This window comes from Phragmites australis, chromosome 2 (assembly GCF_958298935.1).
Source record: "Phragmites australis chromosome 2, lpPhrAust1.1, whole genome shotgun sequence".
Lineage (NCBI taxonomy): Eukaryota > Viridiplantae > Streptophyta > Magnoliopsida > Poales > Poaceae > Phragmites > Phragmites australis.
This window is the reverse complement of record NC_084922.1, coordinates 33,074,527-33,146,615: the sequence shown is the minus strand read 5'-3', so window position 1 is coordinate 33,146,615 and position 72,089 is coordinate 33,074,527. Positions and strand designations below refer to the sequence as shown.

The 72,089-nt window shown below is 44.4% G+C and overlaps 3 protein-coding genes and 2 pseudogenes across 6 annotated transcripts in view; 4 read left to right on the top strand and 1 right to left on the bottom strand.

Moving 5' to 3' along the window:
- The first annotated feature begins 524 nt into the window (after positions 1-524).
- LOC133908439 (probable E3 ubiquitin-protein ligase ZFP1) lies at positions 525-9,653 on the top strand. Of its 4 annotated transcripts, XM_062350465.1 has the most exons (8): positions 525-836; positions 5,906-6,003; positions 6,420-6,448; positions 6,577-7,445; positions 7,667-8,019; positions 8,243-8,341; positions 8,424-8,588; positions 9,216-9,653. In XM_062350465.1, the coding sequence occupies exons 4-8, from the start codon at positions 6,659-6,661 to the stop codon at positions 9,363-9,365; spliced, it is 1,554 nt and encodes a 517-aa protein (XP_062206449.1). In that variant the 5' UTR covers positions 525-836; positions 5,906-6,003; positions 6,420-6,448; positions 6,577-6,658; the 3' UTR covers positions 9,366-9,653. The 4 variants fall into 4 exon arrangements, with proteins under 4 accessions (XP_062206449.1, XP_062206452.1, XP_062206448.1 ...); XM_062350468.1 differs by lacking the exons at positions 5,906-6,003; positions 6,420-6,448 and having other exon boundaries at positions 7,670-8,019; XM_062350464.1 differs by lacking the exons at positions 5,906-6,003; positions 6,420-6,448.
- A 6,539-nt stretch (positions 9,654-16,192) lies between these two features.
- Positions 16,193-18,133, bottom strand: LOC133908438 (ras-related protein RABA1f-like). Its single transcript, XM_062350463.1, has 2 exons — positions 17,423-18,133; positions 16,193-16,871 (listed from the first exon to the last, which is right to left on the bottom strand). The coding sequence occupies exons 1-2, from the start codon at positions 17,644-17,646 to the stop codon at positions 16,436-16,438; spliced, it is 660 nt and encodes a 219-aa protein (XP_062206447.1). The 5' UTR covers positions 17,647-18,133; the 3' UTR covers positions 16,193-16,435.
- Positions 18,134-42,012: 23,879 nt separating this feature from the next.
- LOC133905691 (peroxisome biogenesis protein 7-like) lies at positions 42,013-42,880 on the top strand (annotated as a pseudogene).
- Positions 42,881-43,363: 483 nt separating this feature from the next.
- Positions 43,364-45,788, top strand: LOC133905681 (lipid phosphate phosphatase delta-like; annotated as a pseudogene).
- Positions 45,789-70,317: 24,529 nt separating this feature from the next.
- Positions 70,318-72,089, top strand: part of LOC133905672 (WUSCHEL-related homeobox 7-like) — a 3,111-nt gene continuing 1,339 nt past the window's right edge. Inside the window, exons 1-2 of the mRNA XM_062347440.1 lie at positions 70,318-70,477; positions 70,623-71,693. Of these exons, the coding sequence (XP_062203424.1) occupies positions 70,318-70,477; positions 70,623-71,693 (1,231 nt within the window). The remainder of the gene's footprint in view (positions 70,478-70,622; positions 71,694-72,089) is intronic.

Below are 72,089 nucleotides of genomic sequence, written 5' to 3'. Positions count from 1 at the left end.
TAAACAAGTAGACATATACATGAATACTATATAACAAATTGATCATTTGCTTGCTCTTATATTTTACAAGCAAGCGACACAAATGCAAGAGTCAGGAAACCACCTTGCCTAGCCCAATGCAAATTAATCAATTTTCAGATGTTCAAGGTAACCGCCCTCTCGCGTAAGTCACTTCTGTAACCTCATTGCTTCCAAAAATTGCGATGAAAGAAAAAACAACGCTAGCTGAAAACAAGCCATTACCATCGATCACACTTTACAACAAACTCAAATAAAGATTCGGAGCAGCGACAACAATAGCAAGCAAGAGCAATAAACTCTCTAAAATAACGGTGAGCAACAACGCATAGTCTGAAAATGAAGAGTTCGCAACACGGCACACACGAAGCTCACGGAGTTCCTTTCCACACAAGATCACACAAGAAACAAATAGTAAATCGGCGTCACACACACTCTCTCTCTCCTCCCTTTCTCTCTCACACACATAAAAAAAGGATTAAAAGAGAACCCGAAGGATAAAAAAGAGCCAGCAAATGATAGAAAGCAGAGCCTCTTGCTCCTCTCCTCTTCTCTCCCTTCTCTCTCTACCATTCTTCTCCTCCCTCTAAAAAAAGCTTGTCGAGCTTATAAATACGCTCCCCTCCCTCCCGGTGCCAGCTTCTCCCCCCGATCCCCTTCCCCCACCCGCCGATCGCCCTCCGCTCGCCCCACCGCGGTGGGCGATCGCTCCTCTCCCCACCCTCGCACGCGATTCCCGAGGCGAGACGCCCCCCACAGATTCCGCCGGCCGGCCGGCTCCCTCCCCGCTTCGCCGATCGGATCGCGTGCTGCCCGAGGTGACGATCTGCGAATTCCCCGCATTTTCTCCCGGTTTTTTTCCCTCGCGATTTGCTCGGGCTCGATTGCCTTGGGTGGGCGCGAAGGTATCTGTCTGGGAGGCGGCCATGCGCCCGTCGGCGAAGTGCGGGGAAGGAATTGGATTCGGGGGAGCGTGCGATTTGAGTGCTCCGTACGGTACTGCCTGCGAATATCGTCAGTAATTGGAACGGAGAGGTGCGACTGTGAGAGTATAACTGTGTAAGGATGCCAGTGTATGGGCATTCGGTTAGTTCAGCTCGGGATTGTGGGTGGTCTTTTCCGTCTCTGGTTTGTGGCTAAACTTTAGAAAGTGTTGTCTTCGCCTGTTATCTTCTGCTTTATGTGCATGTGCGTTTATTGGCGAGGAAAACTTTGCTTAGGCATTTTAGCATTATTGATGTTTTTGGTAGGCATTTGGGGGCTAAAGCGGCTGCATCCGTTACGTTTAGGTGCATGGTTAGTGCGTGGAATATGACCTTTTTATCTTGTATCTGCATGCTATTTTAAATGGAAGTGCATGTGATTAGTGCAGAGAAGTTTGCTGAGAAATGTGGACCTCTTATTAGTTCAGGTCAGGTATGCTGAGCTAATTGTGAGTTTGTTGGAGGTGAACTTTCTTTGGTGAAAAATACTAATGATAAACGGAATGGGAAAAACTTGCCAGCAAATTTTGGTGTGGTTGAGTCCTTGGTGGGGTTTGGGATGTTGCAGTTGTGAACTTTTCTTGTGTGGTGGGTAGCTGTTTGGTTGGTCGTTTGGAAATCTGATGCCTTTTGGCAAGTGAAGCTGAAGTTTGCACTTGTTGTTTCATGACTAAAAGTTACAACTAGTGGATTAGGGAAATGATTGACATACCTATAGGATTATATTGATATCCTGGAACTTTTAAATTTGTGTTTTTGCACTGATACCACTGTGAGAATATTTCATGTGGATGGAGTTTCTGGTTCGTTGCTGGTAATTGTGATTCCAATGACCATTTTTAATACAGTTTTTAGTTGACCATGGATATTTTCTTAACACAAATTGTTTTTTGATGCAAACGTTTACTTGGATGAACATTTGTTTTTGAGTTTCTTTGGTGGTGCTTTAGTTTGCATAATGTTTAAATAGGGATATGAGTAATTTTGGCTCTACTGTTAGATTATTGAGGGACATGGTCACTGATGTACAGATGTCTTTTTTTTTTGTGAAGTGAAATCATGATTAATTGGTCAATGAGCACAAAATGCTAAAAATTTTATTTGCAATAAATTACAGGCTCTCTTTTGGTTGTAGCTTCCTTTATCTTGATATATTTGGCATTGGATTAATAGTTGTAGCCACTCTTGTATAGGATGATCTGTATAACAATTAGATTCATTAATAGGACAGTACAACAACTATACTGTTCTCCATCCACCTGGGGTGACTGTGATTGCTGGTGTGCTTATTGTCTTCATCTACTTTCCAGGAGTATTAGCTTCCATGCATTTTGCTTATTGGTGTGATGCAATCAATTTTAAAAGAATAAATATTACGAAGCCGTTTTATTATTTTCCTAGTTTTAAATTCCCACCATGTTATGTGCATATGAAGTTTCCCAATTCCCAAGTGTCCCATTTTAAATCCGTAAGTCAAGAAAATTTGTTGATCTCATTCACTCTATTTTGCTGTCAACACTATATAAGTGTCTTGTTGCGATGTTTTCTTATGCGGAACCTATATTAATACTTAATGTGACTGAAACAATCACAACTCGTGTGGAATGGGTGGATGAATTTAACCGTACAACAAGCTGTTTGTTGAATTTTTTTGGTGAGACTGAAACAATCACAACTAATGTGGAATGGTCGAATGTGGCTTTAACCATGCAACAAGCTGTTTTTTTTTTTGGCATCATAAATTTTGCCAGTGGCTTGTGTATGTGCAAACATTTGCTGTTTGTCATGAAACATTCCTCTTTTTTGGGTCTGATATGTGCCAAGCGAGTTTTTACTTCTGTACAGGTGGCATATGATATTCTTTATTTACCCTGGATAACTTAATTTTATTTCTGCATATCCAAATAGGAAAATATTCAATTTATACTAACAGTTTTATGTCTATATATATATATATATATATATATATATATATATATATATATATATATTTATGTACCTTATATGTATGAAAAAAAAAGTATATATGATCTGATTGCATTCAGTTGACATTAATTGTAAGGCTCAAAACTGCTAAAACTTAAGGTATTTATGAGCAGTTAGCCTGGTATAGCTATATTTGTTCCAATTTCTAAATTTCTGGTGCATTCACTGTTTCTTTAGTTACCTTAGCCTTTTGTCTCAAAATGTAGGTCGCATTTTTTAAAAAAAAAATTCTGAAGATCTGTTTCAGTCAGAAGAAGTGGTTTCCTGCATCATTTCTTATTTTTCAATAATAGTTTGCAGTGTTTATCTAACTTGTATGAAGAAAAGGGTTTTATGTATAATGGATTTTTAGATAATATTTCTGCTGGCACTGGATTTATGTTTGGAATGGTCAATGCTACTCATTGTTGGTCTAGAATTTTAAGAAATACGTGGAAATCAATTAAAAGAACAATAGTTTGAGGAATTTGGTGTCTTACAAGAAAGACAGGTCACGGAGTTGACTGGAACATGTAGCAGTAATAAGACTATTAGAGGCTCTCGTGGAGTGGAAGTCTGGAGGATATAAATGAAGCATTCTTGTTGCTTTGGAGAAAGGAATCGAGACCATCTACATTATTGCTTAATGCCTTGGAAAGCAGAGATCTGAACTGGTGATTGTCTATTGAAAATTATGTTAACACTGCCACTGTTATCTGCACTCCATGCATTTAAAAAAATATCGACCCATGGCTGAGATCAAAATGCCTATATGGTTTGCATACTTTTCTCATGTTCTCGTTTAGATAAAGAGTTAATACTAGCTTGTGCTTGAGTTTACCAATGAAGTTGCAACTGACCAAAGGTTAATCGGTGAAAACTTCAACAGATACTAATTTGTGATGTATTTTGCCCCTGTAGTTGTATACTCAGCTCTACAAATGCCACCAGCAGTAATCATTTGATTGAGGCACTCGATGGAAAATGTGCCGTAGAGAAACCAAATTGACAGGCAATTGCAAAAAAAAAAAAAAGAGCTTGCTAAAATGACGTCCACTTTGGGCCAACATGGAATCACCAGGAACCGGTTTTACTGGATTTCTCCGACCTGGCCGGGGTTCAGTAAACCACCAAATTAAACATACCTCAAATGGAAGTTTGAATTTCGGGTTACATAAAGATGTTATGCACTGTTAGTGAACTTTAGGAAGTAATACTTTTTGCATGGCTGCATGCATATAGTGGTCTTGCTTGATTATGAGAATCGTGGAAGTTCTTGTGTTGTATGATGCATCCGTAGTTGCATGCATGATTGGTTGGGTTGCTATCAAGGGCAAGTAATTTTGGAATTTGGACATGGGAAGGAAAAGCATTATCTCTTCCAGATGAGCATCCCGCTTCATATAAAAAAATTCCAACCTTCTGTCCTACTCCACAGAAAAAGCACCAAATAATTACTTCCACTAGTTGTGATTTTAACTTGTAGACATAAACCAGCAGGTATAAAGCTGGTTCCTCTGGGAACCGGCCAGAAACAGCTACCGGCCATGGACCAAGATTTTCTATCAAATTTCCGAATCATAGTTACCCCATATGGTTTCAAGGTGTCTTTCTAAGCTTTATAGGATCTCGCCCAGTTTCACCTTTTCATAATGTCTTGCCTTCTCTGTTTAATACAGATAAGAGTAATCATTTATATCTATATGTATTATCTGTGCTGCTTATTACACTAGTAGCCTTGCCGCCACACAATATGTATGTTTATCTGTCTTCTTCCTCCAAATGTTCTGTTCATTCGCTCTATCTGGCACCTTTGATTTTAAAGCCAACCCTAGAGTGGTCCATAGTATGTGTGAAATGCATATTTCCCGTTGGTTGTTATCAGTGAACTGATTGGTGCTGGATTGAAGTCTTGGTGTTTCCATTTCAAAAAGGAAATGATTTTTGTTACAATCATCTATATGTATTATAGTTCCGGCTTCTTTCGCTTATTATGCAACTTGCGTAAACATGGCTTTGCCAGTCTCCCCCCTCCTCTCAGGAGCTCCATACCTTCACTTTACCTTGCATGCTCAGCACTTAGAAAACCAATACTAAGCGACCAGCAGTAGACAGTAGGTGGGAAGTGCTTATTCTGCTGTTCACAAGCATAAACCAGACTGGTGCTGGACTGCACACATTGTGGATGAGAGTTGGTTGCTTGGCTGGGAACTGGCTGAAAACCAGCGGGGTTTTGCCTAGTTTTCGTTGAAGCTAACTCTTTTGCATTCTACTGCCATCCAAAGAACCAAGGTTTCACAATGAGAAACAACTTGATCTCTTGTGACTACTGGCATTGCAAGCAGCTGGAAACATCACTGTTTGTGGACCCAATTGGACCCTCAAGAGGATTGGATCCATCCTGGAAATGGTGATAAGATATCACAGCCACATTGCCCGTGATTGAAGTTATCCATTCGGAAGTTATTTATTGGCATGGTAAAACCGAGCAGACGAGGTGTCCATCATCACATGCAGCACGATTCTATCAGTTATTAATATCCGTGCAGTGTGCAAAGCATTGATGGCTGAGATACCTTGGACGATTGTCGCCCATGGCACCATTGGATTTTTATTTTAGCGGAGTCAATCGCCCCCTTTTTAATCTAACTTGGTTAAGGCAGCCAAAAATCAAGCTGGTCAAATTATTAACTATTGGTTCTCACTAGGCTGATCACGTCAAAAATTGGCTGATAATACGAGGATTTTAGAACAGCTGTCCACCTTGTCGATTGCATTTACTTGCGTGCTTTTCGTTGCCTGTGCAGATGCTCCTCTCTACCAGTAGTCCTTGTTGGCCCTCACTAAAAAGCATTATTTTCTTGCCTTTAATGATACACCTCTCCTCACGGTTGTGCTTTACGATAGCAGTAATTATTGTTCCTTGTCATTGATGTCAGATCTTTCCTGCTCATTGTGATACATTACATGTGACTATTGCATCTTTGAATCACACGCTTGGGATGATCAATGAGAGTGACTGCTATACTATCTCTGAACTTTGACATCTCATGTCATTCTGGTTGATGTGTAAATAATGGGTCTGTCTTTTAGTAATGCTTTTTTTTTTGCCAAGAAATCATTTTGGTTCTCTTTTGGCTTTTACATTGACATAATATAATAATCATTACTCTTGGGTTCGAGACTTATTGGATACGTCATGCAATGCTAAACGAATGATGGATTGCTGCATTTATTGAAGTCCAGAGACAACCCTCAACTCTGACTGCATCTGTTGAATATTTATGCATATACACTATGTAGTGCTAGGTTACTTGAGTAAGATTTAATTAGCACCGTTCCTTGTGAATTAACTATAGCTGGTCGTCTTTACCTGTCTATGTTCTGTGCAACACCTTGTTTTTTTTATATATACGTATCAACTTTACTAGTTGCCTGCATCGATCCTCTTGAGCTTGTCCATAACATTACCTTTTTAGCATGTAAGTATTAGAATTTTCATGCCCTTTACCATGAAAATTTCTAAACTTCACACCTTTGTTACATTGCAAGTCACATTTTGAGCCTAATAACTTTATTTAACTTTGTCCCATTTTCAATGTGATATCAGGTAGAGGTGATGATAAAGCATAGTTGTTGACTTAGCTTGCCTTAGCTATTTCTTTAAGCTAAGGGAAATAATAATTGGTGTTATGGCATTTAGAAATATGGTATGCACTCCCCAAGTAATTGATCTCGCATCTGAGAGAGGGCAAGCTCGTGGAGGCAATGGTGACATATCCGATCAAGGTGCGCAACATGCTGTCAGAGTTGTAGGAAACACGACAAACATTGGTCTCTCTGATATGCGAAGTTACTATGATGTGAACATGAATCATCAGCATCAGCCTGTTCATAACTCACCCCTGAATTTAGGTGTTGATTCTGGTTTTGTCTTTGCATCAACTATGTACAATCCCTGCATGTCGTCAACATCTATGAACAGATATGCTTCTCATGGTCAGAGCTTTGGATCGGGGAATTTACCATTGCCTTTAAACCAAGTCCCAGGAAGTATGGATGAGAGTGGCAGAAATGACGATGTTAGTGAAAGTGCTAGAGGACATATTAAAAGGAAAAATGCTGCAGTTGCAGGAAGTTATCATTTTGTTAATGGATTTGCAAGCTCAAGCTCATCTTCTCATGCACCACAAAATCCTACACTTAGGCCTTGGGATCCTTATTTTGAATCAAATGTTTCACCTAACGTTGTACCGTTCAACCCATCAGAATATCACAGCCACAGCAGTTGGCCATCCTCGGAAGGATCTTCCATAACTGGAACTAATGGGTTCAGCTCAATGGCTGTGCACCGAGAATCAGCACAGCGTGGCAACTATACATTTCCAACAACTCACATTGGCCATGCATGGATGTTCCAGGCTGCAAATGGTATTGCTGATGGAGTTCCCTACGTCAGTGCAACTACTAATGTTCAAGGTAAGTAAGGGGTTCCTGGAACGAATTTCAGTTTGTGACTATGGGAACATCTTCAAAATATATATCTTTTCTACAATAATTATCAAGATTGATATATATATAGAATTGATGCCAAGTGTACCTCATTGCTGAATTAGTAGTGGATTAGTTTTTTTTTTTGTTAGAATTACAAAACCTAAGTAAGTTCACCAGTACAGTGATTTCAAACCTTTTGCTTTCAGCAGGCAGATTTGCCCATTCAGGAGCCACTGAAATGGTAAACGGAGGCTTTCATGAATATCAGAATGGCCCTTCAACTGTTTGTCAAGGACCTGTACCTTATTTTCATCAGCATGCGATGCATGGCATGCAAGCTCATAATCTCCTCGATCATACTCAAATGCAAGTCCCTTACCAACAATGCCACAATAACGGTGTCTTGCATGGTGGTGTTAATTATTCAGGGAACCGTCTCCACTTAGGTCCACAAATTCCAGTTCTCTTCACAAATTCTGAGCGTACTTTTGGGCCTCCACAGCATCCGGTCCTGGCAAATCCAGTTAACCACCGGAACATAAGGATTGTGCCACCTGAGGTAACTTTTCACTTCACTTTATTTTTGCAGTTAGCTTTCTGTCTATCCGCCTTTATTGCTAATATATGTTATATGTTTTCCATGTTACATAGTATTATGCATATAAGATGGCACACCCTTGCTGGTATACCAGCATGTAACTTGTTTCTGCTGTTAATACTATATAATACTATATAGTTAATTGCACATGTAGCTCATATGGTTACTTTGTTTGTCCTAGCAGCATTCCACAATAATGGATTTTTCGAGATTGTATGAGGTGTCAAATGTTGTAGATGAGCATAGAGATATGCGGCTAGACATAGACAGCATGTCGTATGAGGTATTGAATGCCAGCTCATTCAGTCCCTTCTGTAAATTACACATTAGCTCTTTTCTGACACGCTTCTTTTGTTTCTATACAGGAGCTTTTAGCATTAGAAGAGCGGATTGGGGATGTCAATACTGGTCTGACAAAAAATCACATTTTAAACAAATTAAGGACCAGCTTATATGTGCCAGGAACATCCAGCATGGCTGATCAGTCATCTAAATCTTCTCTGGAGAATGATGCTTGCATAATATGCCAGGTCCTTCTCTTTCACTATATTTAGTTACTTTGTTTTATTGACAACTAAATTTTCAGCTGTTCAAAACAATGAATCACCAAGCAGATATATGTCCCGTGTTTCACTCGAACATCACAGCTGTTGCACTTATATAAGCATGCTGATAACATCAACTTGCCTTCCACATGGTCTGAACATCACACTCATGTATCGAAGTTACAGTTGTAGCTTAAATAATGATTAGTTATGCATTTGTCGATGCTGCATCAAAATAGGTAATGCGATGTTGTAGGAGCACATAATAAAATCCAGACTCCCACGAGTCACTCAAATAATTTCATAACAGTAGTCCTTGATATAGTGTGAAATAAGCATTAACAACTGTGATGGAAAGATCTATGATAATCACCATCTGGGATGTAGTATCACAGAATAGTCTTTGTCGTGCTGGTACGTTTCACTTGTGCTTCTTTGCCAAGTGATGAAGGAATTCGAGATGTGTGAGAAGGAAATAGATGCTTAGTGCCATAAACATGGATTGAGTTTATAAAGGCGGAGATTCCATAGCTCATTTTATACACTTGTGTCAGTGTACTTCATATTCGCCAATCTATAGTTCTAAGAAAGTTTGCTCGATGCATCTCACAGGAGGAGTACCAGGTTAAAGATTGCATTGGAACCCTTGATTGTGGCCACAGGTACCATGCGGAGTGCGTAAAGCAGTGGCTGACAGTAAAGAACTTATGCCCCATCTGCAAGACAACAGCATTGTCTGCCGATAGAAGAAATGGACAATGAGCAGGAATAAGCTTGTTAGTTATTTGCTTCGATAAACATTCAGCTCAATTTTGTATATAAGAAGTGGTAGACAATGGTGCTACCTGTATTTGTTGTTCACTTTGTTGTGATCGGGAGTACTCAGCTTCCTGAAACTGTACAGCCATAACATTTTATCAGTTTCTTCAAATGTAGAATATTCTAAATTGCTCAGTTCGCCGCACATGTGTATGATAAGGCCAACCCCCCAAAATTCTTTCATAATGGCATTTCTAGGCAACCTTGTATCTATTGAGTTGGTTCGGGAAACATGTGTTCTTTGTACATTTTGTAAAACTTGAGGGAACCGAAAGGATTCCTATCAATTCCCAATAGTGGTTGTGGCTTTGACTGGGCAGGAGCTTCTTAGCGTTGAGGTCTCGTTTGGAAGGTAGGAATTTAACAAGTACTCTATTTTTTTTTTCGTGTTTGCATGTTCGCTATTCTCGTATTCTATGTATGATTGATGAGACTATGGCTCTCTGAGATATATACATGGTGAATTTATTCATTATTGTTTATATTTTTTTCGTAAATACTAGAACACTATTAAGTTTTTTACCTGTTTTATTGCTTAGGAACCTAAGAAGAGGCACCACAATCTCATTAGGATGACATCTTTCGAAGGATAAGTTTACTCGGACTTGAAGTTTAGCTCTGGTCGTGGTGGAAGTTGTGGTCGTGATCGAGTCTCAGGATAATATGTTAGTAAAACAAGTATAACTCTCATATGAAGTTTGTTTTAGGCAATCTTGTATATTCTGAAAAGCTTACGACGAGTCTTTTCCAATGGATATGAGCTTGACGAAATATTGCTTATAGTTTAGTTAGAGTAAAAAAAAAAAAGGTGTTGTGCCATCATTTTAGGTCTTGTTAGGTCTTATAATAGTATCGGGGTCGGAGTCCAAGTTGAGCACACCTCTTTCCACAGCTGCATAATCCTATGTCAATCTCTTTACGTCTCTCTTATATATACACAGAAGTTATTGTAGTTTAGGTTTGAATTTTGCTTAGATTATTCTGTTTTATACAGTTTCGCCGCTTGTTCGATTTATGAAACCCCAATTCGAGCACTTTTTTGGTAATTAGTAATATTCAGATTGCATCTACATGTTCTTCTTGTGTTCTCGATTCGCTTGCAGGAAGAAACATTATTGACGAGGTCAATCGTGTCTTGCCACAGTTGACAACTACGGAGTAGTGGTGTAGATGTTGCGAGGGTTCTCGATCTGTTCTGTTCGAAGTCTTTGGATCATCAATGTCGAAACTTCACCAATCGACTTATCATATTACATTTTGAAAGATCGGGCAAACGCGCATCAAGTGGTATCAGAGCCTCGGTTGCCCGTTAGGTAATCTCAGTTATCCCCCATTGTTTCGTCGTTTTCCATTACCTAGGGTCCAGAAAATTGCCCCACAAAAATATTTAGATCTTAGTTTTTTCTCTCTATCCAAACCACTTTGTGCCTTCGCAATTCCGTTTTCAGTATTTGCGTTGTTGAGTTTGAGTCCATCGTCAATGTTTTTGTTGTTGGTCGAGTCATCGTGATCTAGTTTCTAGTGTCGAGTCTTGCTGTTTAGTCGTCGTGTATCTTGATCTGGCCTTGTTTGCTATAGCCAAGATTGTGTATCTACTCGAGTTCAACTACTAGTCGAGTCGACCATCAAGTCGTGTTCGACCACTAGTCGCTTTAACCATCTACTCAAGTTCGACCACTGGTCGAGTCAATCATCAACTCGTGTTCGATCACTAGTTGAGTCGACCATCTACTCGAGTTCAACCATTAGTCGCTCCAACCACCCACTTGGGGTCCTGACCAGTCATTCCGACCACCCACTCGGGGTCCGACCAGGCACTCCGACCATCCACTCAGGGCCACTACCAGTCACTCTGACCACCTAGTCGAAATTGCCCACCTTCTCGAATCCGACCATCCTTTTGGGTTCGACCACCTTGTTGGATTCAACTATCCACTCGTTTTCGCCTCCACAACCTAGTCAGAGTATATCTGTTTCTGCCTACTCTCGGACATCCCCATACACCTTTCATATCGAGCATTGTCCAACAAAGTTCGAGAAGCAATTCATAGTGGAAACAGATGTAGCCAGAGTTCAGAGAGAGTATCTTTTATTACCTTTATACCCATGCTCTCTAGAAAAAAAATGATGACCCACGTAACTCACTGGTCTTAGAAAAGGTAATAGAAGAGTTTTTGTTACATTCGCAAAAAAAAGGGAAAATAAAAGAAAAAAAAATCAAGCAAGAAGAAAGAATACCAAAAAAGAAGAAGCAAAGAGTGCAAAGGGTCGACGCCCGCCTCCCCCCAAACTTGACTTGAAAGAAAGCAAAGAGTGAAAAAAAGAGAGAAAATTAAAAAAAAATCAGTTTGCATTGTGAATTTTGTTCCATTGTGCTTGTGTCTATTATAGTTTTTGGTTTACCTGAGCTAGTTCTATGAACATGTTCAGGCCAGCAACTGCGATGACTACTGTGGATTTTTATTCAGCTTTTCTAATCTGATTTTAATTATTGTCATTCCTTGCTACTAAATATTGCATGTCCAAGCTACACCTTCTCTTGATCAGAGTGGTTTCTCCCCTTACAACTACCTCACTCGCACCCAATAAGATATCACGAATCAGCCACCGGTTGTACCAACTACGGTGATTGGTAAGAACCCTTGCAAGAGTGTGGTAAGACGCTTGAGAGTGTGTGACTCCACCTCCACCACTAGTAGTCGATGGAGATAATTTATCTTTCGTTGTTTTCTATCTTCGACTAACTATGGCAGGAGAAGCATCGGATGCGAAAATATGTGTTTTGAGGGAAGAACTCACAATGTTGTTGGATGATCATCGACAAACTATTAATGACTACATTGACAAGAAGTTTACGGGAACCAATACCGCATTGCAACAACTCAATGAAAGCATTGCAATGTTCAATACATGCTTTGATCGATTGATTAATCTACCACCGAATAATGGTCGAGTGAATACTCATGGTACAGCCTATGGGCAAGAGGAGTTCATCGCGGATGATGAAATTTTGAGACAAGAACGTGATACCTTTGATGAACGACAAAGGAACCGATTGAAGTTCAATCGTCAAGGTATGAGTGGTAATAATTTTCAGCAATATAACCCACGTATTAATGACGATCCCTCTGCTAAGGTTAAGTTTACTATATCATCTTTTAAGGGTACTTATGATACTGAAAGGTATTAAGATTGGGAGATGATGGTAGAACAGAAGTTTAATGCTCATTTAGTTCCTAGAGTGCATAGAGTTAGGCAAGTCATTAGTGAATTTAAAATTTTTGCAAACATCTAGTGGAATAGGGTATGCATCGACGGATTAGCTCCTACTACTTGGAATACTTTAAAGGTTGCTATGAATAACAGATTTATTCCACCCTCTTTTAAACGTGATTTGCGTAAGAAATTACAGTACTTAAACCAAGATGATAGATCCATAGAAGAATATTATCAGGAGCTACAAATTAGTATGTTGCGTTGTGATATTATTGATGATGAAGAGGCTGCAATGGCACGCTTTTAAGGAGGTTTAAGGCGTGAAATTCAGGACATAATTGATTACAAAGAATACAATAGTATTTTTAGATTGTTCCAATTTGCGTGTTTGGCAGAAAAAGAATTACAGAGATGACAACAGAGGCCAATGAGCAATTTTGGAAGCACGACTAGTTCAAAATCAACACCGCAATAAGTCAAAATAGCCCCACGTTCAGCTATACGGTCTGCTGCCCTCTTCTCGGGTAGGGCGCGTTCAGTAGTACCTTCGACACCGTCGAACATGAGATGGATATCGACAATAAGGAAGAATTGAGTGCAGCTGCTACGAAGAATTGTAGGACACTCATTGTGCAGCGAGTGTTAAATACTCAAATAGAGTAGGCGGAACAGTTACAACGCCATAATTTATTTCAGATATTCCTCATAATCAAGAATTTCTGTGTTCGAGTCATTATTGATGGAGGAAGTTGCAACAATTTGGTAAATTCAGATTTGATCAAGAATTTTTCCTTGCCGACAAGAACACATCCATGCAAGCATGCTCTCTTTTGTTAGGACGATCATGAGAGTTTTATACTGATGCAACACATCATGGTAGAAGTAATAAGTACACTCTTATACATAAAAGAAAGAAAATAACTTTTGTACCTTTAACCCTTACTGAAATTGTGAAATGTAAACAAGAGATAGTTGAAAATAAGATAAAAGAGTTTGATAATGAATCTGAAAATCAGTAAGTCTATGTTATGTTTATCACTAAATCTGACCTTGCTGAAATTATTGATAATGAACTGTCATGCTATGCTTTGAGATGCGAAAAATTCTTAATTCCAATGGAGGATATTTCTAGTTCTTTGTATCCTGCTATCACCAATCTTTTACAGGATAGCAAAATCAACAAAGCAATGGATGAAGAGAAGAAGAAGTTGCTTGAGAGCTCCACCACCACTGCTGCATCTTCTTCCACAGGTCGTAATATCCTTTCCTCACCTCCTCTTATGATGGTTTTGGTGCCGAAGAGTACATTGATTGGGAAATAGCGATAGATAAAATGTTTGCCCAATACCGAATGTGTGAAAAGAGGAAGATTAGGAATGCTGCTTGTGTTTTAACTAGGTGCATCCATGTGGTGAAAGAATTTGTGTGCATCTAAAAAGGTTCCACAAACTTGAAAAGAGATGAAAATTCTTATGAGAGAAAGATTTATTACTCAATCGTATATATCTATTTATAAAGAAGAAGTGCATCTTTCAGAGGAGGAAGCCCTTTTTGCCCCTCCACCTATGACTAATATTTTGCAGAAAAAAAAACGAACAAATAAGAAAAACAAGGAGAATAAGGAGGCATCTGTCGCACCATGCATGTTACAACAAGGTACAAATACCAACACACCTATATCAGCTAAGAAAGAGAACACATGTAATAAAAAATGCGCTACACTCACACAAGGTGAGGATTATTTTGATGTGATAAAATTACCCGTCACTCATTCTATTATAGAGCAACCATTAGTGGTCCATATTGCTGATTTACATTTGTCATATGATGATTTGATTGTTGTTCCTTGTGATAAAGAAGAGTTATGTGGTAATGCTTCACTTATATTACAATCACAACTTGTGCATAAATATGTTAACTCTGTTTTACAAATGAATAGTTGTTCTGAGATTAAACATGTTCAATATATTACTAGTGAGAAAAAGAGCTGAAATTGTTATTTTTCCTAAATACTTTAGGTTATATTGAATTTGATGTCCTTTGTGATCTAAATAGTTTAGAAAAGAAATTATAACTTAATTCTGATTTACCATATTTATCACAGAATATCTTTTTTGTTATTGGCAGATACAATGATAAATTAGAATATATAGTGCATCGAGTTTATATTTGTTTAAATCTGAAATCTTCTGCTATTGTACTGAAAGTGAACATTTAGAGTATTGCAGTTGCAATATTAATGTCGTGTCAAGTTTTTCTAGTCCTCTTTGCAATTCACTGAGTAGTTCACAGGAATGGGAGTGTTGTTAGATGCTACCATGCACTACAATCATTGCTTCACCTTTCTTTGTACAGAATATACAAATTGATACTAAGTTGCCATGCAATGACACTTCTTTTAAAGAAGGAGAGCAAGAAACTATCACTTCTTTTAAAGGAGAGAAAGAAGAGATATATCCATACATTGTACCAATGATGTTTACTATGACTAATGATGATCAGGTACCATCGTTTCAAAGAGAATTACAATTGTTTGATAGAGAACTTATGATATTGCATAACGAGAGTTCTTTGCGCATTTTGCTTTGTGTAGAAGTTTATGGATAAGACAATATTGTACACAAACTGAGGATGGTTTGTTGTAAAGAAGGAGAGTATGATGAGCTCATAGCTCCCTCGGATACACATAAGGTGAATTCGTTCATCATTGTTCATATTTTATTCGTAAAGAATAGAATACTATTAAGTTTTTGTACTGTTTTGTTGCTTAGGAACATGGGAAAAGCACCACAACCTCATCTGGATGACATCTCCCGAGGGATAAGTCTACTCGGACTCGAAGTTAAGCTCTGGCCGTGGTCGAAGCCGTGGTCATGATCGTGGTCGAGTCCCAAGATAACACATCAGTAAAATGAGTATAACTCTCTCATACAAAGTTCATTTTAGACAATCTTAGACATTGTAGAAAGCTTACGACGAACCCTTTTCTAATGGATATGAGCTAGACCAAATATTCCTTATAGTTTAATCCGAGTTAAAGAAATAAGATATTGCACCACCGTTTTGAACCTTGTTAGGTCTTGTAATCATGTCGGGATCGGAGTCTAGGTTGTGCACGCCTCTTTCCACGGCTGCACAACCCTAGATTAATCTGCTCACATCCCTCCTATATATACACAGTAGCCATCGTAATTTAGGATTGAGTTTTGCTTAGATTATTCTGTTTTATACAGTTTCACCACTTGTTTGGTTTGTGAATCCCAACTCGAGCACTATATTGGTAATTAGCAATATTCAGATTGCATCTACCTGTTCTCGATTCTTTTGCAGAAAAAACCTTCTTGGCAAGATCAACCGTGTCTTGGCATGGTTGATAACCATGGAATAGTAGTATAGTGGTTGTGAGGATTCTCGATCTGTTCTGTTCAAAATCTTTGGATCGTCAACGTCAAAACTTCATCAATCAATTTATCATACGACCTTTCAAAAGGTTGGACAAATGTACATCAATATTAGAAGAAAGTACTAATTTCCATTTGTCAGTAGACACTATATGACAATTAAAAAATCGTAACCTGACACTTGCAGTTTTTAAATGTACATTCTGCCGAGCTGAAGTCCTCGACGAAATGATGTATCAAACAGGCGAGGACAGCGATTTCAAGTTTGCAAAAACATGGTGCCCTCTCCTAATACCAACTACCTCAACCGCTTGACCATGTCAAGAAAGATGTCATCACGACGGCAACACGTTGTCCTCATCGGCAAAGCTTCTGTTTGACCCGGGCAAAGAAAACCTAAGCCGAGCAGCACCCGCCAGCGTTCACGGGTGAGACCTCGTCCTTAGGGGCGCCGACGTCGATGGTCTTCCCCCTGGGCGGCGCGGCCGGGTCGTCGCCGATGTCCAGTGCGTTCCTGCTCACGACGTGGTAGATCTGGCGGAGCACCTCGGCGAAGGCGCGCTCCACATTGGTGGCGTCCAGCGCGGAGGTCTCCATGGAGAAGGTGCCGTGCTGCTCCGCGAACGCGCGGGCGTCCTCGGGCGGGACGGCGCGGAGGTGGCCCAGGTCGGCCTTGTTGCCCACCAGCATGACCACGATGTTGGCGTCCGTGTGGTCCCGCAGCTCACGCAGCCACCGCTCCGCGTTCTCGAACGTCACGCGCCGGGTCACGTCGTACACCACCAGCGCGCCCACCGCGCCACGGTAGTACGCGCTCGTGATGGCGCGGTACCTGAAGATGGAGGAAGGCAGGGCACGCAAAGAGAACGAGAGATGTTTAAGCTGCTATTGTTTGGTGCAAGAAAATTGAAGAACACGCCAGCGAAATGCACGCAAAGCTATCTGCCATGAAAATGTGAGAAGCAAGAAAAAGGCGTGCGCGCTTTGTGGCGCTAGTGAATCGTGATGTTCATGAACTGTGCGAATTCAATTTGACATGAATGCCTGGTCACTGTGGAAATTAGTCCTGTTTTCAGCTTACTAATCAACAAGTCCATTGGTTTTCATCCTTGAAATGTGAATCAGATACATGTTCATGCCGTTAGTTACCAATAAATTCCATATTAGTACCTATTATCAATCTATATATGTTAGTACTAGGCACTCCTGAAAATGATGCTAAAATCCTAGAGCTGCATGAGCATGTACTGCCAGCAGAGGATCATGGACGAAGCACAAAATAAGCAGGGACAGAGCAACACAAGCATGTACTGCCAGCTGACGATCATGGAACAGCTGAAATCTTCCAGGAAAGGATCGAGCACGAGAAGGGCGTAGGCGTACCTTTCTTGGCCGGCGGTGTCCCAAATCTGGGCCTTGACGAGCTTTTCGTCGACCTGGACGGTCTTTGTGGCGAACTCGACGCCGATGGTGGACCTGGTCTCGAGGCTGAACTCGTCCCTCGCGAACCGCGACAGCAGGTTCGACTTGCCCACGCCGCTGTCCCCGATCAGCACCACCTTGAACAGGTAGTCGTACTCCTCCTCCGCACGGTACCCCGCCGCCATCTCCCTCCCTCCCTCCCTCTCTCTTTCTTCAACGGAGACGTGCAAGGTGCACTGCTTGATCGGTAGCTCGATTGATCGATCGTTCCGCTTCCCGCGCGCCGGCGCGAGGTATCTAAATAGCGCGGCGCCTCCCTCAGCCTCCCTCAATTATAATCCACACTGACGACCGCGTCGCGGCGCGTTCCTTCTGCTTTTCGGTGGCGCGTTCTAATCTCCAACAAGGGAAGGAGCGGGGCAGGGAAGAAAGTGGGGAAGGGGTCGTCGCTGGCTGTTGCGTTGCTCGGCGCTGCTCCGTTGTATCTGGTGCTCGCGGCGCGAGGGGAGCGGGAGGTTGGAGATTGGGTTGGCACGCGTGTTGAGGTAGATAGCTAACCGGCGACGGGGTGTTGTCTCGGTCCTGGTTCCGTCTCGCTGACTGGGCATATGCGAACGCATGAGCCGTCTCGCTGACCGACCGTCTTCACGTTTCTCTCTCTTGTTTTTTCGAGAACATGATATCATTTTCGCTTTGGTCAATTTAGTTACAACGGTGTTTAGAAGTGTGTATCCTTTTAATAACGGTGCGCATCCCTCTAGAGGAGGTTATATGACGCCTCAAACTCATGGGATAGTGATCTCAAAAGAGGGGGGAAAACTCATGGGACACGTGCAAGCATCACTGTTGCTTAACCAGGCATAGATACATGAACACTTGTTTCTAGGCACCATCCCTGGCGGATCAAGAGCCATACAGTAGAGGCTCACCTTTTTCTTTCCTATCCTCCTTTTTCTTCTTCCTATTCTGTACCAAAAATTGAGCAGAGGGAGCCCACCTACCCCTGGATCCGCCGCTAGCCACCACCAACACATCACTTTATCCAATTTCCAACGTATGGCAAGAAAAACTATGCAGCTCTGTGCATATGTCACGTTGCCACTTTGAAGGCTTAGAGAAATTGGAGATGCTCTCATATTATACGTCTGCAACAATTACTAGCAACTAGCAAGAGGGACGAAAATGTCGTGCTTCCGCCTGCGATCGTGAGACGTGATTATAGGGAAGCATCGCGTGTGTCCCAAGGACGACGTGCTGCGCCTGGGAAATGGGCATGCAGGTATGTAACATCGTGTCTATCCCCAGGGCGAGATCGAGCATGCTGTGTAAATAGGCGCGGGCGCACGGCGGCCGACCGAGCTTGCGGGCGTCATCCTCGGCTGGCACTAGCAGCGTGTCCACCGTCGTGATCCTCAGCGCTGGTCAGACCGCTCACCTCCGGGTGCCCTCACGTAGGCGTGTTCGTGTATTGTCTGGGTTCCGATGCTGGGCTACGCACCGAGCTGGCGGCCCAACCTCCCCTTCCTTGTCTTGTGGTCTCCGGGCTAGCAGAAAGAGTTGTGATCTGTTGGGCTGATAGGCCATGGGCTGCTGCTGCCTTCACGCGCCCTGCAGGAAAAACAAACGGGCGAATTAAATATTTGTGCCTGTTTTGAAAAAATATAAATATAGACTCTTGTCACCCGTTGTAAAAGTGACATGTCACATGTCGCCCATTAAAAAGAAGAATCTATCGTTCTTTTATCTGTGACTGGTGTTGTCAGCACCTTCCAACGGGTGGTGGCTACGACGGAAGCTAGGAGATCAGACCGAGGCAAACGCATGGTAGCAAGGTGTTTGCACAGGGTACATCGCGGCTAGATTCATGATTGGACTGTTGAAGGGCCAATCTTCGCCGCCGCATACGCGAGTGGAAGCCAAGCACTACACAATGGAGTATAGGACAGGAAAAAAAAAAAGCAAACCCATTGGATTAGATATACGGAACCCAGGATTCAAATCCGAATTTTCTTTATAAGAAACTTTATCGAGTGAATTAGCAGTGGCCATTTAGAATGAACGACACATGTGTCCTTTTTTTTCCATGAAGGAGTCGAGCCTATCCCATCCGTTGGACACCTCACACCTATATCATCTTGGTCAGCTGGTACGCCTTGTTCCATCATTGGTCTCGCACGCACGCCTGTGAAGCAATGTAACACGCCTGTGAAGCAATGTAACACGCCTGTGAGCTCGTCCCGTAACGTTTAATACTACGAGACGAGGCATGACACCACTGCGTCGGCCACAACCCGTTCGCTGGGAATGAGTGCATAGGGAAGAAAAACACTTGAGTGGAATGTATTTAGTAAGAATAAACTCGTTTGATGAGTACCTGTCATGCAACCAGTGAAGGCTGGTCAGGAAAATCCCTTATGTTGTAAGAATCCTGGTTGCAAAATGCAAACTGGTTGCGTAGTGGGCCCTGGTCCAGGAAAGAATTATCTGGCAACTAGATATTGACTGGTGTGGGCCCTCAGAACAGGGGACCCCTATTCTCTACACCGACAGTAGCCCCTCAAGCTCCCTTGCGGATGTAGTGATCTGAGTGGTTTGCCACATGGTTGCGGATGGACGTGGTCATGCCACTTGGACCTTAGGTCAACACAAGTTCACCCTGAGAGTGACCATCAACGCAGTCCACTTTCACGAGCAGGCCCACAAAATCATATCCTGAGGGGATGTTGCAAACTTCCATAGAGAGAGAGAGAGACATCATGGGAGAGAGACATTGATTTCTATCGGACCTGAGGGAATTTTGGCCCCTAAAGCGTGGCCTTTCGAATTTCGAGATGGTTGAGCCCGCGTGGCGGTTGGGATATCGTGTTGGCCCTATAAATCGAAAAGCCGAAGCTTGCCCATGAATTCTTTCACCATCCCCCACAGCCTTCAAGCCCTTGCGCTCATAGCCCATTGTCTTCGTCCTCTCTCGTGTTTCCGTAGCCACCTCTACCGCTCCCAATGGCACCGCACACTGGAAAAGAGCCAGATTTTTCCAAGTGCACTGCGGTGAAGCTGAAGCAAATGTACGACAACCATCTGCTCCCTCGCTGCCTTTTTTCGGGGTACCGCTCAGGGGAGGACGTGCCCGCTCCCCGTAAGGGGAGATCATACTGTTTGCTTCTTTCTTTTTGTCTAGCCTTGTGCCATCCTTTTTCCGAATTCTTCACCATCATCATCTCCTTTTACAATATCTCCCACCTCCACATCAATTCTAATTCCATCATCATGTTGAGCGTCTTTGCTCACCTGTGCGAGAACTTCATTGGCGTCGAGCCATGCCTCGATCTCTTAAGGTACTTTTATACGACCAGGTTGCAGGTCGGGCCGGCCACTAGGAGCTGCGGATTCCACCTTTGTGATAGCATCGCAGGCTCCTACATTGAGATGGGTCTTAAGTCATCGTGGTTGGGCTGAAGGGAAGAATAGTTCTACCTCAAGACGGAGGATTTCTTGGATAACATCTACGTGCCGAACAGACCGGCACAAGTCTCCGAGAGCTAAGGGAACTCCCTCGCAACCACTCTGGAGCTGTTGAGCCTCGCAGCACAGGTCAAAAACCTTACGAACGCTGGGCTGACCGGATCAGAAGTTGTCCGTAACTTCATCAAGCGTTGGTTGTTCCCTTTGCGAAAAAGAGCACATCCGGCATACAAGTATACAAGGAGTGATGATATCACCGGGGAGAGCTCTTTAGGTAATGTCGCAACAGTTTCCATGGCACTCTTTGTTTATTCATGCAGTGTATTAGGTATCCCTCTTATGTAGATCTCTCTAACGAGACCATCGAGTCGCGGGTCAAATTCATCATGACAACAGCCCTGAGGAAGGATGGCCTGTCGTAAGAAGCTCCTTCATTGTGCGACCTCTCCCCATCGGAGAGGGTTCAGTTCAGATTGGTACGTTTGACCTTTTCTAAGAACTTCCATCTTTAAGACTTCTCCTGGGTTAGGTTTTCATGGTTTGTATCGTCGTAGGGTCTTCGCATGGTCGATGTATTGCGTCTGATAATCGACGAGATCACGGAGACTATGTAGGAAGCTTATCTTGCTACCAGCATGCCTTCTCCACCGCCCAGCGCCGCTCCGACTGGACACCTATCTGGTCGCAATGTTGGCCCAACTGGTCGAGGAGGCAACCAACCTGTAAGACCCACGTTGCCGGGATCTTCTGTGCCTCCTGTATCAGTCCCTGGATTACGTAGCTGATACGCACAGTACAACAGTTGTAGTATCACAGTTAAACTTCGTACAATACATTAACATACAGTGTACTTTAAGTTACAAACCATATTATCTTTTACAAACATGGCCTAGCGGCCTTCATGAAAAGCACAGCGGAAAAAGGACCCAAGCTACAAGCAGCGAGGGTGCGAACCCGACGCTTAGACTACTCTTCGTCTCCGGCTTCGCCCCCGGCAAAGTCGGTGTTATCTTCTTCATCTGAATGACAGCAAGAGTGAGTACAAAAGGTACTCAGCAAGCCCTATACTACTTTCAAGGGTTTCATAGATGCATAATGAAGTATTTCAAGGATAAGGCTTTACGGAATAGTTTTAGCGTAAAGCAATCTATGCAGGTATTCAGTTGTATCATCAATGATTATCTTTAAAACTGTTTTAATAGTTCAAAACCAGTAACAAGCTTTATTTGGGGGTTTTCGGTCCTGGGAGGGGCTATACCTCACTCCGCAGTCCCTTTTATCACAACTGGTGTACCTCTAGTACCACACAGCTTCTGACGGATCGAGCCAGGAACATTAACATACGGACATCTAGTCCACACACTCACTCATCAAGACACCCGCACCCTGAGTCTAGTTAACGCGATTGCTGCTTTCGCATGTCCATGACCGTGGACACGGCTATTCGAATAGTTTTACACTCTGCAGAGGTTGTACAACTTTACCCACGCGATATGCTCAGCCTCCCACTGTTGCATGCAGGGGAGCGAATCATAGCGAGACCCTCCATAACACCTTTCCTGCCAGGCTTTTCCACGAGACACGCCCAAGTACCAGAGCTGCATGCTTCCGAAGGCCAGCATCCCTTTTTAAGCCTTGGTCGGTACTAGAAACCTCCAAGCATGCGGGACAGGATAGTACTTGCCTGCTCGTTGCTCTCGGCCTCCTGGTATGATGTCCAACCCAGTCCAGTGAAAGGAAAGTCAAGTCCTGCCCATACAGGACGCATGGTTGTACGTAGTGGCTAGGCTAGACGGGCCGCAATGACTCGGTCCTTAAGTGGCCGGGGTGGGCATATCCCAGCACGAGTATTCCCACAATACCACATGCCCCCAAGAGCATCCCTTCCCACAGAGGACTACTCTACCTGCCCCCGCCAAAACAGTTTTCACTAATTTTTACACACCACCCACCATATCTCACACACCGACAAGGATCTCACATTCATCACGAAATTCATATCCATCAAGGATTCATGGTATATGACTTGTCATTGGATAATGATAATTTATCATCCCCGAGGAGATGCAGTTTTAAAAGCAATGCCTCTGAGGAGACGTATTCAATCCTAAGCATGCTATATATCAAGACGTCTTCCATCGTTAATATAGATAACAATAGGTAATCCTAGGGTGATATGTATTCTGGGTGAAGTTAGTTATGGCATGGCAAGTGTTGATAGGATTAACTACTACAAACAATTGCAAAAGCGTAATACATAGCACATGCAGTAGTATTCCCAGTTTTAGTTGAGCATGTAGATCACCGGAAAACATAGGTTCAATATGATCAAGGAAAATAGGACTTGCCTTCTCCGGAGTTCTCCTCTTGATTTTGGTCAAAGTCAGGATCCTCCTCAGCCCGAATAATCCAAGCACAGATCTCGCAAAACAAATGTCCTTGTTCCTGCTCTTGCTCCTCTGTAATTCACAACTACGATCAATACGGCTAAACTAAAGAAGAACCGATTAACACCAATTGAAAAGCCAAACAAACCCTAACAGACAACACAAGTTGGCCAATGAGTAGATCTTGATTTTTAAGGAATTTCGGCGAAAGAAACGCTGAAATCGAAGCCAGAACGGAGAAGTTACGGCTCCTGAAAGATTTAACTCAGGAAAATATGAAAAAGACACTATTCATAGGTGGGGCCCACATGAACAGTAGCAGGCCCACTTGGGCTTTAGGTGGGCCGGGTCCGGGCCTGAATGGGCCAGGCTGGGCTTGGGTCTACAGTAGTGGGCTACACAGTGCAGCCCACACAGTATTTGGGCTGGTTGCTGAATGGGCTACGGGAGCTGGGCCGGCCTGCTGAGGCCTGGCCCGCTGGCGGTTGGCTGCTTGGGCTGAGCTAGCGGTGCACGGGCCGAGACGGCCGTTGGGCCGAGCCGAGGCCGGTGTGGCCAAGCCAGGCCACGGCCCGTTGGTCGGTTTGGCGTGCGCGCGGGCGTGCGGGCACGCTTACGCGAGCGAATGGCGGAGAGGGAGAAATTCGGCCGACGGCGAGCAATCTTGCGGCGGTGCGCACCAGAGAGCTCACCGAAAAAGTGTTTCGGCCAAAGCTTCACGGCGACGAAGGCACGCCGGCCAACCTTGAGAACTGGCGGACTCGGCAGGGGGCACCTCGACGGCAGCCGGTGGCGGAAACGATGCCAGTTCGTCGCCGGAGGGGGAACGGGCGGCACCTCCCCTGTACGGGAAAGGGGCCAACCTGCAAGAAAAAGAGGCCTGGAGCCTCTTTAACACAAGGCACGATGGCCGACGATCACACTACTCACACGCACGCCGGCGTCAATGACTGCACGGCGGCGGAGACAAATGCACCATGGCGCGCGGCGGCAAGCAAAAAGAAGGACTCGGGGGCGTCTATACGCTATCTACGAGACGATAAGGGCGGGGCGAAGACGATAGACTCACCGGAGGGAAGAACGGCGGCGAGTATGGCCGGCGCTTGATCAAGGGGCGACGGTAATGGCTCGGCTCCAAGCACGAACGGCTCCCTTCTGTTCCCGGCGGTTGGGCGATAGTACGAAGACGAAGGCAAGCCTCTGGTCCTCCTCGGCGTTGCGTCGACGTCGAGTCATCGGTGGCGAGCGGTGGTGGGGCGAAAATGGAAGCGCGGCGGCGGCGAATTCATAGGAAGGGGGAGGAAGGAGAGGGAAGGGGGGTGTGGCGTGGGTGGATGGGCGACACGCGGCATCGGTGGACGGCCCGGAGCGAACGCGTGCGCGGGCGCGCCCGGCGCGCTGGCGTGCGGCCGAGTGGGCCGGGAAGGCGATGACGGCCCACGCGGGGAAGGAAGCGGCCGAACGGGCCGGCAGCTAGCCTGTGCTAAAAAGAAGAAGAAAGAAGACCAGTTGGGCCAGATAAAAAGAGAGGGGAAAAAGGAAACTGGCCCACTGAGAATTTGGAGGAGAAAAAGAAAGAGAGAAAAAGAGAAAGAGAATCAAACATATCTTTGGAATAATTCAAATTGGAAATTTGAATTTGGAAGTTGACTTTGGATTAAGATCAACTTCAATTATTTATTTGGAGTTGATTTAATCTGGATCTCTGACCTTGGAGATAATTTGATTTAAGCTGATCAGAGTCTAAGAGTAGGTTTGAATTGAGAGACATTCAATTCAAACCTCCACACAAAGAATCATAAAATCCAACAATGCATGACAGTCAACCTAATGCAGTGATCATGCTAGAAATTGCACTGGTAAACTTTGGAACAACTAGTCAACTCAATACCTCCAACACGTATGAAGGTGTATGTACTGGTATACATACACATCCCCGTACATGTACTTGCTTACTTAATTATCCTCAAAAAGTTTTAATTTGGAGCTAATTCTGTAATTATACAATATGCTAAACACAGGGTGTTACAGATCTACTCCACTTAAACGGAATCTCGACCCCGAGATTCAGAAAGTTCCTTAAAGAGATCCGAGAACTCCTTCTTTAGATCATCTTCATATGTGTCAACTTGCTTAGTATCCCATGTAGCCTCAGAATATTATCAATATACAAATGTGCCAACATGTCTCCACTATAGGTTGTCTTGACGGGTATAAAGTGGGCCACTTTAGTCAGACGATCCACAATAACCCATATAGAATCGTTACCCTTTTGAGTTCGGGGTAACCCAACAACAAAATCCATGCCGATTTCATCCCATTTCCAGGTCGGAACCTGTAGTGATTGTAGTAATCCTGCCGGCCTTTGGTGTTCTGCCTTGACCCTTTGACAGGTGTCACACCGAGCAACGAACCCTGCTATATCAAACTTCATCCCTGTCCACCAATACTTGACTCTCAAATCTGTGAACATCTTGGTGCATCCGAGATGAATGGAATAGGGAGAGTTGTGGGCTTCATCCATAATCAACTCCCTAAGATCATCTTTATCTGGCACACATATCCTATCTTTGTACCAAACAGTACCTTGTCGATCTATTCTGAAACCAGGTGCTTTATTCAACCCAAGATTCTTCTTGACCTTCAGAATTTCACTATCTCCTATTTGAGCTTCACGAATCTTTTCCTCTAATGTTGGACGCACCACTAGAGTGTGGGCTTGCCCTTGTACTATATGTAGATCCAAATGCTGAATTTCCGCAAAAAGCTCTGGCCTCATCTCCTGCATTTGTAGGCCATGACTATAGACTTTCCTACTCAAGGCGTCAGCCACAACATTAGCCTTGCCTGGATGATATTGGATACTTAGATCGTAATCCTTTATCAACTCCAACCACCTCCGTTGCCTCAGATTCAACTCTGACTGAGTGAAAATGTACTTCAGGCTTTTGTGATCTGTATAGATCTCGCACTTATTTCCGAGAAGGTAATGTCTCCATATCTTAAGTGCATGTACTACTGCTGCCAATTCCAAGTCATGAGTTGGGTAATTTTCTTCATGCGTCTTTAGCTGTCTAGAGGCATAAGCCACAACCTTGCCGTCTTGCATCAGCACACAACCCAAACCTTGGCGTGAGGCATCACAATAGACCACAAAATCCCTCTGGATATCCGGTAACTTCAATACTGGGGCTGTAGTCAGCCTCATCTTGAGCTCTTGGAAACTTTCTTCACGGGCTTCATCCCACTCAAATGTGGCGTCTTTCTGGAGAAGCTTCGTCATTGGTTTGGCTATCTTCGAGAATCCCTCAATGAACTTGCGGTAATAACCTGCCATTCCTAGAAAGCTTCTAATTTCCGAGACATTGATTGGTTTAATCCAGTCAACTACTGTCTCAACCTTGGAAGGATCCACTGAGACTCCTTGAGCCGTCAAAACATGTCCGAGAAATGCCACTCTTGAAGCCAGAACTTACATTTACTGAATTTGGCATAAAGCTGGTGTGCTCTTAGCCTTTCCATAACCACTCTCAGATGTTGTTTGTGTTCCTCTGCACTCCTTGAATAGACCAGAATATCATCAATGAATATTATTACGAAGTTATCCAATTCATCCATGAATACTTTATTCATCAGATTCATGAAATATGCCGGGGCATTGGTTAGTCCAAACGACATAACTGTAAACTCATATAATCCGTACCTCGTCACAAAGGCGGTTTTCTGGATATCACTTTTCCTGATCTTCATTTGATAGTACCCAGATCTCAAATCTATGTTCGAGAAATATATAGCTCCTCAGAGCTGATCAAATAGATCATCAATTCTTGGCAATGGATATTTATTCTTGATGGTTACTTCATTCAGGGAGCGATAATCCACACACATCCGTTGACTCCCATCCTTCTTTTCTACGAAAAGAACTGGCGAACCCCAAGGTGAAGAACTTGGTCTGATGAAGCCAATTGCTAGCAACTCTCTAATCTGTTCCTTCAGCAACTCCAGTTCATTAACTGGCATCCTATAAGGTCTCTTGGCAATTGGGGCTGTCCCTGGTAAGAGATCAATCACAAACTCCACCTCTCGATCCGGTGGCATACCAGATAATTCATCAGGAAACACATCTAGATACTCGCATATTACTGGCACATCTTCAATTAACTGCTCGGCCATACTGTATGCCATTGGGTCAGTCCGGGGATTCTTGGGCTCAAACTCTACTTTGACCCCTTTGTGATTGACCAGTGTAACCTTTCTACTTGCACAGGCTATGTTGCCCTGATGCTTGGTCGACCAATTCATTCCCATAATGACATCTATTTCATTTGAATCTAGAATTACCAGGTTTGGTAGAAACTCTACCCCACTTAAATGGAGTTTAACCCGGGGGCATCCTAAACGACACAGGATATTCCCCGTAGGGGATTGAACCATCTTAGGGTTCTTAAGAACCACAGTAGGCAACTTATGCAGTGTAGCAAACTTTGAAGCGACAAACGAATGCGAAGCCCCAGAATCAAACAAAACCGTTGCAAGGGTTGAGTTAATGGGAAACTCACCGAGTACAACTTCTGGTGCTTCCTGAGCTTCTTGAGCGTCAATATGATTGACGCGGCCTTGTCCAACATTCCTGGATTGACCCGCTGATCGATTTCCTCCTCGTCATGCTCCTGCTGCTGGGGCTGAACGGGCTGGTGCATTATTCGGGTTAGCCTGGGGGCAGTCCTTCATATAGTGCCCTGGCTGGTGGCAGATGAAACAAGTCCTCTGCGTAGCTGCTGGCGTCTGAGCACTGCTCTGTTGAGACCTTCCTATATTGGAGCTGCGAGAACCTGATGCTGCTGTACGGGATATGGATCCCGAAGCTGGATACTGCATGGTCAGCCGTTGTTGATACTGGACTCTCTGCCTCTGGCCAAATTTGGTTCCTTGGGACTTATTGCCCTGTTGTTTCTGGTCAGCAAACTTTCTCTTCTTTTCTGCCTCGAGAGGTGCGCAAGCCTCCTCTAATAGGAGAGCTTTGTTCATTAATGCATTAAAGTCAGTATAGAACACTGGCAAAAGCTGCACATACAGGCTGTGCCGCAACCCCTTTTTGAACCGATCTTGTTTCTTCTTATCAGTCGATATCTCCTCCGGCGCATATCGGGAAAGGCGGATGAACTTCCGAATATACTGATTGACAGTCATTGGCCCTTGTTTCAGCTCACGGAACTCGTCAGCCTTCATCTCCATAATCCCAATTGGCACATGATACCTCCTGAACTCCTCACAGAATTCCTCCCAGGTGATGGCCTCGGCATCTGCTGATGCCTCGCAGTAATTTTCCCACCATTCTGCTGCTGACCCAGTGAGTTGGTGAGCGGCAAGCTTCACTCTGTCCTGGCCTTCACAATTGATAACCTGCAGCTTCCTAGTGATTGCCCTGAGCCAATCATCAGCCTCAAGGGGATCATCAGTACTGTCGAAGCTTGGAGGTCTAACTCTCATGAATTCTCCTATCTTACTCTGAGGTTCATAACCTCTGTTATTGAATCCCGCTTGCGCGATTGCCTCCATCAGACGGGTCTGATTTGCCATTACTGCCACCAGATCATTCTCCGGTGGTGGGGGCAGCTGGGTCCTCTGACTGCTGTGGTGGCTCTGGAGAACTTCATGACTGGGCTGTGGACCAGCACTCCCATCTCTCCTTCTGTACTGTTCTCCTGAATTCCTTCCTCGGGATCCATCAGTACTACCCGAGCGAGATCCTCTCCTATGGACTTCACCAACAGGTACTATCTGGCGCTCCGCACGATGACGGGCAGATCCCTCAGACGAGTTCATCTGTTTTTGTGATAAGAGAGGGAGTAAAAGCTGAGATACAGCTATAAGGCAGGGGCAAGTAAGGTAGAAGCAAGGACATCCTTGCTAATCACACAATCAAAGATATAACAAGAAGCAACACCATATATCATATACAAGCAACATGTTCTAAACAAACCTAGGATTATCTCAACTAGGTCACTAGTACAAAAGCTCTCGATCTACAACGGCAAAAGCGTGCTTCGCAGAGCATCTGACTAGATGGTTATCTACAACAAAAGCTATATCAGGGCCTATTCCTACTGCTAGCTACACGTTATGCGATGTCCTCAAGTGTCGCTTGGGGACCTGTCAGCGGTACTGCCGACGGCTGACTCAGTAGGCGAGTAAGTCCTGGCTGGTGTCGAGGTGGTGGCGAGGCCGGTGCCCCCGTTTATGTCGAAGTCGTTGTCGTCGTCAACGAGCTCATGCTCGCTGGGGTCCTCCTCCTTGGAGCCGTCGGCTGGTAACTCTATGTCACCGTCCTGGATCGGCTCCGCAGGCGCTAAACCTCCAGTGGCTGCTGGGACTGGGAAGGGTCCGACCCGGCCATTTGCTATGGCCTCTGCTATGCGAGCTGGTAAGAGGGGAACACCTACGATGAAGACGTCCTGAGTCTGACTCACCGGTAGACGGTAGGTACTCTTCCTCGCGGTAGTCCTGGTCCGGGAGCCACTCATGGCGTGCCCTCTGTTGAGGTCCCGTGTGTGGGCCCTCATTGCTCTCTGCCAACCCTCGCGGTACCTCACTACGGTGTCCTCTACGGTGGCTGCCTGGACTCTGGCCTCGTCTAGCAAGATACGGAGAGCTCGCTCCCGTATCTCCGACTCCACTGCCCTCTGACGGGCACCCTCAAACAGCCGGTAGTAGTCGTCGTACAGGTGCTCCAGAGCGTGGACGTACTGGGCTGTAACTACTGCAGTGGTGTCGTCCTCAACGTCTCCATATCCGGAGTCCTCCATCGCTGACATACGCGCGCACCAGGCGGCGTACTGGCCAGCACTCGCTGGAAGGTGCCTCATAGGTCCGCGAGTCACCTCCCGCACGTGAATCCCACAAAGGTGCTGAAGGGCCTGACTGGCCGCCAACTGGTAGGTGTCAGTGAACCGGACGCCTCCGGTGTGGACGCGCCACGGCTGCAAACTGACGTCTCTCGAGCAGTCGAACACCTGTAGGTACACCTCACACATCTGGGAGCCACACTCCTCGTACTCGCGCCCAGTGTACTCGGGGCGTTTGGTGTACCCCAAGCACATGCAGGCTTCCCACAACATCTTGGGAAAGTACGGCACCCGCTCACAACGGACTGTCGTCCAGTCCTCGTCCTCCATCTGCCAGGAAAAAGGGCAGATCAGAACCAGAACCCCCATTCCCAAGTTTAAACAGGCAGCAAGTAACAAGTAAAATGTTTTAGCAACATAGTTTTTGACAAACATGCTGACATGGCAAGTCTATTCTAAGGTCACGTCCTACAGCCAAACGTGGCTCTGATACCACTCCTGTAAGACCCACGTTGCCGGGATCTCCTGTGCCTCCTGTATCAGTCCCTGGATTACATAGCTGATATGCACAGTACAACAGTTGTAGTATCATAGTCAAACTTTGTACAATACATTAACGTACAGTGTACTTTAAGTTACAAACCATATTATCTTTTACAAACATGGCCTAGCGGCCTTCATGAAAAGCACAACGGAAAAAGGACCCAAGCCACAAGCAGCGAGGGTGCGAACCCGACGCTTAGACTACTCTTCGTCTCCGGCTTCGCCCCCGGCAAAGTCGACGTTATCTTCTTCATCTGAATGACAGCAAGAGTGAGTACAAAAGGTACTCAGCAAGCCCTATACTACTTTCAAGGGTTTCATAGATGCATAATGAAGTATTTCAAGGATAAGGCTTTACGGAATAGTTTTAGCGTAAAGCAATCTATGCAGGTATTCAGTTGTATCATCAATGATTATCTTTAAAACTGTTTTAATAGTTCAAAACCAGTAACAAGCTTTATTTGGGGGTTTTCGGTCCTGGGAGGGGCTATACCTCACTCCGCAGTCCCTTTTATCACAACTGGTGTACCTCTAGTACCACACAGCTTCTGGCGGATCGAGCCAGGAACATTAACATACGGACATCTAGTCCACACACTCACTCATCAAGACACCCGCACCCTGAGTCTAGTCAACGCGATTGCTGCTTTCGCATGTCCATGACCGTGGACACGGCTATTCGAATAGTTTTACACTCTGCAGAGGTTGTACAACTTTACCCACGCAATATGCTCAGCCTCCCACTGTTGCATGCAGGGGAGCGAATCATAGCGAGACCCTCCATAACACCTTTCCTGCCAGGCTTTTCCACGAGACACGCCCAAGTACCAGAGCTGCATGCTTCCGAAGGCCAGCATCCCTTTTTAAGCCTTGGTCGGTACTAGAAACCTCCAAGCATGCGGGACAGGATAGTACTTGCCTGCTCGTTGCTCTCAGCCTCCTGGTATGATGTCCAACCCAGTCCAGTGAAAGGAAAGTCAAGTCCTGCCCATACAGGACGCATGGTTGTACGTAGTGGCTAGGCTAGACGGGCCGCAATGACTCGGTCCTTAAGCGGCCGGGGTGAGCATATCCCAGCACGAGTATTCCCACAATACCACATGCCCCCAAGAGCATCCCTTCCCACAGAGGACTACTCTACCTGCCCCCGCCAAAACAGTTTTCACTAATTTTTACACACCACCCACCATATCCCACACACCGACAAGGATCTCACATTCATCACGAAATTCATATCCATCAAGGATTCATGGTATATGACTTGTCATTGGATAATGATAATTTATCATCCCCGAGGAGATGCAGTTTTAAAAGCAATGCCTCTGAGGAGACGTATTCAATCCTAAGCATGCTAGATATCAAGACGTCTTCCATCGTTAATATAGATAACAATAGGTAATCCTAGGGTGATATGTATTCTGGGTGAAGTTAGTTATGGCATGGCAAGTGTTGATAGGATTAACTACTACAAACAATTGCAAAAGCGTAATACATAGCACATGCAGTAGTATTCCCAGTTTTAGTTGAGCATGTAAATTATCGGAAAACATAGGTTCAATATGATCAAGGAAAATAGGACTTGCCTTCTCCGGAGTTCTCCTCTTGATTTTGGTCAAAGTCAGGATCCTCCTCAGCCCGAATAATCGCAGCACAGATCTCGCAAAACAAATGTCCTTGTTCCTGCTCTTGCTCTTCTGTAATTCACAACTACGATCAATACGGTTAAACTAAAGAAGAACCGATTAACACCAATTGAAAAGCCAAACAAGCCCTAACAGACAACACAAGTTGGCCAATGAGTAGATCTTGATTTTTAAGGAATTTTGGCGAAAGAAACGCCGAAATCGGAGCGAGAACGGAGAAGTTACAGCTCCTGGAAGATTTAACTCAGGAAAATATGAAAAAGACACTATTCATAGGTGGGGCCCACATGAACAGTAGCAGGCCCACTTGGGCTTTAGGTGGGCCGGGTCCGGGCCTGAATGGGCCAGGCTGGGCTTGGGTCTACAGTAGTGAGCTACACAGTGCAGCCCACACAGTATTTGGGCTGGCTGCTGAATGGGCTACGGGAGCTGGGCCGGCCTACGCTATCTACGAGACGATAAGGGCGGGGCGAAGACGATAGACTCACCGGAGGGAAGAACGGCGGCGAGTATGGCCGGCGCTTGATCAAGGGGCGACGGTAATGGCTCGGCTCCAAGCACGAACGGCTCCCTTCTGTTCCCGCCGGTTGGGCGATAGCACGAAGACGACGGCAAGCCTCTGGTCCTCCTCGGCGTTACGTCGACGTCGAGTCGTCCGTGGCGAGCGGTGGTGGGGCGAAAATGGAAGCGCGGCGGCGGCGAATTTGGTGGAAGGGGGGCCATAGGGGTGTGGCCGGCTATTTATAGGGCGTGGCACCGGGGATAACGCAGCTCGACACGGGGAGGTACGGGACACGTGGCTATACGTGCCCCCGGCGAGCAGCGGTGGCGGCGTCCATCCATGTCCGGGCGATGCGTTGGCAGCGGCAGCCAGCTCTTCGCGTACGGCTGTCGCTGTGGCCGTGGCTCAGGCATGGGCGGAGAGAGAGAGCTGAGAGAGGGGGAAGAGAGAGAGAGAGACACGAGAGGGGATTTTTCCCCCACGGAGTGGGCGGCGGCCGGCGAGTTGTTGAGCCTCGCTGGCAGGGGAGAGGAAGGGGGAGGAAGGAGAGGGAAGGGGGGTGTGGCGCGGGTGGATGGGTGACACGCGGCATCGGTGGACGGCCCGAAGCGAACGCGTGCGCGGGAGCGCCCGGCGCGCTGGCGTGCGGTCGAGTGGGCCGGGAAGGCGACGACGGCCCACGCGGGGAAGGAAGCGGCCGAACGGGCCGGCAGCTAGCCTGTTCTAAAAAGAAGAAGAAAGAAGACCAGTTGGGCCGGATAAAAATAGAGGGGAAAAAGGAAACCGGCCCACTGAGAATTTGGAGGAGAAAAAGAAAGAGAGAAAAAGAGAAAGAGAATCAAACATATCTTTGGAATAATTCAAATTGGAAATTTGAATTTGGAACTTGACTTTGGATTAAGATCAACTTCAATTATTTATTTGGAGTTGATTTAATCTGGATCTCTGAGCTTGGAGATAATTTGATTTAAGCTGATCAGAGTCTAAGAGTAGGTTTGAATTGAGAGACATTCAATTCAAACCTCCACACAAAGAATCATAAAATCCAACAATGCATGACAGTCAACCTAATGCAGTGATCATGCTAGAAATTGCACTGGTAAACTTTGGAACAACTAGTCAACTCAATACCTCCAACACGTATGAAGGTGTATGTACTGGTATACATACACATCCCCGTACATGTACTTGCTTACTTAATTATCCTCAAAAAGTTTTAATTTGGAGCTAATTCTGTAATTATACAATATGCTAAACACAGGGTGTTACACAACCAGACTGCTTAGAGTCAGGTAGCGATTGCAGGTGGTGGTTCTGTGAGTGGCGCTGGTCTGCAGAGGGTCGACCAACATCATCTTGACCAGACTTGCTCCGACTAGGCATACCCCGATTAGGTGCGCCCTGACCAGTTCCTCAGCAACATGTTCTGACCCCCCAACTTGCAGTAGATATGACATCGGGAGCATCGATCGTGGCTCTCGCACCTGCTGAGCAAATAGTGGAGCCCATTTTGGCCCCTGACCTGCTCTCCATAGCAACCTGCTTCCCGGTCTCTATCCGCAAGTTGATTGACGATAAGAAAGCAGCTGCCAGCAGGTGTGCTGAACTAGAGAGGTAGTTAGACGAAGAAAAGGAGGAACGACTCGTGCTCCAGCAGAAACGTGGTGAATTTCAGCGAGAAAAAGCCACGCTTGCCTCCGAACACACCCGGCTCAGGGAGGACGAGAACATTACTCATAGCATTCTTCAAGATGCTTTTAAGGCGTTCAAGGAGCCCCTGAGAAGCTTCGAGCTAGAGATCATTGAGCCGAAGGACCCCTGCATAGTTCAGGTTTGGGCCTATGCCACCAAGGTTCTCTCGGAAAAGTTTTTTTGATCTCCCGGGTATTTTGGTGGCAAGGGGTGCCGAGGATGTGGTGCAGGTGGTGAGGGATGCGGTGGGTTACGTCCTCCGGTGCTACCACAATTGTGATCCTAACTTCAACCTCGACCTCATTCGGGAGGGGGTTGCAATAGCGGGGCTCATAGCCGAGGAGAAACTGCAGGAGGAGTATCAAGGGGCGGTGGACTATGTAGGATCCACCTTCTGGGTGGAGGTCATTGAGGAGTAAATATCAAATTGTAATTTAGGTTCTGTATAATATTGGATGAAACTTTTGGATTTCTTTGATGGGTTTTGTTGTTGCCATCCTGATCGTGAAAATCCTAAAATGACTGAAATTTTCTCTCGCTTTGAGCCCCCAATCGCACCTACCGATAGCACCCACGACCAGTGCCGGCTGGAAGTGGTGAGACCAGAATTGGCCGACCCACCTGCTCACCCCGAACCCCTGACAACGCTTATTGAAGATTCCATTGACTGGCGTATCCGAGAAGCGGTGGTCGAATGTAAGCTAGGATTTGCGATCGAGTAGGAGGACCTGTAGGGTGATCTTCGAGGTGCGCCGGTCCTAGCACCACTTAGCCACACGTTAGTTCTAGGCTGGCAGAGTGAGATCTGATTGGCTGGCTTCTATGTGATTTGCGACCTGTTTCATTGACTAGCTTGACAGGAGGAGCTCCTCGCGGCACGGAGGTACCTAGAGCAGATGGTCAAAGAAAGTGACCAGCGGTTGAAATGTTTCTATGATCACCTTAGCCGAGTTATTACCCCTTCGACTCGCTGCTGCGGTCCGTCCATGTTCAGGTTCGCCCAACGCTAAGAGGAACTATGACTGGTCACGTCGACTGATTTTTGGTGGCCTCTGGGGAGGCGAGTGGTCTTGAGGACAGGCTACGCATGATGGTGGGTGACTACTTGCTAGATATCAGAGCCACCAGTGCCTATCTTGCACTGGCCTATGTCCATGAGCACCTTCCAAATACAAACCTCATCCTGGCAGTCTCCGAAGGCTTTGTCGGCGCCACAAAGACCACCGAGGAGCTCCATGAACTCACAGACTCATTATGCCCACTGTTCGCTCCCTTCTTTGGTTTGTTCGGTTCGATCCACTGCCATATGTTTTTGGGTCTCGCATATACTAAATAGACTATTTAGATCCACCCCCCCCCCCAGGAACTACTCGAGTGGTCGCTTTGTAATGGAAGGATCAGTCTTTGTGTAAAATTTTCCTGTGTTGGAGTGGCGAGTAGGTTTGTGATGCTCGCCAGCAAGGTTCCTAGCGCTTAGGATGACCCTTAGCATGACAAGCTTGCCGGAGGCGACCAACGCTGGACTCGATTTAGGACTCATGGCCTCATGGTCGTCATCCCTCGGATGCCCATACCTTTGACACTGCGTGAGTAGTAATTTTGACCCCCACGAGAGTAGGTTCGGGGTTCTCGCCAGTAAGGTTACTGGCGCTTAAGATGACCCTTAGCACGATGAACCCGTCGGGGGCGACAAGCGCTCGACCCGATAGGACTCGTGGCCTCATAGTCATCATCCCTTGGACGCCCATACATTTGACACTGTGTGAGTAGTAATTTTGATCCCCACTCCAATAATACGATCGATTGGGTAGAACAAAAACCTATACTCTGCACAAAAACAAACTGCATATCCTAAAAGCTCTAGCCCCTGACCGTTTGGTCAGTCAAAAATCTACCGACCAGGCGGTCAAGCCTATGTATTGGAAAAACTTACCATTTGGTGAGACCATTCATATCCGGGTTATCCTGCAAAATAAAGTCTATTTTTGAATTTGAAGAAACTTACAAGCCATGTTCCACGCTCGTTCGGACGATCTCGCAAAATAGAAAAGCAAGCTCGTATTCGAGTAGCCTTACACATAGAAATCATGTTCCATGAGTTTGTGTAATTTGTGGCCGGCCTCTGGCCACACCAATCGTGCTAGGTTAGGAAAACCATACCACTTTGTAGGACCCTCCCCTTTGGGGAAGAGCCTGTCACGACCTGCCCTATTCCACGACTCATCTGAGGTCGAGGTTACCTACGACCAGTGTCTGCATCCACACCCTATGGTCGCGGTAGCGCCTGAGGTTCTGTTGGCATCGAGCTTAGGCTGCTCGAATTTTGAGCATGTTCACGGGACTCTTCGCTCGGGTTTGTGTTATCCTCTTGCCACACCTCCTGTTCGTACGAGGCGATGTGCGTTCTCCGACTGGCGACCTGATTCCCATTGTTCGTAATTATGCGATTTGGACTACCAAACTGCACTACCAGCTCCCATATGAACTTAATCACCACTGCAATGGTGATCTTCCTAACGGGTTCGACCTTTATCCACTTGGTGAATTTGCTGATTGCCACGAACGGTCCCATGATAACAAGACTTCAGACAGTGAAAGGACAAGAGAGTGGTACGATTTTCTATGCTTAGGCTAGTAGTTTGGCATATCGACCATGGTTCTGATATGACCTGTACCGTTTCACCGGCTCACAAGCATCCTAGAGGGCCATGGGCCAATAGAATCCTTATCAGAACGCTTTGTCAATCAGAGTACGGTATGAAGCGTGGATACCACATATGTCTCCGAGGATGTTGGGGAACGATGTGCTCCCCTTTTCTGAGTGATGTATTTCAGTAAAAGGTCGTTGCTCCTTTGGCGGTAGAGGCGCCCCCTACCCAGGAGTATTTGTGGTCCTGCCACGTGACCATTTCTATTGACCTATCATCTTTAGGGCTGCTTGATTCTGAAGGTAATCTAAGATCTGATTCATCCATGTCGTAACCGAATCGAGCAGGGTGACCACATGATAGCCACCCAAGGTCGATGTCATCAAATGAGGTATTGCCTCCAAAGGTGTTGCCTCTGGTGCTCCGTTTACAAGCGGAGCATCCCTTCCACGTTGGCCTGAGACTGCGGTGGGTGGTCGTGTGAATTTTTTTTCAAAGACTCCGACCGGAACAGGTGCCCAAGAAGAGGCTAGACGGGCTAGCTCATCGATTAGTAAGTTATTCTTGCAAGAAACATGCTAGACTTCAAAACCGAACGAGTGTCACTCTAGCTTTCTCACTTCGGAGAGTATGTCGCCATCGTCCGGTCTGAGCACAAGAAACCCTCCGCACCCAGTTTACGGCCAGTAGCGAGTTCTTCATTGCTAGTGGGCGTTTTACACCTCGTGCAGATGCTGCTCGTATTCGAGATGAGAAGCCATCATAATCCGCAACATTGTTTGGTGGACTGAAAAAATAATTGAAATGTGTACATGAAGGTGTCGCTGGCATGTGGGGTCGAGATCGCTCCAGCCCCCAGTCTATTCAACGTGTACGGTCTATCGATATGTGTGGTCCTATGCATGTTCGTTTTTGGTTGTAGAAAACTCTCACCGCTCGACGTCCAGTACTGCTCCCGCGACCTTTTGAGATCCTGAAAGGCTACCCCTGTTCTTGGTATCCACCGGAAGTGGTCCTTCTTTTTATTAGAAACTTGAAAAGCAGAAGACCCTTTTTCTTATCTTCGAGATGATCCTGCCCAAAAAGGCCACACGCCCAATTAGTTTTAAGGTACCCTTTTAACTGTTTGGGGATTTTGTCTGACTGATGGTTTTGGATCACGCTGTAGAGGCCACGTTGGCGTTAAGAGTCACGCAGGTCAGAGGGTTAGCTGCCTCGACTCGACGAGGATCTTCGAGTGCTCCCCGTTGCATGAACTGTCATGCAACCTTCCTATTGAGCCTCGAAGCCCTTGAACTCCAATTTGGTGTTCCATTCCTAGAACACACTGGACTCATCTGAGTCTATGATGAACACCCCTTGGTGACCAGGGTCCTCAGAACAGGATTCAGAGGTTACCGTCAGTGTGGCCATGGGTAACCCAATGTAATATTCAACACTTACCGAAACACAGAAACGTGCAGCCCCAATCTGGCGCGCCAACTTTCGAGGGTTAATCCCTGACAATGATTCTGGGGTGTACCGGTTGAGAGCGCGTGAACAACGCTTGTAGTGTGCGTGTGTTTGTGATGAACTCAAGAACACAGAAACAAGTTCAAGCCTCCCTCAGGATAACAGTCATATGTCTTGTATATTTTGTTATCAGAGTTTGTAAGTTGGTTATAGATGAGTTTTTCCCCTCTACAAACTGAGTACTCCTCTTTTTATATACTAGAGAGAAGGATAACTTACAAGTAGGCTATTTTCTACTGACCCATACCTCAGCTAAACGTCCCACCTCTTGGCTATTTAAAATGGGCAGCACACGTACCCATTTTTGTTCTGATGAAGCAGCCGAGCCCATTCCATCCATTGGATACCTCCACACCTACGCCACCTCGGGGCTGGTACGCCCCGTCCCATCACATGTCTCGCACGCGTGCCTGTGAAGCAGTCTGACATGCCTACGAGCCCATCACGTAACGTTTAATGCTATAGGATAGGGCATGGCGTCACTGCACCGGTCACAACCTGTCCGCTAGGAAGGAGTGTCTAGAAAAGAAAAACACTTAAGTATGTATTTAATGAGAATAGACTAGTTTGATAAGTACTTGTCCTGCAACCAGTGAATGTTGGTCACCGGAATCCATTATGTGGTAAGGATCATGGCCGTAAAGATGCAAATTGGTCGTGTGGTAGACTCTGATCCAAGAAAGAATCGTCTACGAATTGGATATTGGCTAGTGTAGGCCCTCAGAACAAGTGACTCCTATTTTCTACATCGACAAAATATGTGAGCATGGGAGACTTAAGTGTGAGATGATAATAGATAAATATATAAGTATTATCATACGATATATGAGCATAAGAGACACAAGCATGAGATGATAAAAATAAATATATAAATATTATTATGTAATATGAAGTAAGACCATACCTAAACCGATACGATACGACGAAGACACTGAGGTACCAAGGACCTTGTTTGAGTCCTTCTCGAGTTAACTCATTTGGCACGATAAGATAATCATATCTAATAAACATGATATGACGTGGTATGAAACACGATAGAGCCGAGCCGTACCGGCCATAGTCCATCCCTACATACGAGAGTACGAGACATACAAACAAGTCAACAACTGAGGCTACGTGCAACTTTGTTTTTGACACATATATGCAGAAAAAAATCTTGACACATATCTGCAATTTCTTTAATCGATCTCTAACTCGTCCGTCACCCCCACCAATTAATGACTGAAACACCAGACCTCTGTCGCTAATGGCCAAACGAAGTTTTCCGTGCCACGGATCGATCAAACGGACACAAAAAATCACACGCACGCACGATCGAACTTAATGTGAAACGCCATTTAAAATTAGCCCGCGCAACCGCTGCAGCTAAGCCGGCCATGCCTTGGATTGCATGGGGATCGCAAAAGAAAAGGGAGAATTCCTTGAATGTTACTTTCTTCGATTGCAAATTATTTATGAGAGTAATAGTATTTATTAAATAAGGAAAGATAAAAATAAAAGAAAAAAAATATATAGAAGTTTGAGAATGATTTATATTTAGAGAATAGTTGAGAAGACTAAAACGACCTATATTTACAACAGAGGGAGTATTAAAAAAAGTTCCATTTCTCTGTAGGACATTAATTTTTTTGAACTTCTTTATATGCCATCGATTTTAACTATTTTTTCTTTAATACCACTCCCGTCAGCCTTCCACCAGTTCTCCGGCTAAAAACACTGTACACCAGCAATGTTCACTGCTGAGTACTGTTTACTCTATAATTCATATACAACTCATTTTAATTAGATCTACTCAAAAATCATGTGTAGAATTTTAACTAAAATTTTCAAAAAAATTACTTTTATAACTTTTAATAATTTTTATAGCCTCAAATAAAATCCCAAAAATATGAAAAAATTTACTAATATTATTATGTGATATACTAATGTCTAAAATTATTTTTAGTCCTTAGATTATATGGTAAAGAAGTGAGTTCATTTGTAATGCTCTATTTATATGCAACGATGGAGCATTACAAATAAACTTACTTTTTTACCATATAACTCAGGGCTATAAATAATTTTAGAAATTAGTTTATCACATAAGAATATTATTGGTGAATTTTCTCATATTTTTGGGATTTTATTTGATGCCCTAACAATTGTTAGAATTCATAAAAGTAGTTTTTTTAGAGAATTTAGTTTAAATTATGCATATGCTTTTTGGACTAATATAATTAAAATAAGTTACACATAGATTATAGAACATGAACAAAAATTTTTAGAATTTTTGGAGAAACAGAATATCATTGTTTTTACTAATAGAGGGCTGATATGTCTATAAACAGTACTCATGCACAGTGTTTTTCAGTGAGAACCGGAGGAAGGCCGACGGGAGCGACAGTAAAGGAAAGAAAGTTAAAATCTATAGTATATAAAGAACTTAAAAATTCCAGTGACATACAGGGAAGGAAACTTTTTCTAATGGCATTTAAGTAATTCTCCCCAAAGAAAAAGAAGTGGCACGGCCAGGTAACTCACGAGAGCGACAAGAGCTCTAGCCATGTCGATCGTGACGTGATCGAACTGTGATGGGAGGCACGAGAGGGGAGGGCCGTACGCGCTGAGCGTCCCGCAGCGGCAAAGAAAATTAACTCCGTTTCCGGAACAAGAAGTTAACAGAAGCTATGAACTGAGGAAAGAGAAGGCGGGAAGAAGAACTAGCGAGGAACATGTAAAAACACGCCCTCTTCGCATTCACTGATGATGAGCTCTGCTCTGCCACGAGCGACGACGGGATTGCCCTCCGCACTTTCTGCTGCGCCCCGTGCTCTGTCTCTCTCTCATATTCACGTGGTGTTATGGTTTCTCTCACTTGTACGTATGTGTCATGTTCGTGTTTCCATATGCAGGTGTCAGAGTCGACTCCCACGAGCAGACAACTCAAGTTGTGCAGAGTGCAGACCTGTGCACGCACCACCGGTCTCCCGCTCTCTAAGAGCAACTCCAATCTTTCCTATTAAGAAGTTTTTAATGAGTTTCACGTCATCTTAATCCTGCGTCCCCTAAATTCCATGCCCCCTCCTCTCACCATTTCAGCTCACACCTCTCATCTCCTCACTTTTTCATCCTATGGCCCTCGTCGTCACTTCATACATCTACTTCATTCCCCAACGCTGCCTTCACCCACGCACCGCCGCCCCTGGCACCATCGCGCCCTCCTGCACCGGCCGACTCTTTTTGCCCTCATCCGCTCTCCTGCCCCGCCCGCACCACTCTAGACGGAGCCTTACCTGAGTCCCCTTCCCTGATCCACCGACTGATCCACTCATTATCACCATGCATTCAAGGCACCCGCACTGGGATTCGCCATCCAGTTCAGCCTATTACATGAGAACTGCCTTCTCACTGTAACGTCCTAACACTTTGGGCTCGTTGGCAATGCCCACCTCATCGTCCTCGATCTCTCTGTCGCCGGCCTTGGCAACACCCCACGTCGGTCCTCTCCTTCCCCACCTCCAACGCGCTCTTCGACTGCACGGTTTGAGTCCCATGAGTTCCTCTGCGCCGCTGCCTCGAGGGACAGCTTCGTGCGCCTCTTTGACACCGTGCTCCCTCCCGCACAGAACCCCGTGCGCCTCCTTCACGAGCACGCGCGCGAGGTGGACAACCTCGACTGGAACCCCGTTCACTACGACGCCTTCCTCTCCACCTCATAGGACGACACGCTCAAGCTTTGGTCCCTCGACTGCCCGACCTCTGTCCGCACCTTCTGCGGCCACTAGTACTACGTTTACGCCACCGCCTGGTCCACGCGCCACCAGGACGTCTTCGCATCCGCCTCCGGCGACCGCACAACGCGCGTCTGGGATGTGCGTGACCCGGCTAGCCCATGACCACGAGGTGCTCTCGCTCAACTGGGACAACCACGAGGTGCGCCTCTTTGACGCCGGGCACGGCTATGCCATCAAGCGCGTCCACTTCTCACCGCACTGCCAGGGTGTGCTCATGTCCTGCTCCTATGACACGATGGTGTGCATGTGGGATTACCGTGCTGAGGACGTGTTGCTCGCTAGGTATGCCCACCACACCGAGTTTGTTGCTGGCATTGGTATGAGCATGCTCGTCTACGGGCTACTCGCTAGTGCTGGATGGGATGAGATGATCTATGTCTGGCCGTTTGGGACCAATCCAAGAGCGATGTAGCAAGAAAATTCAATAGGCAAGGTGATTTGGACTACATATTTTCTCTCTCAGCTTTGCATTGCTTGGTGGTCATATTAATACATGTTACATGTGATTTGTGAGTTATCGCCTCAAATGTCAACCAATGTTATCAAATTCACCTCGTTTCTTTCTCTCTTTATTTGTGTGGAAATTAACCTGGCAGGAGCTCTGCCGTTTCTTGCTAGGAGGAAGGAAATACTCCCGTTTACAAGTCGATCAACACTTCCCATAAACACACATCGCCACAACTTGGCCCTGTGGCCAAAAAAACATAACAACTAATGGTTACAAAATTAGAGAACCCACCAATAACAAGGTAGAACAAAGGGGAGCTAGGAAAACCAGTCAGCCAATATCATCCACTACCATTCCAACTTCCCGCATGACCAATCTTCCTTGACTTATGTTCTCTCTGATCAAGTAAGTAGGCCGGAGAGGGATGAGGTGGTCAAATTGAAAAATATGCATGCTGCGTTTGTCCAAATTAGCCATCAAGTAAGATCATTGTTCCCCATAAATCTTTTATATTTCTTTTCGATTTAGTTTGGGGCCTCAGAGAATCAGTTATTAAGGGAGCCGTGCTAAGATAGATCCGCGAGGGCGGGTGGGTGTGGGTGACCTTGTTCTATGACCTCACACAGCGGGCGCACATGCTCACACAGGCTTGGGTCACCCGCTGGGTGCTCGTGGCGACGCCGGCCATCCTTAGGTTCCAAGTTCGTCCACTCTTGCGCCATCTCTCCCCCCTCTCGTTTGCTTCCGACTAATCACTGGTGAAGAAGGTCAAAGAAAGGGAGGAAAATTACTGCATTCGTGGTTCTTGTTTTTCGAATGGTGGAATTTGTACCTGTTTCTCTCTCAGGCTTCGCGTCCTTGATGTTTGTAGGATCAGTAACTTTGTAGTAGGAAGGACTGGTAGAGGGATGGGAGGTGGCTGAATTAACACGAGTAATTTTAGATGAATTTGTCTTGAATTCTCCAAACTCTAACCGGGGTGGATAGGATATAAACAAAGATAAAACTTGTCTTACAAGATCATTGGTATCTTAGTGTTGTGAAATTGTTACTTACCATCGATGTTTAAGTTATTCCTTGTAAGATTCTGAAGTTATTTTCTCGTTGCATGTTGAATTATTGCAGAGGTTGCATCACAAGTTGCTATACAATTTCTTCTTTGTGCTGTCATGTGTTGTCTCTGTGCCTTCTACACGGGATTCCTTCCTCTCCTTTTCTGGGTATGTCCTCTGTCTTGTTGTGCGCTTATTGCATTACCTTTTCCATTTTCTGTAACTCCCTTTGAATTTGAATTGTTCTTGTTTTTGTAAATACTAGTTTGATTGGTGCGCCTACGCCTCACCCGTTTTTATTTTGCTGTGTAGAACACGACAAAAGAAGACTAAAAAAATTAGGTTCACAAACTTTGTACATTTCAATATTTATTTATGAAATTATTAATGTTAAACACATTCAATTAATTATACAGAAAACAATAATACTTTTATTCATGCACATATTTTTAACATGTAGGTGAAAATAATACTAACCTAAAAAAATTTGATTCATATTTTTTAAGTTTTAGATATTTTTCTTTGCATTTTAGATTTTTTCAACCGATTTATTAACGTAACTAATTTTCATTTCAATATTTTTCTAGAATTTCCCAAAAAAGAAAATTATATATATATATATGTATACGTGTATATATATGTATATACGTGTATATATATACATGTACATACAGATGGCCCACTGCTCCATTAGCTACAGTAACATGGGCCCTGTGAGCTCGCCGATTCCATCACTGTTAGTAGATAGTATTGATTGTAGTGGACACAACAAACTGGCTAGGCAGATGACCTTCCTCCTTACTTTCTGCGATTACCTCAGCAACTCTGTCATGGTTTATCTTGCTTTCTGCGATTACCTCAGCAACTCTGTCATGGTTTATCATCTATTCATCATACAATGGAAGAGATAAGCATCGGTTTAGCTGTTGACAATTTGAATATTTGTGGGTTGTATGATATAGTCTCTGCTCCTCGGCCAAGCTCTCCTCTTGTTAGAAGAGTGACAGCTACTGAAGATGAGAAGGAGAACGCCATTGAGTATGTGCTGCCTTCATCGCATGCCCTTAATATTGTTTGTTTAATGGGTTATAATCCTGTTCTTATTTCAAGAAAAAAACAAATCATCCTTGATGTAAAACGCCATGGAGTATGGGCTGCCTTCGTCGCATGCCCTCAATTCTGTTTGTTTGATGGGGTATACTCCTGTTCTTATTTGTAGATGACAAAGGCTTGAAGAGAATTATTGGTTAATTCTACCTCTGATGAACGTAGATATCTATTGCATTATGTCCTCAACTATGGAGCACATGGTAGTTTTATGATTACTGCTGGTTTATCTCTTGCTCTCTTGCTTTTTATGCTAATTGGCACTGGTGAGTCTGAGTTCTCTAGGCAACTGTTTTCTCGACTTACCAGAGTATGCTGACGATTTGGTTTTCTTGAAATTGACAGCAATGATATATTTGGTTTGCACAACTTGACCAATGTTATTGCTACGACCGGTTTTGGCATTATCATCCTCGCATTCTAGTTGGTTGTGCATGACCATGTTGATACCTTTGTTGTTTCTGGGCAAAACAATATGTCCATACACCTTAGTGCTTTCGTACTGCAAATCTTGGTAGCACATAAGATGTGCTATTGAAAGTTCAAAAGTATCCTCACAATTTTCTGACTTTGCAATAGCATCCTTCTGGGCAGACCTTTCTCTATTGATGTGTTTTGCATATCCAAAGCCAGAATTCCCAACTCCTAGCTTTGAATACCATATAGCGTTCTACAGGGTTGCTTTCGGAACTGTAAGAAAACCGTGTTTCTGACTTAAGACTAGGTGAGTCAACAATTTTTTTGCCTCCTAAATGCCTAAACATGCCAAGATGCATAAATAAAGTGATCACGCAGGAATTTCATCCGTACAGTGGGCTCCAAATTTGTTGTCCATTGCAACTATATTATCTTGCGAACACTTTTGGCTCCATTGCAACGTACGGTCATTATCATCACACCATGACATAGCACTAAAAGGATTTGACAGATGTAACAAAAACACTCAGTCGAAAATATCATACTTTGCCCAAGTGGCCATGTGTCATTTGTGCCTTACAGAACATGAATATTGTGTGGTGCAAGATATTCTTCTGTTGTAGCTCGTCGTATGACACTCAGTCAACTATAGTATCATGTGAAAAAATTTCAGCTTCCGTTGTAACATACGGGCACTCAACTAGTAGATCATCTATAGTACACCATTCATATCACTATATGAATTGTCATCTATAAAGATTCTCTCTCTATATTACTCCACCACTCCAACAACACATCTATATTTCACTCTCATATTTTCTCTCCAATTTTTAATAGTATTATATAACTAACAATATATTTGTAACGAATATATTTTTGTAACAACTATATTTTTATCGGATATTTTTCCAACGACTATTTTTCCAACGGCTATTTTTTAGGTATATATATATATGCAAGTCCTTTTGTCATTCTTGAGTTGTGTCTCCTCTCCCAGCTCTGTGTCCTCTCACACATATCTTTATCTCCTCTCAAACATCGCAATGGGGCATTGCAACATCGTCAAGCAAATTCTCATGGATTCATTGTCGACCTCATTCGACGACGATGAACTCATTGTTACTACAACATTCCAAGTACACGATGAAGATCAGCGCTTGAATGCTCGACGCCATGGCGGTTCCGTGCTAGGACATCGAGTTATTCATAGAGGTAAAGAAGCCGCATATGTGAGACTATACCAAGACTACTTTTCAGAGGCTCCCACCTATGACTCAGCTATCTTTTAGTGCAGATTTGTAATTAGTGAATATGTGTTTGTTCACCCTTATTTTTTATCCTCATGTCTCATTTTATTATTATTTCTGCGAAAATTTAGAATGGCTCATTCTCTGTTTCTTCATATAGTGCAACATGTAGTAAATCATGATAGCTATTTCATGCATCAAAGAAATAATGTTGGGGTTCTTAGGTTATCTCCTTTACAAAAGATTACCGCTGCATTCCGAATGCTAGCTTATGGAGTACCAGCATATGCTGTAGATGAATTTATTTGGATTGGAGAAAATACTGCTATAGAGAGTCTTAAAAGGTTTGTACAAGTTGTTATGGAAGTCTTTGGAGATGAGTACTTGAGATCTTCAAATAATATTGATACTGCTAGGTTACTTGAAATGGGAGAGGCAAGATGTTTTCATGGTATGCTAGGGAACATAGATTGCATGTATTAAAAGTGAAAAAATTGCCCTACAGTATGGCAAGGAATGTATACCGGCTATGTATTATTCTGGAAGCCATTGTTTCACAAGATCTTTAGATTTGACATGCTTTCTTTGGTTTACCGAGGTCTCATAATGATATTAATGTTCTTCACTGTTCCCCCCTATTTGCAAAGCTAGCCGAAAGACAAGCTCCAGAAATGAATTATACCATCAATTATCACAACTATACAATAGTCTATTACGTGGCAGATGGCATATATCCACCATGGCAATATTCATAAAGACAATACCAACTCCGTAAGGGAATAAGAAAAAACTTTTCTGGCAAGCTCAAGAAGGTGCTAGGAAGTATGTTGAACGAGTATTTGGAGTTCTACATGTTCATTTTGCTATTGTTCGTAGACTAGCAAGGTTTTAGGATCAAGAGACACTCGAACAAATCATAATAGCGTGTGTTATCATACATAACATGATAATTGAAGATGAACAAGAATACTTCAATTACGATCACGAGGGAGAAAGGATGACCAATTCTGATGAGCACACCACTAAGCTATTTCAATTTATAGAGTTTATTAAGAGTGATATTATAGAGTTCATTAAGAATAATCATAATATCAAGGACCAACAAGCTCTCTCAGTTTTAAGATGATCTAGTCGAGCACCTACAACAATTGTATGTAAAGTCGTAGTTCTTATAGTGTAAGTATTTGTAATAATACAGTCAGAACCTATCAAGTAGTGTTTTCATTATGGTGGGTTGTAGTGTTTTTAAATTATGTATGATGATGTATGTAGTTCTTTCTGAAATAATGTATCATGTTCTTTTCACACAACACATAGTTCGCACAACAAATAGCTCATACAACATATAGTTCATACAATAAATAGTTTACACAACTTATAGTTCGCACAATAAATAGTTCATACCACAATGCAAATAGCACAACTAAAAAACATAATAGTCTCAACCCGATGCATTGTATCGTCGAGCAATGGTCTCATCCTGCAAGCTCACATAGTATTGTTGTAGTTGGTACTAGAACAGTAGACTGACGCAAGAGAAAGAGCATTATTATATCAGTCAAGGCATAAAAATATAAAGTTGACCATAAAAAAGAACAGTAGGGCAAGTTACCAGGAATGATGGTGGTAGACCTTATCTAAGAATGCTCTCTACAAACACATGCACAGCACAAAAGTGCATCCAGGAACTGAACACTTGTACAATAATAATCACAACTGAGCAAGAAAGAAAATCGGTATGCATGAGAAAGAAAGCAAAACAATCCTAGAAAACCATAATACCACATGATAAGCAGCAAAAGCCAAATATTATGTTCATGTTTACCAAAGCAACCATCAACAATCATGTGGACTAGAAATATCTAAACGTAGCCAAGAGACTCATTTCAGTAAAATAAACTTCTTTCATGATGACAATTAGGAGTTTCACTCCTCTAAGCCAACAAATAACAACACGGAGTTTTCCATGGATAGAGAAGAACATCAGTTTTTTTGGCCCTGTTATGACCTTCTGAGATTTAGAGTTGCATATTCTGTTTTTAAGAGCATAATATAATAATGCTCATCACTCGTAGTTCAAATTAACAAAATGTGATGCATCCCATATAACTAAAAGTTATGCTCAGTGAGTTACAATGTGAATCTTCCCTTAATAACAAGGTCGTGCCAGTGAGATAATAACAGCAAAAATATTTCCATTATGCCAGGAAGTCAGAACTCACAACTAATGTCCTATTTAAGGTTAAAAATCAAGGTCAAATCTACATAAGGTTGGCAACCAACATCAAGCATTATCAGATTACTAATTTAGATTCATGATGATTAGTCATGTACTCATATCATGATCATTAAGTTCTTTAGACTACTAAAGTAGATGATACAACCTGGGAAAAAATCCAAAACTTATGGAGGATAATAAAATGAACAGAAGAGAAAACAAGAATGGGCAGATGCAACCAAGAATGGATATTAGTTATTGTTCGTAATGGGTGAACTCATCACCTGGGTGCTTTATAACTTGATAGATGAAACTAAAGTTATACAATTTAAGTGCAAAATGAAGAACATGGATGGCATCAAATGAAAATTACAGAACAACTTAATTGTTGAGTATCTGCTGCATATGAGGTTTAAGTCAGCACCTGGTGGCACCTTATAAGTTTATTGATAGTTTACCAATTCTAATACAAATGAAAAAAAAAAGTAATGGCACCAGACAGTAACGACATCATGGTGTTCCGTAGAAATATGGCTTACCAATTCTAACTGACACTAACAACGGAACCATAACAAATCAACTTTTTAAGGAAATAAAATGCTGTTGTGGATAGGATCACTAAATATGTTGCAAAATACAAGTACCTCGCTGTACCCGCTTTCAACCTCTGCAGCCCACTTGAGGTCCTCGATCTGCCTCCGGATCTTGTGCGACACGCCCTCCATGAACACGTTGGACTGCAGAGATAGCAAGGCATCATCGCATCACGTCGAATTTTAATGGTCGGGGCAGCAGCAAAAGGAGGAATTTTAATGGTCGGGGTAGGAGCAAAAGGAGATGGAGATCAGGATTGGGGTTAAGGGGCACCTCAACAAGGTCGTCAATGAGGGTGAGGAGGGGGTCGAGGGTGCCAACGCGGAGATCTGGGACATTGAACTGCGCGGGGAAGAGACGGAGCTGAGACGATCCTTGTTTCTTTTTTGTTTTTTCATGAAGAGGCGGGGCAGCATGCAGGGCCGCAAGTGGCAGGGGTGGGGCGGGGGACGGGGAGGCCGCAGACGGCATAGGCCTTCTCCATCCTACTCCTCTATCCGGCCAAATCTAGGAGGACATGAAGGAAGAAAAGGCCAGCAAGGAAAAACGGACCTACCTTCAGTCAGGGGCGACGCGGCTCCATCCTGGTTCCGGGCTTGTCGGGGGAGTGTAGGGCGGAGCGGTGGTTGGGATGGTGTGGGGATAGGTACACGTCAGATGTGGTGTACCGAAAGACGGGGATAGAGTGTGCGCTAAAGTTGTGTGAGGGATATCGATTCTGTTGGAGATAGGTTTCTGATGTTTCTAGCAAAATATCAGAATAACATGAGGGATAGTGATTCTTTTAGAGATATTTAAGGGTTTAAACGAGAGCGTACTAAATTTTTCTTTTAAAAAGATCATCTCAAACTTTCCAAAACATACTCTTTTGTAGATTCGGTGCTAAAACCAAATTTTTTTCGTAACTGCAGACTATACGGCGGACAGGGAAACGGTGATTCTCAGGAATTTTTTTAGCCTATTTAATATTAATATTTTAATAATAGCCCGTTGGGATCTTTATTTTCAGAAACTAGCCTCTTTTGTCACACCACAGGCTTTGGCGTGACTTACGACTTGGTCACGCCAAGGAGCCTGGCGTGACTACGGTGCCACGTTGGCGGGCGGTCGGCCCCGTGCCACGTGGGTGTGCCAACGTGGTAGCCCTCAGTCGCGCCAGGGCGCATGGCGCGACTCCAGTCGCGCCAACCACTATGGCACGACAGAGCGCCATACAAGCGCGGCCGTCTATCCCCTGTGTCACGCCAACCCCTTTGGCGTGACACAGGCGTATACAGGCCGGGCGCTGACCCTTCTCTCCCGCACGCAGCCCTTTCTTCCTCAAGCAGTCGCGAGCAGGAGAGCCTTCTAACGCCGCCCACGCCCTCCTCCACTCCATTCTCCACCAATTTGGGCCCGATTCAAAGGGGATTTGAGGGGAAAGAATCCTAGGAAGGTATATCCTCCAATCCCTCCAAGTTTTTTTTGGTTATTTTGGTTTGCATTGCTAGTTTTTGGGTTGTTAGGGTTTAGAACTTGATTCGGTTGATCTACGAAATTTCAACGTTTCGGTCTAGATCGGTGTTCATATATCGTGCTATGTACGTATACTAACGCATATGTATCGTGTGAAATTTGTTGCATGCAATCGGTTAAGCGTAGAAAATTGAAATATATATAGCTATACTAAATGTATATGAGCAATACATATTTTTGCATTCGTACACTAGCGAAGGAGGTTTTGCATTGTAGAGATGTAATTTAGTCGAATTGAAATGTATAATGTGTAGGTTTTTAATGTGCTATAGCGATGATACACGTGTAATGTTTGGATGGTTTGTGTAGAGGAAACGACACGGGGTTGTTGAGGTGGGAGAAGAAGTGGGAGAGGATGAGGAGGCAGCTTGGTGGGACGAAATTTACACGGAGCAGGAGGTAAGGACACTCAAGGCGGTACATGTGGACGTGCCCGAGGTGCCTGGTTACGAGGACATTTCGTTGATGAAGAATGCTCTATGTGATAATGGCTTAATGTCGACGGAGGAGGAACAAGACAGTGAGAAGGAGTTGGTTAAGAAGCGGATGTTATTTGATAGTCTTGATGAAGTGAAGTTCTGGTTCATGGACTACTCAGTTCGGCACCACCGGCCGTATGACGTGGTTCGTTCGAATGCGAAGGAGAGGTACACTTTAAAATGCCAGAAAGGTTGTGGATGGGGTGTATGGGTCCGTCGTATCCCAGGTGACGGCCAACGATGGAAGGTCACAAATGTAAAATAGCCTCACACTTACTGGTCGGCGAGGCCGGACTAAGTGCACTCCCAGTGCACGGCTACTTATCTTGATCGACGCATCGCCCCAATCGTTAGGGCGGACCCAGACAAGACTGTGGTCTCTCTAATTGAGTCTATAGTTGGGTTCACAAATTACCGGGTATTGTACGGTAAGTCATGGAGAGCGAAGCAACATGCCATGGCATTACTATGGGGAGATTGGAAGGAGGCATACGCGAGGGTCCCTAGGATCTTGAATGCAATTTCACACGTCAATCCCGGGACGAAGTGGTTCATTTCAACTGGTGGCATGATGGCTAGCGATGGCGGTGTCATTAAGCCGGTCATGCAGCGTATGTTTTGGTGCTTTCATCAATGCGTGGAGGCCTTCAAACATTGCCGGCCCGTGATAAGTGTCGACGCCACATTCTTGACGGGAAAGTACAAGGGTGCACTGATGATTGCTGTTGGCATCGATGCAGAGGATCAGTTGATCCCCCTAGCATTTGCGCTGACGGAGGGAGAGCGGAACTGTAGCTGGTCTTGGTTTTTGTGCCTGGTTCGCCGTCACGTAATTGGCACGGGGCGCCAAGTCTGTATGATATCGGATCGGCACTAGGGTCTCCTTAATGCAGCAAGGGAACACATGGAAGGTTACCCTCCTCTCGTGCATCGGTGGTGCATGCGTCATTTTGCTGCGAACATTTGGAGAAGGCAGAAGAGCAAGGAGGTACTTACCAAACTGAAAGTACTTTGCAAGGTTAAAGAGGAGAGACAGTTTGAAAAGAAGCTAGTAGAATTGGAGAAGGTACTGAACGAGCCTGCAACAGAGTGGTTGAAGAGCGAAATAGCTAATAAGTCCAAATGGGCGCAGGTGTTTGATGCGGGTGGCTGTAGGTACGGAATCATGACAACAAATATCTCGGAGGTATTCAACAACGTCCTCAAAAAGCATCAGTGCAATGCCGGTTTCTGCCATCGTTGAGTACACCTTTCACAAATGCAACTACTACTTTGTCGATCGGTGGAAGAAAGCATGCGCAGGTATTGATGCTGGTGAGGTGTGGGGAAAAGCCATTGCTAAGCACCTCACATCGCAGGGGGAGATATCAGCTATACAGGAGGCTCAGCTCTTTGATCCAAGGAGCTATGTTTACAGCGTGAGATCCACTTTTCGGACCTGCGTGGGGGGTGAGGGCTCCGACGGCAGGATCTACAGAGTCGACTTAACTACAGTGCAGTGCACGTGCAGGACCCCACAATTGCTGCATATCTCGTGCTCTCATGTTATCACAGCATGCCAGATGAGAAGAGTTGACCATACAAGTCCCGACTACCTGACCCCAGTGTACTCTAAAAGGATGGCTCTAAAGACTTGGGAGTCCACCTTCGAGCCTTTACTTGATGCTTCACAGTGGTCTGAGTACAATGGCGATGAATTTGTGCCCGATTGTGGTCTATTGAAACAAAAGGCAGGGAGGAGGAAGAGGAAACGTCTTCGGAATGAGATGGATGATAGCAGTAAAGGTTACGGTGAAGACATGTATGGAGCAGGAGACTTTGATGAGGTACCTATTAAAATTCGTTGCTCTATATGCCACCGGTTGGGGCACAGGATGGAACAACACAAGGCGGGCCCGAAGAATAAGCCGAATCGTAGGAAAAAGGGGAATTCTAGTAGCGGGGAAGTAGATCGCAGACACGTAGAGGTGAACTACACGCTATCGTTTAGTTGTTCTATTTTTAATGTTTTATACTTGTCATAAATTATTTTTTTTCCGTTCTCTAACAACCCTCTCACTACTTACATTGCAGGGCGATGGCACACCCCGACTACCGGCTCCTTAAGACGTTTTACGACAGGGAGCACCGAGCGCACCTGATGGTCGACAACGACGAGGTACGATTTATCCTTACTTCTTACATCTAAGTGCTACGTAAGATGTAGGTGTCACTAACATTTTCAAATTACAATGATCCTTTCAGGTGCTATCACCACTTCGGATTCGCACTGACAGCCTTCTTAGGTGGGATGAGAGGTACGCCCCGTACATTGGGCGTTCAGGATTCCTACCGTTGGCCTGGTTGGTAATGACGGGGTTGCCGATGTTCGACAACGCAGCTCTGATTGCGCTAGTCGACTGCTGGAGGCCCGAAACACACACCTTCTACCTCCCTTGCGGGGAGCTCACGATCACTCTTCAGGATGTGGCCATGATACTCGGGCTTCCAGTGGACGGGCAGCCTGTATGTGGGAATGTGCAACCCACAGGGTGGAGAGACGTGGTGGAGCTGATTGTTGGCAGTAGGCCACCAGAGCCTGCGCAGGACACGAAGGATAAGAAACCTTCTGGCGTCAGCTCCGCCTGGCTGGCTCAGAATTTCACGGAATGTCCTGACGATGCAGCAGAGAACGTCGTCGAGAGGTACACCCGCGCGTGGTTGTGGCATCTTGTTGGAGGCTACTTGTTCCCGGACGGGAGTGGGAACACAGTATCGTGGATGTACTTGCCGCTACTAGGAGAGGAATGGGAGAACGTCGGCCTTTACAGTTGGGGATCGGCCACGCTCGCATGACTGTACCGGCAGTTATGTGATGCTTGCAGGCGTAGTGGGGACCATGCCAACCTTGGCGGATGCGCGTACCTCCTGCAGGTGTGGATGTGGGAGCGCCTGCCGGTTGGTAGACCCGATCGATTCTCCCCTGGGGTACGTATTTTTCATTTTGTTTCAATTTGTATTGTTTGTGGATATTTTGAAATGTCATATGATGCGTTTGAACTGTAGGTTTGGCAGTTCGAGGATGAGGGCTCGCTCCCGACCGTTGCTTTCCTTTGGAGGAACGTTCGGGCCGTGACTGGAAACGTAGGCAGGCGGTACCTTTTCTACACCAACGAGCTAGACTGCATCATGAAAAGCCACGTGAGTGCAATTGGTTATGAATTACTTAGTTCACACACTTGCATGTGTCAATTGACATTTTCGTTAATTTTCAGGTGACATGGGAGCCATATGACCAGCACGAGATCCTTTCCATGGGTCTTAGCCCATTGTGCACACGGGACAGTGAGTATTGGCGGTCCGTTCTCCCGCTTATTTGCTTTTACATTGTTGAGATGCACTGTCTGAACCGTGTGATGAGACAGTTCGGGAGGTTACAGCAGACGCCTCCAGAGACGACACCCACATCTGTGGCTTTGCACAAGTGAGTACTAATATGTCTTACATGGTTCAAGGTCTCCTTTATGTGTGGTTATATGTGTTTCTGATTTTGCCATTTTGCAGAATTGACAGGAGGAAACAACGGGGCGCTCGAGATTGGTGGGACGTGCACCACAACTACTTGGTGCAGTGGAGCAACCGGGCGCAGACAATCGTACATGGTGGAGTCGCCCACCGCTCGGGTCCGTACCGTGAGTACTTGAGGTGGCTGCACGACTCCTCCAGGTTGGCAATCAAGCCACCACGAGTTACAGTTGTAGCGGAGGATTTGCCAGACTCCGATGACGACGACGACCTCGTAGATGAGTATGACCAGATCACTCGACACAGTCGTCAGCCCGAACGTGCTCCGCTTCACAACTACATGGTATTTGTAATTTTCCATACCAACATTGTACTCATTCATGGTTTGTACCGTACTTTATGGATTGCGTCGGCGTTGCAGGGACAACAGCTCGGATGCCTTGCTAATGAGGCTGGGCAAGCTTTGCTTGTCCCTCCGGGTTCAGTGGAAGAGGTTGGCCACCTTCGCGCTATTGTAGAGGTAATAGTTGTCAAATTTTTAATTGTGCAAATTTTCTCCTACTTGTTCAAGCACTCAGACGCAGTCGCGCAGTATGACTGGAGCCGCCTCTACTTCCGTTGGGACGGCTACACGAGGCAAGGCCCCACGGGAGGAAACCTCAGAGAGCGAGGAACAGAGCTCGGATGATGGAGACCCATCGTACGGCGTGGATGTGATGGGGACCTCACAGCTCGCAGGCGCCCCTCCAGCGACCCAGCCTACACAGCCCCCACAGCGTCATCGAGACAGGACAGACATTGCGAGTGGCAATGTCCTTCCGTCCAACATGGCCCGCGAAAGGAGGAAGAAGAAGCCCTACACCCCCGGGATGTGACCTATGACATTGTAGGCTTGGCGAGTTGCGTGTGTTGGTTTGTAAGGATAAAATATACTGTTCCGACATTGCCACTTCGCATAATGTTAACCTCCGAATTTATCAATTCGCATTCAATAACAAGTCTCTGAATTTGCAATTAGCTAGATGCCTCATATTTGTGCCGTGGTTTGTACACAATGGTTTGTACATGGTCGATCACGAGAATGGAAAAATGTCGGCATGTGGCATATCTCTTTTCTTGAATTCAAATCGGACAAAAGTATATGAAATTGGTAAGATAGGTGGGAGAACCCTTTATAGCAATTCTTTTGTTTTGGTGATAGTTAATTTCCACATATTAGTTACTGCTTAGCTATTATATACTAAGTATTTCTTCAATAGCATCATCACATATTTCAGAAACATTGTCATCCACCTCCTGTCCAGTTTGTCACGCCGAGCACAATGGCGTGACTCAGTGCTTGGTCACGCCAGGTACCTCGGCGTGGCAGAAGAGTGAGTCACGCCGAGGTCCTCCCTCCCACCCCGGGCACGGTCGTGTTCTGCATTTTGAAAGGGGTTGGCGCGACTGCATGATGAGTCACGCCAGGGGTCTTGGCGTGACTCATCAGGACTGTGGTGATGCTGGATTTTCCAAACCGATGGTGTGACACCCTAGTTAGTCACGCCAGAGAGCTTGGCGTGACACCCTGTTTGTCACCCCAAAGGGCTTGGTGTGACACAGTACTAAGTCACGACGGGCACGTTCCCCCCCCCCCAACGATCCCGGGGGGTCCTGCAAATTGTAAAGGCCCGGCGTGACAAGGCTCCTAGTCACGCCAGGGACCTTGGCATGACTGACTTACAGAGAGAAATAAGGCGCAGGGCAACATCTATGTTTAATGGATGCCACTCCTACGATACAAAATTTGTATTCCCATTTGTGAATTAATCTACACATTATCGCAACATTATGACAATATCGTGGATACTAATGCTACAAAATTCATTAAAACATGTGACCCCAAAAGGAGCAAATTTGTTGGCATATTCTAATTAGGTCCAAATTACAGATATTCATTGCTCATCGACGATGATTACATATCACGTTCACAAATAGTTCACATAAGACAATTCATTCATCTACCTTTATACTGCTAGGTCTAATCGTCTGGCCCATCGTATAGCACCTCGTCGTCATCGTCGTCTGAGATAACCACGGGCAAATTACCAACAAGCACCTTCATTGTCTCTATTTCCACCTTCGTAGCCCAAACATCTTGACCCTCCATGGTAGTACTTCTCATGGGGGGTACAAAGCACGGTAGTAATCACGAGTTTCCTTCTTCCGATGCTCCAAATAGCTTGACAGCACGTTTAGATGACGCTTACTCCGCCATGCAATCTCATAATCAACCGCACCTTTATCGAGGTACTCCTCCCATGAACATTTCTGCGTTCTCTGTTTAAGAAAATACATATGCACAACAATTAACAATACGATAGCGCAACATTGAATATAGATACTACGCATGAACCAACCATATCATTGCCGACCACATGTCCGCAGTAGTACCCCACTCCAAGTTCGGATGGCACTATCCCATGTTTCGCATTCACACCATAAGGGCACTTTCTTGGGGCACATGGTTCTATCACCCTTTTCCCCTTCACTTCATCTTTTTCCTCATCTTTCCATTGACCATTATGACCGTACAATGGATCCCGAAAGCCACAAGTAACACCATGGCGCTGCATTACAATTCATGATACATGTTACATGATACATAACTCTTCCGCATTAAAATTGTAAACAAGCACTCATGCCCAATTCTTACCCTTGTCATCCCTTCGCAACGGAAGTAAGAGGACCCCCCAGAAGGTTCACAAAGTACGCTTCGCTTTCCGCAATTGCACAACGGAGGATCCGCAACACGTATACTCCTCAATTGCCACTTCTCTTTATCCGTCAATTTTTGCGGATTTGGTGGAGGGGGAACCCAACGAACAAACTTGTCATATGGCTTCGGATCCTGACTAAACCGTTTCACCTTCAGAATCCTCTAGTCATACATTTCGGGCCCATCAATCCATTGGAAGAAGTAGCACATCTCCCACTCCTGCAAATTATTAAAACGTCACGTCTGCAAAAGTAATGCCATTTGCTTCTACCCTAAACCTTAACAAAAATACACTCACACGATAATCCAGGCACAGGTAGTAAGCCCGACCAGCAGTATCTTCGTGTAGCGATTGAAGAACCACGGCTCGCTTACCACAATCACAAGTCGGGACGGGGAGGGCGGGGGGAACGGGGGCATTTTTGCAACTGACATCGGGATACTTCTTACTGATATGTGCCCACTTTTGCTTACGCCATAAATTCGAAGTCATACCGAAAAACTGCATGAATACAGAACCTACTCATTATACATTTCAATTCAATTAAAATTCATCTCTGCAATGCAAAAACATGCATTGCTCATATACATTAAGTATAACTATATGTATTTCAATTTCCTACGCTCAACCGATTGCATATAACAAATTTCACACGATACATATGCGTTATTATACATACATAACACGATATATGACCACCAATCTAGACCGAAACGTTGAAATTTCATAGATCAACTGAATCAAATTCTAAACCCTAACAACCCAAAACCTAGCAATGCAAACCGAAATAACCAAAAATACTTGGAGGGATTGGACGGGATACCTTCCTTCGACTCTTTCCCCTCACCTGGCGCGTTTGAAGGCTGCCATGTCGGCACGCCCATGTGGCACGGGGCCACCCGCCCGCCAACGTGGCACCGCAGTCACGCTAGGCTCCTTGGCGTGACCAAGTCGTAAGTCATGCTAAAGCCTGTAGCGTGATAAAAGGGGTTAGTTTCTGAAAACATAGATCCTGACGGACTATTATTAAAATATTAATATTAAATAGGCTAAAAAAAATCGATTCTCAGATGCCTTTGGTCATGTCTTGGCAGCCGTTCATTTTTTTTCTATGAGATTTGTGATGTTGGGTCGATTATCGGCCGGTGTGCAGTGAAGGTGCACGCCGGCGACACGGTATTTGTGGCGTCCGTGCAGTGGGGCATTATGGGCGAGATCTGATCCTGCTCCGGTGGTGATTTTTGGTCTTGACTTGCGAATCGTGATCATTGCGAGTTCATTTGGCTTATACTCGGGATTGCCCGTGATCTTGCCTTCATCTATTCTTGCGTGCTAATTTTGTCCCCTTGTACTTCCCATGCGAACTGAGTTGTGCATTGATTTTTTTATTTTTATGTGCAGGCACAAAATTCATGTGTACATATCAAGGATTTCTGTTTTTTTTTTTTTTTGAAAGCTCAGATCGCATGCGTACACACACTGTCCTTATGTGTTCGGAACAGAAATTGGAGACGTATGCTGCAAAGTTAACGCGAAATTCATGTGTGTCCAGAAGATTGTACAACTTGAAATTCGATTTGATTTTTTTTACTTAGTACGAAAAGCAAATGAGCACTAGTTTTTGGATGTGTGTTGTGCAAGCAAAATGTTGTATTGTAACTTTTTATTTTTGTTGGTGAAATGTGTGAAATTTATAGTGTACAATTAGAAATTCACTACATAAAAAAAGCCCTAGAGTAAAGGGTGATAACCATCATAGGTAACGGATACCACACCCGTCACTCCAAATACGTCATTGATGATAAGTCATATGTGATAAAAATTGTAACCAATGATTCTCACGGTCTTCTTTGGCTAATTTTTAGTCTCTACCTGTCATTTCGCTCTTTTCTCCGCGTACCCTGTTGCGTCGGTCCTGTGTTTGTCCTTGTTCCTAGCCTGATGCTATTTCTTCTCCTCACTCTCACTTTTGAACTACTCTGAGTTCTTCATCTGCATGAAAACATCTCAATCTTCCTCTTTCAAGTGCTTGTAGCTCTTGAAGGGCGCCACCCTTTAGCCAAGAACCGATTGATAAGCTTATTCTTAAAGCTTCGGTGAAGTTTCACGATCGCTTTCATTGCTGCAGTGATCGCGGCGATCATTTAATGCTCACTCATGTTTCCAGGTACTCCAAATACTCTCTGACTACATTATTGAACAAGCCCCTATTCACTTCATCACTAAAGTCATTGAACTTAGTCGTTATTGGTACCATCTCCTGAGCAAAATTGAGCCCTGCGACCCTATAGAATCTATTCAATGCCTTTTCATCAGCATTGATTCCCGTGATGATAACATTGTCCATCGGTCACTGTGTTTGTGACCTTGGCTTTCAGGCTCGTACACCACTACCAGTTTGTCTAGCTTGGAGAGTACGCTTTCTCCATTTAGAGAGAAAACAAGAGGAGTTGACATAAACAAAAAATATTTCTCCATTTAAGATGTATAAAATGCATTGACTCATCTCAATACCACTTCAGTGGGATAGTATTCTTTGCTACTTGCCTAACGTCGGCTCTCTCGCTCGCACGGAATAGGGCTCGGGCTGTGATACTGGCTTTCGTTACTGCCGGAGGAGGACGACGGGTGCGGGCTTGGCCTCCTATCCACCCCATTTTGTGCCGAGGCGGCCTCTAGTGATAACATCCTTTGTGCTTGTGGTTTCTGAGGGGTGACAGTTCTCTTCTGCTCCATGATTTTTTAGAGGAAAGAAAATGAATCAAGGTTAACAACATAGTAGATTCAAAGAATTTTCTTTTGATCAAGTATATATGGTTTCTACTTATAGTTCATCAATAATATGGTCTACAGTATAATTATAGTATTTCACACAAGGGCAAAAAATCAATTCAGGATAACCAAAACAAGATCCACTTGCATGGTGAAATAGAGACTCATGGCCCACAAATAATAGGTTAATTTTCACATCATTTTTTAAGCCAATTCTAATTTCTAAATATACCTACATAAATTGATATATGTAATCATGGTATAAACTTGAACAAATGCAAGTCAAAATGGAACTGACACGTAATAATAACCATGTTCGACATGCACCAAGTTACAATTGAATTTCTTCGATCAGTCACACCATATGTTAGGATTTTGGTGACTTTTTTTCATTGAACTGGTGAAATGTAGGGACATGTCGAGTTTTGGGACTTTTTGGATTCCTAACTGGTAGGCTACCATTGTTTGCATGTCGCTAGCAATAGAGAGTGGCATCGTTCTCCTCAGGTCCACTGTTATTTGGCAAAGAGGTTTGTGTATCCTTGTATGCATGATGACATGGGAGGTTACCTGGAGCACATATTTGTGGAGAAAGACATGGAGGGAAAAGGAAATGTAACCTGATGGTCATGATCGTGGGTAACCAAACAAGCTTATGCCCCCATTCTCATTATTTCAGTCTTTTTTGTTAGGCTTAATTAACAATCTAGGGTGCTTATTGTTCTTGGTGCAAGGTGCAAAATTTGCCCTTTTTTGAGCCGAGTGCAAAGTATTGAGCAATCACTGTCTCTGATGCAAAACTCATTCGAAAAAATTGTAGTTTCAAATAGAGCATTTTGTGTTTTATGCTTCTCATCCATCGATGATATAATAATCAATATGAAACTGTTCTATTTGCCTTTGTCCTTGCTTTATATATACTAAAAAACCAATATAATGAACGGTGTTACTTTTATTATGATTAACCCCAAGGTCCCCAACTTTGAGAAACTTGATTGATAAATTAAACTTACTAAATTGTGATTTCGACACTTACCTTGGGAATTTATGTGAACAACACTACTACAATATGAAACTAAAAAGCAAAGGTAGCAGTCAACACTTTCTCCAAACCTAAACTAAGCAATTCCGGCTAGGACAAGCGAAACCCACCTAGCATACCACCTACAATAGCCTCTAGGGCACAATCTCTCCAAAACCTAACCATTTGCCTCGTGGGGAAGGAGGAGGACAGGGCGGTGCGTCAGGGATGACGAGGCCGGATGGCACATCAGGGATGAGGAGGAAGCACGGCGGTGCGTTGGGAGGCCAGGGTGCGTCATGGATGAGGGAGGTGGTGCTCCGAGTGCGGCGACACACGGAGGAGAGGGCGTCGACGGTGACCGGGTGCTCGGAGGTGGCTCGGAGTCGTGCGATGGAGGGCGGCGGGGCTCTGAGGGCGGCAGAGAAGCTCTGAGTGGTGGGTCTCCGAATGCAGCGGTGAACCCTAGCGTGAGTGAGGGAAATGACTAAGGCAACATGACACGGAGAAGGACGCGTGGGGACTCAGCCTATATATACATATAGGTCATATGTGACGGGTTATAAAGGTCACCTGTCACCTATAATAACCACCCGTCACTTATAATAAGTCATAGATGATGGGTAATGGTATTAAACCATCATCTATGATTTATAATAAGCGACGAGTGAATATAATTAAATGTGACGGCTGATATTATTCACCCATCACCTATTCATTCAAACAAGTGATGGGTTAATAATATCACCTGCCACCCATTACAAATTTGGCATTAATATTACAAATTTGATATTATTATTACAAATTCAAATAATTTGAAACCTAAAATTCAAAATTAACATTATTGTTACAAATTCAAATAACTTGAAACCTAAAATTCAAATTTGATATTAATATCAAAAATTCAAATAACTTGAAACCTAAAATTACAAATTTGACATTAATATTACAAATTTAATATATAGAAAGTCAAATTTGACACTCCAATTCAAATTTGCCGTTTTCGTGCTTTCTTGATATAGATCTCTTCGTTATGGTCGGAGCACAGGCATGAAGTTTTCTTAGTGGGGGTAAGGCATGGCACGATTGTAGTAGCAAAAAAGGAGATTTTATCGAATTGATTGAACTCCTCATCAACAACATTTGCAACTCCAGCGACGTGTCTTTTCCCACCGAGAACCACATGGCATTTTTTCTTTGTTATATCAGTCACATAAAAGACTTGACAAACATCTTTAGCAAGTACGAAGGGTTTAGATTTGTATTCGACATGTTTGAGATCAATGCTAGTGAATCTATACTTGTCATTAGTGACACACTTTGCCCCCATATACCCAATAGCACCAAAACATGCTACCTTGAATCCCAAGTAGTTCAGCTCCCAAGTCTCCTCTATTTGACCATAGTTTGTGCCCCTCTGTATATTGTTATCATAAATATCTATACGGATACCACTATTCTGGTATATGCTCTTCTCATCATGGACAACCGTGTCAAATGTGCATTCGTTTATATCATATCATTGATATGTCATAATTGTGTATATAGGATCCAATGCCAGCTTTTTATTAGAGCAGTTGCAAGAGTACTTAATTGTCTGATTCGATCTCGAAACTAAGTCATGAACCTTCGCAAATGTTGCGTTGCAACCTAAGCTTAGGTCTATCACCGATTCTCTTCAAGTAGCATCTGCTTGTGCTCATCGATTTATGGACACACTTCGCTCATTTATTGTAGCACGAGAAAATAAGCTTAGGTGTGTGCCTTCAAATAAGGAATTATTGCCCTCTTCCCAAGAACCCCTACACATGCGTGTCTCCCCTAATGATGAGACTTAAGCACGCTAATTGGGTTATTTGGGTCAATGTAATCAACAGACCACTCTAATACCTCCTCTATCGTGTAACCCTGCACGATGCATTCGGTAACCTTCCACCTTGAGAATGTCCATATATCTCTTATATAGAAACATGTAATGTAGGAACACGAGGCCAAGATAGTGTATCTTCTTCACAATGTAAGCAGTGAGATGTACCATCATATCGAAAAAGGATGGTGGAAAATGCCCTCAATAATACATAAAGTCTCAAATTATCTTTTTTTAGCTACCTGAGATACACATCAATATCATTGCTAGGTTGTTTCAGTCCTGATATCAAGATGGACAACATAATATATTTCTGGTTGTTACAAAACCAAGATGGAAGGTTATAAATCAACATTACAACATGCTAGGTTCTATGTGAGGTACTCATGTTACCGAATGGATTGATGTCATCTATGCTCATAGCAAACCTAATATTTCTCAATTCTTTAGCAAACCAACCAAATGTGGAATCAATGATTCTCCACTGAGCAAAATCCGCTGGATGCCATATCATTACGTCGTTCTTACGACCCTTCTTATGCCAACACACCAATTGAGTCTCCTTTCTGTCAGCAAACAAACGCTTCAAACAGGGAATTACAGAAAAATACCACACCACCTTCCTGGGAGACCCTTTAATTTTCTTGTGTCTATCCCCGCCACCACCGTCATTTCTACGCTTATATCGTTGGGTTCCATAAACGGGGGCATTGATCCAACTCTACATACTCTCCACGAAACAAGATATAATCCTACTTATATGCATGTATTTTTTTTATTTCTAATCTTATAGAACAAATTATCTCTTCGCATCATAGACGCCCTCGGGTACCAAGTTTTCCTCCGGTAGCATGTCCTTTAGCAGATCCAATAATGCTTCAAAACTCTTATCGGTCCAATCATGAGTTGACTTCAGCTTTAGAAGCTTTAGGTCACCAAATAGCTACGTGTACTTCTCCTTACAGTTAGAATAAAGAGGCGTCTTAGAATCTCGCACAAATTCCCAGAATTTAGCAAACTTACCACTAATATACTAGTCGTGTCGCTCGACATCACGCACCATCTGATCCATATTCTCCACAAAATCATTGAGATCATTATCATTGAAATCTAATATGACATCGTCCCTGAGATCATAATCTATATCACTGGGTGTAAGTCCTTAATCCACACTATCGGCATGGAGGCTCAGATTCATCTCTCCTTCAATAAGGAATTTCTCGCTATGTTTGTTTCAATATGTATAATTCTTTTTAAATCCACGCATGATCAAGTGTGCATAGCATTATCTGGTTTTAGAAACTTCTTATTATTTCTGCAATCGTGACATGGACAATACATTGTCGTTTTACCATGATCTTTCATATCCGCCAAATAAACACTCATGAAATACTTCACCTCGCTCAGGTATTCCGAACAAGTCCGGATCTCAAGGTACATCCAACTTTTATCTGCCATCTAAAATGTAAAAAATATTCATTCTTTATTAACAATTACCTTAATTACGTGATTAAGCATGTAATAAAAATTTCATACAATTACACTAGATCTATGGCATGAAGCAGTAGATTGGGCAAATCTAGTATCAAATCTAACATAAATATAACTCACTTGTACTAAGAGTTTGGATAAAGATGCAAAATGGTTGATTACAACTTAAAGTAAAAAAAAATCTACCAAATAGGGGGTTAGAGGAAAAGGAAAGAGGGAGATGCAAACCTTCAAAGACCTAGCAACAATTCAAACTTTAAATCAACAAGATATTAGACAGTTTCTAGTGGAATCGAAGAAAATTACCACAGCTGGGGGCACATAGTACTATTGAGTACTGTTGTGCGCGCAGTATCCAGTCAGATCTAAGTCATAAGTGACAGGTTATAAGATCGCAATATGACTTGTTAGTTATGACCGGTGCAGAGAGACCAGTCACTTATCACTGACATAGTCATAAGTGATGGGCCAGAACTACACCCATCACTTATGACTGGTGCATGGAGACTTGTGACAAGGTCATAAGTGATGCATGTAGTTATAACCCGTTACTGATGTGATAAGTGATAGGTAATATTATAACCCGTCACTGATGACCTGGTGATATCAGTGACGGGTTAAGGTCTGGTCCCAACCCGAGGCTATATAAGTGATAGTCGTATAATAATCCGTCACTAAATTGTGTCTCATTTGTTCATTTTTCACGTAGTGATATGAGCTTCTCTCTAAGTAGGTTTTACTTTTTTAGATGAAGTATTTGACACAAAATCAATTGAGCTTAAACAAAAGAAAGGAAATTGAGTATATTTTTAGTTTTGGGACGAATGCATGAAGTGGAGAAAAAACGATGCAAAAGTTCTTGTGTTCTTTTCCTCACAAAGATGATATCCATTTAAAAATATTATCTTGTACATATGTGATTTTTCTAGAGCACATGGAATAATTTATATGATTTTTAGTTAATTGAAAACTATTAAGTACAACTTGCATTTTAATTTTTTGTACCTAGTACAAAAGAACTAATGAGCACTAGTTTGTAGATATGATTATGTCTTAGTTGGTTTTACTTTTCAAAAATAGGTTATCAAATCTCTCCAACCTATATTAGGCATGATATCCGTTCCTATCGCATTTTGGAGGCTCTGGAGTATTGATAGAAATAGAGTGACATGACACAAATATCTTTAGAGGGTGCCTCGGGATTTAATTGGAGAATGCATATCTGTTACAATATTGTTTTAAGTGGAAGGGCGCATATCAATTGATTATCTTTAAGTTTAACACAATTGTCTTGTTTTGTTTTTCTTAGGCTCACCCTGTCTTGAACGGCTTACTTACAAAATGTTCTTTTGACACAGTTCCATATTCTGCATTGATTTTCTTTTCACAAAGTTCACAATTAGATACTATGGAAAGATGATTATGTACATTATATTATTATGCCACCAACTCAATGCTATGTTTGTTCCCCTAGATTAAGTCTCTTGTTGACCCCACCAAGGATATCATGAAGTCTCCAATAATACTTTATAATGGTATGAGCTTTCCCCTTAGTCATCTCCCTTTCCAACCCGGGGGAAGACGAGCGGACTCGTGGGCTACAATCTGAAGGTTGGGTCGTGTGTTCGTGCAGTGGCAGATCTAGTGTCAGAGCGTTAGGTAAGCACTCGATTAGACTTTTTTTCTTTAGATGAACTGGGCTAAATCATATACTGAATCAAACTTAGATCAGATTCTAGAGTAATTCCAGACCCACTGGACTACCTTCTGGGTCCGCTACTATGTCCGTGAGCCTTGGGTTGTAGAGATTTGGATCCTTGCATTTGGTGTGCGGACCTTCTGATCATTGCATTATAGTTTCAGGTGAAGGTTCCTTCATACATGTTGTTTTTGGAAGTTTCTTTCAGCTTATCATAGCTACAAAACATAAATATTGTGCCCTTCATGAGCTTAGTAATTAAACACGTGTTGCTTCCTGTTTATGGTCCTTACTTTCCTCTTTAGAGTTTATTTCGATAGAGGTTTTGTAATCTAAACATATGTCTTTAATGTTTCACACGGCTGTGGGGAGAGTAGGACAACCACCTGATTTCCTCTTGCAAGGTTGTCATGTTTGTATATACGCATTTTTCATGTTCATATATCCGAAAACCATCAAAATTTAGATCGACCCCAACCCTAACTCACCCATTCTAGATTAATGCTACAGTTACAAAAGTACCACAAGCATTGCTTACATGGATGGTACAACCTTGCATGATGATTTCAAATAATCAAATAAAAGATTCCACATGAACACATCATGCAAAGTTGTTTATATCCATGACAGCACGTAAATAAAAACGTTATAGATGTAGCATTACTCCCCGTGCCAACCCCTTCTCTCCCCACCCCCAGTCGTTGCATTGCCTCTCTCGAGAGAGCCCCTCGTCTCATCACATCAGATGGCAATAGCTCCAACAGGCTGGATTGCCATTGTTGTATTACCACATTGCTAGAGCGGTTATGGCTTTTCTCTCTTCGTCTCTTACGATCTAACATAGTAGATACAAACACAAAAATATAAGTAGACACACATATATACATACATATATATATATATGAGATATTTTTTTACTTATCATTCTGTATGATAGATTTATGGTATAAATTCTATCCTTCTACATATAGATTCCTGCAGAGTAAGAGTCCAAGTTTATATAGAGCCTATACGAACAAGGGAAGGAAATCCGCGTGAGATTCTTTGTACACGTGCGTGAGGCCGCACCCTTCAGCGGTTTGGTTTCTCAACAGCCATTACTGCCTTGGACAAGATTTCCCCAGTAAATCATCTTCAACAGATATTTAAAAATTAATTCACTATAATATTATTACAACGTCATCTAACACAATTATAATATCCCTATTTTTTCATCTCTAACAACTACTATATTTCTTACCTTTCATTACTCTCTTCTTTACTTAGACCCACATGCATGCATACTTAGAAAACAGTGATACAGACTCCGCAAAGCATCAACAAATTTGCCTCCAAACAGCTGCTACAGTACTATAGCACGGAATACAGCTCTGTTGGGGACAATACGGCTGTTCCCACTCGATAAATCGCGTTAAACAGTGATGCCGTATGAAAATACCGATCCCGTTAGAGACAGCCTAACACTAGCCGGGTCCCCGCGCTCTGGCTCCTTCCTCACCTTTCGTTCTGTTTTCGTGCGTGCATGTACACAGTACACGCATGCTCCTTCGCCCTGCCGTGCGTCGTCATTTACTCCAAGCATTGCATCAACTTCTTTCTGTTTGAGGGCACATTGCAACAACTTCTCAATACTAGTCGACTAGAATAATCCTCTTCTCAACTCTTTTCTGGTAGCACTTCTCCCATGCATTCAATGACATGCATGTCACAACAAACCAAGCAACGGGAGGAAGAAAACTAGGAAACCATGTCTCTCTCTCTCAAGAAAGAAAGAAAAAGGAAGAGACCATGCAGCATCCAGCACACACAGTCCACTTTCACTTGCATTAACTCTAGCTGGTCTTTTTTGACCGGATGAGTAAACTGTGCTTGTTGCTCGTCTCCAAATCGCCAGGGAAGACAGGGAAACTCCCAAAGATTTTGTAGCATTTGGCACATTGCGAGTGGCTTGGTAAGTAGCGTGAGAGAAAACTGGTACACAGAGCTTTTCAAACCGATTCAACCTTATTTGAATGAGTACAAAGATCAGCACCTGTGAATTGCACTTGAAACTCCGTGAAGATTAATTATGACAGAGACTACTAGTTTTTTCCCCTAAGATTAAGGATATGTTTATTTGTGTTTCTACTTTTAGGTTTTTTTAAAAGATACTTTTTTAGTTTGTCTTAAAAAACTATTTTTAGAAATAGATTATTAATTTCTACAATAAATTTTTAGCTTTTCAATACATAGCTTCTTAGATAAACGTATCTCAACAAATTTCTGCTTTAATTTATTTTGCTCAGAAGCAAACTTCTAACTTCTTATAAACCTATTCGTTTTGGGTTCTGTCAGCCGTAAAAGCTGAACCAAAAGTAAAAAACAAGCGGAACCTAACTAGTTTCAAATATTGCGCGCAAAACACGGACAATTATTAACAGAAGATGCATTGATTTTTGCAGTACAATGCGAGGAGTATTTCTACTCCTATGCAACGTCTACTGAAATCCGTCGGTTCGTGTGTACCATGCGCACGTAGCGTGACAGACAACAAATTCAATTCCACTGACGTGCCGAACCACGTGAACGAACGTTCAATCCAACATCCACTCAAATTGAATTTGCACTGTACAGTTACTTTCTTGGGAGAAAATACGTACTCTGCTAGTACTGCACAGTAATTCACGCTACGGTTACGCACTTTTCCCCACATTTTCCTCCAGGAACCCTCGTAATTATTCGCAAACTCATCGTCAAATCATGGTCAAATTGCCGCGTCCAGTCAGTCCATCAGAAAGGAGTACGTCATGATGAGTTACAGTTTCATTCCTCTCCCGGCAGACGGGTTCGGATAGGAAAAGCTAACCGATCCCCTGGTCGCCATCACGCGCCCTCATGCAGAAAGGAGCCATCAGATGGCAGGAAACGCAGGCAGGCGAGCGAGGGGTCGCTTCAGTTTTCCATGTCTTTCTCGCTTGGCATACTAGGGAAGGTCTTTCGATTTCCCGTTGCACCCATCAGGCATCACCGGCACAGCCGGGGCAAACCGTCCATCAGTTCCGTCCTGGTGCAACGCGACGTACTGCCCCTCCCCCCCCCCCCCCCCGGTTGGACGCACACATCTCCAAGCAGGGAAAGGGCCGGGAGAACCAGATCGATCCGAACTTCCATTGCGCGGCAAGCTTTGCACAGCAGGGGTAGGTGCGGCCATTATAAGGTCATTCTAAGGGAGTTTTTTTTCTTCTAAAATCATTCTTTTTAGATGTGATTTTCTTTTTTTTTACAAATCTATTCGAAAAGAACCGATAAAGATAAAAAAAAAAAAAAATGAGAGAAAATAAAATGAATGAGAACAGAGTCAGAAATTAAAAAGAGAATTAAATAAAAAGAATATGGCTAGAGATGATATAAGAGGCAGGTAGCAGTGCAACCTAGGTGAAAAAACCATAGCGAGAGTGCAACAGCAAGGTAGGAAGCTAAGCTACCCCACTGAGGATCCTCACTGTTAATTCCTCCACAGGTTGAGCAGCAGTTGCAGATGCAGTAGAATTAATCCCTAGCTGCTGCCACTCTCTCGTTATCGTGAGCACACAAGGGAAGACCTGGTGCTGCGAAGGGGGGCAATAAGAGGAGAAGATAAGAGAAAGGAATCAGAAGGCAAGCAGCAGTAGGCCAGTAGCATGGCCGCCTTCAACAACAGGCACTGGCCGAGCATGTTCAGGTCCAAGCACGCCGGCCAGCCGTGGCAGACGCAGCCTAACATGAGCAGCTCGCCGCCCTCCCTCCTCTCCGGCGGCTCCACCACCACCACTGGATGCTCCCTCAAGCACTCTTCCTCAGGTACGCGATCGTGCCGTGGTGTGCATGCACCGATCGACCATGTACATGCATGATACTGTTGCAGACTTGCATGCCAGTAGAGGTAGGGTTTTGTTGCAAGGGATCAAGATCAAGAACTGGTCGATTGATGCCTTGGTTTCTCCAGGTGGTGAGAACAGGAGCCCGGATCCGAAGCCGCGGTGGAACCCGAGGCCGGAGCAGATCCGGATCCTGGAGGCCATCTTCAACTCCGGCATGGTCAACCCGCCTCGCGACGAGATCCCGCGCATCCGCATGCGCCTGCAGGAGTACGGCCAGGTCGGCGACGCCAACGTCTTCTATTGGTTCCAGAACCGCAAGTCCCGCTCCAAGAACAAGATGCGCACCGCGTGCGCCGGGCGCGCAGCCGCCGCGCGCGCGTGCGCGCCGGCCCGCGAGGCTGCTGCGCCCGTCACGCCGCCCGCGCCGCAGATCCATACCCGGCAGCAGGTGGAGCTCCTCGCCTCGCCCGTTCAGGCGCCCACTTCCTCGTCTTCGTCTTCATCCGACCGCTCGTCCGGGTCCAGCAAGCCGGCCGTGAAGCCGGGGGCGCAGGCGATGTGCGCGCCGGCGACGGCGGCAATGGACCTGCTCGGGCCGCCCGCCGCGGCGTGCCCACAGATGTACTACCAGGGCCACCCTGTGGCGCCAGCTTCGGCGCCTGCACCAAAGGTGCAGGAGCTTGTGGCCGCCGAGGAACCGATCTTCCTGCCGTTTCCGCAGGGCTACTGCCTGTCGGCCGCCGAGCTCGCCGCCATTCTCGGCGCGCAGTACATGCACGTTCCCGCGCAACAGCAGACACCGCCGCTGCCAGCCGGGACGTTTTTGGGTCACTGCAACGAGGTGACAGAGCCGACCATCACCGGCCACAGAAGCTGCGCCTGGGGCGCGGGGCTTGGGCAGTACTGGCCCGGCGGTGCTGATCATCATCAGCTCGGCAGGAACACCGCAACGTCGAACACCGTCGCCAGGGAGCAGGTGGTGCACGAGGACGCCCTGAAGCTGGGGTTGTTGCAGTACGGCTTTGGCGTTAGTATGGACGTGGACGCATCCTCCGCGGCTGACACAATGCCTCTTGTGGCATCGCCGGATGCCACTGTCACCGTCGCTAGTGTGGCTGCTTCTACTGCTGGGCTGGCAGGTTTCGCTGCAAGTACTGTTGCAAATGGTGTCATCGCCAACTATGATCAGTTGCAAGGTATGTGATAATTAAGTTGATTAATCTTGGAGCACCATTGAAATTCGTTCACCTCGATCTTCCTTTTGCTCAATATATATCATATCATCATACACATGGATATGTTTGTTTGTGTATCGATTAGGACTGCCACATCATTCTCTCGTAGTGTTGTGTCTCATATTCCAGGTTTCATTTGAATTTAACTATGCATCACAAATATTAGTTTGCTATGTCATAGGAGTACGACGTAATAGCTTGCATTGCCATTGTTTATGATATGAGCAAAGACGTCCAATCTTATATGCTTGCATGCATATGGGGTGCACAAATTTCCTTTAGGCTACAGTCACATCTTATCGATCCCAACATAAGGGTACCGTCAGTGTTTGTATGCTTCAAGGGATGCATGTGGCA

Coding starts and splice junctions, on each gene's coding strand:
- LOC133908439 (XM_062350464.1), top strand. CDS start 6,659: ATGGCATTTAGAAATATGGTATGCACTCCCCAAGTAATTGATCTCGCA. Junction 7,446..7,666: donor TGCAACTACTAATGTTCAAG/GTAAGTAAGGGG, acceptor TTTTGCTTTCAG/CAGGCAGATTTGCCCATTCA. Junction 8,020..8,242: donor TAAGGATTGTGCCACCTGAG/GTAACTTTTCAC, acceptor TTGTCCTAGCAG/CATTCCACAATAATGGATTT.
- LOC133908438 (XM_062350463.1), bottom strand. CDS start 17,646: ATGGCGGCGGGGTACCGTGCGGAGGAGGAGTACGACTACCTGTTCAAG. Junction 16,872..17,422: donor GACACCGCCGGCCAAGAAAG/GTACGCCTACGC, acceptor CTCCATCTTCAG/GTACCGCGCCATCACGAGCG.